This window comes from Cricetulus griseus, chromosome 2, assembly GCF_003668045.3.
Source record: "Cricetulus griseus strain 17A/GY chromosome 2, alternate assembly CriGri-PICRH-1.0, whole genome shotgun sequence".
In the NCBI taxonomy this organism is placed as follows: Eukaryota; Metazoa; Chordata; class Mammalia; order Rodentia; family Cricetidae; genus Cricetulus; species Cricetulus griseus.
In genome coordinates this window covers 382,500,471-382,571,971 of record NC_048595.1, presented here as the reverse complement: position 1 = coordinate 382,571,971, position 71,501 = coordinate 382,500,471, and the positions used below count along the sequence as shown (strand labels likewise).

The window sequence follows — 71,501 nt, the reverse complement described above, 5'->3', positions numbered from 1 at the left end:
GATCTTTGATTTGTGCACAAAATTACAGCCCTTTGAACTGTCTGCTTTCCTTCCATGCTGGTTGTTTTGTTTCCCCTTCAATTGGTTTTCATCCAACCCCTCATCCCCATTCTGCATGGTAACATCATCCTCTCCCCTCCAAACTCTGGCCATGGTGCTCTGTCTACTCCACACCACAAGGGCCACATGCAGTGGGCCCGGGTGCACGGTCCTGGGGGTGACTCCTGATCATTCTACTCCTGCTGAGGACAGCATGGCTCCCAACTACCTGGCTTTGCAGCTGGGGAGCCAGAGCAAGGCTTGGTCTCACTGAAGGTCGTGTAGACAGCTGCCTGGAAACTCGATAGGTCTTGGATCTAAGTCATGTTGACCCCACATGGTGCGGTGCCTTCCCCATGTAGTCCCTTGCTCATTATGACTACACCTGCCTAGGCCCTCTGTAATCACTCTTAGCACCTTCAGCTCTTTTCTCAGCCTGACACTAGCCAGTTGGGGCCTCTTACCAGCCTCACTCAGAAGCCCCACGCCACTCACACAGAGCTCCAAACAAACCTCATGATTGCCACCAAGGTGACCTGCTGCCATCTCTCTCCCGGGACCTCACCTCCTTCTCTCTGGGACATTCCAATTACACTGCCTTGTTGCTCCTTGCATGAGCCTTGCTGGATGCCTGAATGGCCAAGCCAAACCCTGATCCACTCTGCTCAGCAGGTTGTCACCTGAGTTCAGTCTCCCCCATCATTCTTCTTTCTCCCCAGGACAAACACAGTTATCTCGCAATGTCCCAGACTCAGCTGAGCCAAGCTAAGCTTGCTCTCCCCACTGCATTTGTCCCCTTTTCACCTTCCAAGGTCCAAAACTCAGTCACTGTGCCCACGACCTCATTCCCATTGTACTAGAGATGGGATTTAGAGTTTGGGGATTACCGATGTACCCCTGGGGCACAAAATAATGCCTGACACAGAGGAACTCATTGAATGCAGTTGTTTTTCCTTCTCATTTTCCTTTGCAAACTCAATCCTCTGGCCAACACTTGCTTTCACCCTCCATACTGCCCCCAATTCCTTTGACCTAGAACATCACTCATTCTTAAACACTTGAGGGCACTCAAACACTCTCCTCTCAAAAGCTTCCTGAAGATACCCAGGGTGAAAGAGTCAATTCCTGAGTCACCATAGCTCCATTCTCAGGCCCTGACTGATTATCTGTCTATCTATGACCTGCCCACGCGAGCAGTGGTAGCTCATCAAGCAGAATTCTCTCTTCTCCTGCCTCCTCTCACTCCTACACAGCACTGTTTCATCAATAGCTATGAAATGAATTTCATACTGGTGCCAAGGTCTGAACAGTGTTCCCTGATGTGCTAAGTGAGCCTATGGGAGGGGCCTGCCCAAAGATAACACCAGTGTTGAAAGGACAGAGCTGAATTCAAGGCAAAGCCTAAAGAAATAGGATGACAGTCATCTAAAGTGGTGAGGACACTACAGGAACAGAAGCAACTGCTAAAGAAAAGCATGATATGAGCAGGGTGGTACATGCCTTTGATCCCAGCACTCGGGAGGCAGAGGCAGGTGGATCTCTTGAGTTTGAGGCCAGTCTGATCTACATAGCAATTTCCAGGCTAGCCAAGCCTACATAGGGAGACCCTGTCTACACAAGGGAATGATGATACTTTCTGTTATAAAGAGTCTTGATAGGTGCTGTGTTAGTTGGGGTTCTCTAAAAGAACACAATTGATAGACTGAATCTATCTATCTATCTATCTATCTATCTATCTATCTATCTATCTATCTATAGCATCTATCTATCTATCTATCAACTATCTGTCTATTTATCATCTGTCTATCTATTCTCTAACATCTATATACTCATCTATCTTATTTGGCTGTCTCAGTAGCACCAATATAGTGCTGGAATCCCAGGGATTTCCTAGAGCTTAGTCTTCACTCTGGCTGTCAAGTTCATTTATCCCATTAGTGAGGCATTCCTTTGCAGTTATTAGAACCTGATTCTCGAGGATTCCAATGTAGACTGAAGATTGAGCAAGAAAAACTCAAAGGCTTTTTTCTTCCATGTCTCTAGAGGGTGTGGCCCAGATTTAGGGCCGGTCTTCCTGCTTCAATTAATCCAATCAAGAAAATCCCTCAAGAAATCTGGTGTGCCCAGATGCTTGGGTTTTAGTTGATTGCAGAGGCAGTCAGCTAACAACCAAGAGTAGGTATCACAGGCATCCTGGAACCTCCTGTGAAGGGACATGCTTAGGGTGCCCCAGATCATGGCAGCAGCAACAACCAGGTGTGTAGGATCTACACTATTCAACTAAACATGCATGTGGTTGGTGTTCGATGTCAGTATCCCAGTATATCACATGGAGCTTTTCTTAAGGGAAATGCCATCTTTCCAAAACCAAGTGTAGTATATTCCATGAATACAGTATATCCATCTATTTATCTGGTTTAATGATATAGTTTGCTTTTCTGTTGCTCTGATAAACATCACAGCCAAAAGCAACTTGGGAAAGAAAAGGGTTTATTTTATTACTTTCAAGTCACACAGTCCATCATGAGGGAAGTTAGAGCAGGACTGAAGCAGAAACCATGGAAGAATGCTGTTTGCTGGTTCACTCTCTGGCTTGCTATTGTAGACCCATCCTGCCAAGGAATGGTGCCACCCACAGTGGGCTGGACCCTTCCACATCAATCATTAACCAAGACAATCTCTCAGACATGCCCACAGTCCAACAAGGCAAATTGTTTAATTAAGTTCCCCTTTCCCAAGTGACTTTGGGTTTTGTCAAGTTGAGAGTCAAAACTCACCAGGACAAACCATACTTAATTTCTTCCAATAATAACTTTAGTGGAGGCCTCGAGTGTCTTATTCAAACTTATTCCTAGGAATATGATAGATGCATTTAGTTTTTAATCCATTATTACAACATGTTTTAATGTTTATAGAAAAAATGTTTTCCATACAACACTTCAGTTCTCACCAATTCCCCTATTACTAAGGTCTTGCACTGGGGAGATAGATTTGTTACTTCAGTGATGACCAATGTTGACATAGTATTAACTGAAGTCCCTAGTTATCATTGGCAATCACCCTCTGTAGGACTGAACATATTTTGTGACTTTTGACAGCCATGTTGGAGTGGCATCAGCATTACTGTATGACACAGAGCAGTCTCATTGCCCCCAAAGTGTCCCATCCACGTTCACCGACTCACTTGTTCCTCCCTCTCTCAGGCCACTGTTCTTTTTCTTTTCTTTTTTCTTTCTTTCTTTTTTCTGTTTTGGTTTTTTGAGACAGGGTTTCTCTGTATTGTTTTGGAGGCTGTCCTGGAACTCACTCTGTAGACCGGCCTCAAACTCACAGAGATCCGCCTGCCTCTGCCTCCCTCCCGAGTTCTGGGATTAAAGGCATGCTCCATCAATGTCTGGCCCACTGCTCTTTTTACTGGCTCCACAATCTTGACTTTTCCATCATGCCATGCCATTGTAACCATACAGCACACCACCAGTTCAGGTCACAATGCAGTCTAACGTTGTGTCTAATGGATGCCACTGACCACAGTGCTGTCTGAAGGGACTGTTCTCCTTCATTGCCACCAGCAATATGTGAGGTTTCCTTCCACAGCCCCACACACATTTGGCCAGTCTGCCTAGAACCACCAGGAGAGAGTCATGGTCCCTCTTTACTTGGTGAGAGCTGGTACCACTCACTTGCTTTTCTCAACAGGCTAAGGATGCTAGACATCTCCCATGTGCTTTCTTCCTATCCATTTAAGAATACGCCCTTTGTTCATGAGTTAGTCAACTCTTTCCCCATTTAAAATTGGACTCTCCTCTTACTGGATTGTAAGAGCTCTTTGTATTTTTCAGGATAACTTTTTTCTTGTACATGCCTCATAATTTTTCTCCAAGTCTGTGGCTTTACTTTTCATTTTCTTAAGTGTCTTCTGATAAGCAAAAGTTGACAACATTTTCCCAGCATGTATGACTTTTATTTTTCTTGTCCTATTACATTGTCTAATGCTCACATCACAATGCTGAAGAGAACTACATAATAAACCTGTGGCTAACTTTAAAGAGCTTTTAGTATTCACTGTTACGTGGGAGGTATTTCACAGACCCTTTCTCAGATTAAGGAGATTCTCTTCCCATTTTTCTCTTTGGAGTTTTGTTCAACGTTAAACTGTATTACAACTTTTTCCTTATCTGATTAATATAATGAATCACACTGATCTTTCTCCTTCATTCCATCAATTCTGTGAAATTAATAGATCAAATTTTTTACTTGATTTTTTCAAATAGTTTCCAAATATTTATAATCAGTCAACTTGCATTCTAATTGGCTCCCTGACCATGTGGTTAAAACATGTTGTACTTCTGTGTACTACTACATTTAATTTGCTAATATTTGGAAATGATTTTTACCTCCTTACTCTTCTTTCTTTCTAAAAAATACATATTTATTTTTATTTTATGTGTATGTGCATTTTGACTGCATGTATGTCTGCGCACCATGTGCATGCAGTACCTACACAGGCCAGAAGAGGGCATCGGATCATCTGGACCTGGCATTAAAGACAGTTGTGAGCTACCACATGGGTATTGGGAACAGACCCTAAGTCTTCTGGAAGAACAACTAATGCTCGTAACCACTGATTCATCTCTTCAGCCCCACACTTCTTTGATGGGGAATGTACTACTGTGTATGTTTATCTTATTGATTGTTAAATAAAATACTGTTTGGCCAATGAGACAGCAAGTTAGATGGAACTAGGAGTCAAAGAGGATTCTGGGAAATGTAGTAGAGAAGTGCTGATCCAGGCAGGAAGTGACATAGCAAGGAGACTCATATTTAAGCGAAGGAGAAACAGGAAGGGCCCTCTCTTTTCCCCTCCGCTCCTCCTCCAGTGGCAGGATGTGAGCCACCGGCAAGGAGGGACGCCAATAAGGCGTCCAATAAGATAAGTCTTATAAAATATATAGATGTATGACAGTTAAGACTGAGTTAACAGATGAGGAATCCTAGTCATTGGCCAAGCAGCTTTGAACCTAATACAAGTTTCTGTGTATTCATTTGGGCCTAACTCGGGCAGGCGGCTGGCATAAAGCTCACACATGGCGGTGGGGCTCAGGCGGCTTTTGGCGGAAAGATTTATTGTAACACTTCTTCTTCTTTAAAAAAACAACAACAACAGCAAAAACAACCTGATAATTGGAAGGGTGAAGTGGCTGCCTTCTCACTGAGTGAGCTTTTTTTTTTTCTTCTGTGCCACACAAACTATCAGACTCACTTTGAAGTTTGGACTTGCTACTAATGCATGATCTTTTGCACTATCCCCTTTTCCACTTCCATGTGAGTGTGGTGTGCGTGTGTGTGTGTGTGTGTGTGTGTGTGTGTGTGTGTGTGTGTGCATGTATGTGGATCCATGTATGTGCGTGCATGTGTGTGTGTGTGTGTGTTTACATGTGTGTGGGTCCATATGTGTACGTGCATATGGAAGCCCAGCGTTGCTGTTGAAACTCATCCTCAACTGCTCCCCCACCTTATTTATTGAAGCAGGGTCTCTCAATCAAAGGCAGAGCTCACCAATACGGTTAGTCTCACTAGCTGGCTTACCCTCCGCCTTCCGAGGCTAGAATGACAGGTGGCTGCCACACACACTGGGCACTATGTGGGTTCAGGGGCCAGTGCTCCAGTCCTCATGTTTTCAGGGCAAGTACTTTGTCACTGGGCATCTCCTCAGCCTCTACCCTTTGCTCTTTTGAGGTCATGAATAACAGTTTTATGATCCCTTTAACACATGGACATTGCTTCCTCAGGCTTGAGTCGCAGTCCCTTTGTCAGTTTGTGTGAGAAGGGGCCCCACACATCTTCGCTATTGGCTGGCTGGCAATTCTTCTGCTGTTCCTGGCATGGTCCACTCTGGTATCACCACAGGCTTCCTCGCTTCTTACTTACTTACGGTACATGCATCTCCCGGGGAGAGAGATTATATTGTACTATATTTTAGTTAGTGTACAGAGTACTGGGCATCACCCATATAAAGCTATACTTTGCTTATCTTCTTCTCACGACACCTCCTCCATTCACTTGCCTCCTGCCCCAAATGTCCCTTCCTGTCTCACGTCATCTATGTGTTTAAATCCTGAAGAGAAACCTGGACCATTTTGTCTTTTTAGTCCTCCAATTAATTTCCCCTGCCCTTCCCCACTCCCTTTCAACCTCACCCTCTCCCTCAGAGTCCCTCCCAACTTCCATGTCACATATACAGGGCCCCTCATAAAAGACTCATGCAGTATCGGCCTTCCTGAGTCTCACGTCACTTACATGATGATTTTTAGTTCCACACATTTGCCAACAAATGACAAGATCCCAATTATCTCTGTGACTAGATAAACCTCCTTTGCCTGGCCAGGTGGTGGTGGCGGCACACACTTTTAATCCTAGCACTCAGGAGGCAGACGCAGGCGGATCTCTGTGAGTTTGAGGCCAGCCTGGTGTGCAGAGCAAGTTCCTGGACAGACTCCAAAGCTACAGAGAAACCCTGTCTCAAAAAACCAAACAAATAAATCCCCCACAGGAAACAGAAATGCCTCCTTTGTCTGTGTGCCCCACATTTCTTTATCTACTCATCGGCTGATAGGCTGTTGGGATGGTTCCTTATCTTGGCTGCTGTAAATAGCGCCAAAATGAACATGGCTGTCCAAGTGTCTCTGAGGTATATTGCCTGAGAGCCCTTCTGATGCATAGCTGGACCATGCCATAGTTCTATTTTTAGCTTTGGAGACACCTCCACTCTGGTTCCCTCAATGGCTGCACCAGTCTACACTTCCACCAACAGTGTACGACTTGCTCTTTCCTCCAGACCTTACCAGAACTCATTGTTGTTTGTTGTCTTCCTGAAGCCACTCTGACTAGGATGAGACGGAAACTCAGTACAATTCTGATTTACGTTTCCCTGATGGCTAACGATGGTGGACAGGTTTTGTATGTTTGTGCCCCATTCCTCTTTCACTTTTCCAGTTTTATAAAGCAGCAGGTGCATAACACTAGGACATGAGCCGACCACGAAGCTGGATGTTTGTCATCTATGCAGGATCTCAAGGAGAGGGGCCCAGATCCAATCACAGGGTGACTTTGAAACTGGACAGGAATCATGAACATGACACCACCATCTCTTTTTCCTCTCTTCAGAGGCCAGGAGCTATGACATCCCCAAAGGATCCCCTGCCTCTGAGTGTGCCATGCCTTCTCCACTCACTCACACCCTGAGCAAACGGGGTGCTAGCCTTCCCCTCACACCAGCCTCATGCAGGAAAGGGGCAGATGCCACACTGGGCTATCACATCAACCATAAATCTCTGATCCCTGTCCTGTGCAATGCCATTGTGACCAGCTACATCAGCTTCTAACCCCTGCATGGATCAGTCACTTCGGCCATCAGTAGCTCCTCCTGCCAGGACCACATCCGAGGATGAGCAACTGAGAGGCCTCAGTGCTCCACATCTCCCCGAGCGAAGGCCGGCTGCCAACACGCTAAGGGCTTGAAGGCAGGAGCCATGAGTGGGCACAGAACGATGGCTCCAGAGCTGTCTGTGTCCTGAGGCCAGGCTTTGCTGCTTGTTCTCTCACATGGCAAAGGGTTCTGCCGTGAGCTTGGGATGTCTTGTGATCAGTTGATCTGTGTTCCTCATAGAATTTTCTATTTCAACTCACCATACCTCAGAGATGGAGGTTATTTGCAAATGAGTCACCAACAACAAAGTCAAAGCGAGTCCACAGTGGTGTAGGTTAGGCCTATGGCAAAGTGACAGGCATCTTCACCCAAACGGGGAAACGTGTCTGGGGAGACAACTCAGCAGGTAGACAGGCTAGCTTGTACATGCCTGATGATCCTAAGTGCAATCCTCAGAACCCACATACACATCTGGACGCTGTGTGGCATGTCATTAATGCCAGCACTCCTATGGTGAAGGAGGCAGAGACAAGAAACTTTGGGTAGCATTCAGGCCAGCTAGTTTGGAGTATAGGGCATAGAGGCACTAACAAGGGAAAACCCGACTCCACAAAGCGGAAGGCCAGAACTGAGTCCCAAAAAGTTGTCCTCTGACCTCCACACATGCATCCTCATACACATGAATGTGCACACGTGCGTGAACATACATGCACACTAAACATTAAAGCAGAAATGTGACCACAGACAGAAATGAGAGAAGGCCCACTGTGAAGCTGAAGCAGATGCAGCAGGGCCACACTGACGGGCTATGGCACACAGGGCTGTGGCCATCACAGATGCTAGAAAGACAAGGATGGGTTCTGCCCAGAACCTTCAACAGGCATGCGGCTCCACCAGCTGATAGACGTCTGCCTCCAAAGCTAGGAGAAATGCCTAGCCCTGGGGTCCACAGGTTTGGGCTCTTAGTTCTAGCACTGTAGCAGAGTACTGCAGGGACTTTGATGGTGGGCCGTCCTGAGACCTAGGGTGGGCCAAGGGGCCATCTGAGCTCTCAGGATGGGAACTCTGACTTCTGTTGGCTGGGATCAAAAATGCTGAAGAAGTGGGTGAGGTGAAGGCAAAGAGGTGCCAGGAACAGGCGGTGTGTGAGTGAGAGGAATTGGTGTCAGCAACAACAGAAGGGCCACTAAGAACAGAAAACTAGGAATGGCTAACAAACCTTGCTAGCTGACATCTAGCAAGAAAACAGGGATCTGATTGAAGAACTATAGACTAAGGACAGTCAGATTTCATTGTATGTAAATGAAATACAGTAAATTTTTTTTTGTTTGTTTTTTGTTTTTTTTTTTTTGAGACAGGGTTTCTCTGTGTAACAATTCTTGCTATCGTGGAACTTGCTCTATAGACTAGACTGGCCTTGAACTCACATAGACCTGCCTGTCTCTGCCTCCTAAGGACATACAGTAATGTAAACAGCCTGATTTTAAAAGAAAAACTAAAATCCTCAAAGCCATCTCACTACCCGGGTTCCCATGCACAAGCAAGGCCAACCAGGGTGCCCTGTCCAGAAATATCAGGGGCCAACTCTGCTCCCATCTGACCTAATGAGCTCATGACCCTCAGGTGTCCTCCTCATCCCTCAAACCCACCAGGCAAATCAAGGAGTGGCCTGGGCTCACACTCATTTTAGATTCTTCTAGCAATCAGGCCTGGGTGAGAGGCTTATCTGGAGAACAATTTACCTCGTGTAGGCCAACCGAGCTGAATGGCGTGGCGCCCACTGCACCCCGAAGTCTGCTCTTACCCTCCCAGGCTCCATCTCACGAAGCCATTGACCGGCTGGCCAGGTGAAGACAGTCACTGCTCCAACCCTGTGGGACCCATCCGAGACAGGAAGGGGACAGGCAGGCGTGGTGATTAAATGGGCAATGCTTCCTGAATATTGCTCATTAGATTCCTGATTAGAGTTAATAATCACCTAAGATTAGATCCCGCCGGCCGATGTGGGTCAAGAGGAGTTTAACTCAGCACTTAAAGCCTTGAGATCACAATGAAAAGAACTGAAAGGGTTCTTCGGATTCATGAATTTTAGTGAATCTTGGTTTTCCTTCAACTTTCCTTTAGCAAAAGGCAATTCCAAATTCTTAGAACAAGCACATTGTTGCAGTCACTGTGCATGTTGCAGTCACTGTGAAGCCCTGTGCACACACCCTTGAAGGGTCACTGGATCCTCTATGTGGGGTCCTTCCACACCACAGGCCATGCTGCATTACCCAGCTGCCCCTCCTTGAAGCCTGGGAGAGAGACTACAAGTGAAGCTATGGAAAGGAAGGGTGGTTGGTCCCTGGGGTTTCTCACTGCTTGCTCCACACTCGGGATGGAGTCTGGTACTCACTGGGATGCAATAAATATCTGTTGAATAAATAAATGAGCCTAGGAACAAGTGGCTAGCAGACTCCAAGAGAAGGCAAGATGAGTAGATGCAGAGATTCAAATTGTCTCTGGGTATGTGACGGGCAAAAGTCTTGTATCCAGAGCTGGGGAGAAGGCTCTGGCAGTAAAGTGCCTACCACACAGGAATGAGGACTGGAATTTGGATGCCCAGCTCTGGATACACATAAAATCCAGGCACAGAGGCATGTGTCTGCAGCCCAGCTCTGGAGGGGCAGGGGATTCCTGAAGCTCATTGGTCAGTCAGCCTCACCAAATCAATAAGCTCTGAGTCCAGAGAGAGACCTGGCCTCAAAAAGTAAGTTAGAGAGAGCTACAGAGATGACTCGGCAGGTGAGAGTGTTTCCCAGCACCCACCTTAGGCAGCGTGTAACTGCCCATAACTCTAGCTCCAGGGAATTCAGTGCTTCTGGCCTCTGGATATACTTTCACATCGGTAGCGCGCGCGCGCGCGTGCGCTCGCACACACACACACACACACACACACACACACACACACACACACACACCACAATTAAAAGCAAAATAAATCCTTGTAAAGGAAAGAAGCAAGGTGGCAAGCAATAGGAGAAGATACAGGGATTGAACTCTGGCTCCATATGCATACACGTGTGCATACATACAAATATACACCACACACACATTTGCACCCTGTCTTGGGGAGAATCACGAAGACTTTATGAAGGAAGTGGCATTGGATGCAACCTTGAAGAAATCTCAGACAGAGCATGTACCTGCTGCTACGGAGCTGTAAGTGGAGTGTGAGAAAGGAGTGCAAGGCTTCTTGCAGCTGTCGGGTCTCAGGGAGGGTCACTTTCGTCAAATCATATCTGAACAGACACATCACACATACACATGCTTTGACAGGAAGGCACCCAGCATCCTGCTGGTACCCATATCAGAAAGCTCTAACCAAGGAAGGCTCAGGGAGGAACCTAAGAAGGAAGTATTCAGCTGAGATCTGAAGGGAAGAGACTACGGGACAAGAGAAGGCCTGGGTCATCTGTGGAAGAAGCAAGGAGTAGGAAAAGAAGTATAAGATGCCAGAGTGGAAAATGTCAGCCCTGGGGAGTTGGACTGTGCCTCTCTGGTCACCACTGAAACTCTCGAGTGTCTGCAATATGAGTTGATGGATAGCGGGAGAGAGTTAATAAGGCAAGAAAGCACCTACAGAGCTCTTACAGCCTGCCAGGCAGGACTGTCTATGAAAAAAGCACTGGTACTCATCCCATTTATGAGGGAAACTGAAGCACAGGCCAGGTGAAAAACCTGAGTCTGAGGGATGCTAAGTGATGAGAGCGGACCCTGTAGCTGGTCCTGCCCCAAGCTTTCCCTAGTCTAGTCCAGGTGGGGCCAGTGAGTGAGATGGGGAGGATCAAGGAGAGGGAACAATACAGGGTGGCTCAGAATGAGACACACAGAGCTTAAGAGTCATGGCAAGGTCACAGGTGATATCTGGACAAAAGTGCAGGGGCAAAGTACACGGGGCTAGCAGGAGGTGGAGGGGCTGGCTGGGTCCAGGGGATTAATCCTGAGGATTCTGAGAATCAGGAAGTCTATGTTAACTGGCCCCTTGGTGATTTACCTTCATGTGTCTAAATACAAAGCTCTCAAAATAAGTGGGGTATTGATGTGTTCACTTTATGCTACAATGTACATTGCCATCTCTTGAGGTCTACTTTTCAATGACTTCCTTATCTGAGGCCTCATTCTTAAGAGTCTCCACTAAACTTCCTTTCCAACACAGGCAGGTAGCATTTTTAAAATACCTACTAGAAAACACTTTCTCCCACCACAAAAGCCCTTTCTAAATTCATTCATTTCTCCAAAGGGTCACAGTTCATCGTAGGGTTGTGCTCTCTTAGTCAAGGAAGTCCTGGCTGAAGTCTTCCTTCGGGCTCCCGTTTCTCCAAGCCTGTGCCTCTATTGCTATTGAGATTATCAGCTGCCCTTGAGTGTGGTTAAACATTCACCTTCATTAGACTTCTGCCCTAGACACTAAAAGCTACCTTTATTAGATTCATCCAAGTAGAGAACAGGGCAAGGGAAAAGCCGATAATGTTTGGTCTCCAGAGTAAAAAGAAGCCGCTCACATATCACTCTTCCTTCTGAACCCTGCTAAGTTCCCAGCCCCCTCTCTAGTTCTCCACATACAATCCCGGGACCTTGCAGGGAAGGCTTACTGCTCCTAGTGGGGAGTGTCCACCTGACGCTTCCTCCCACACCACTGCTGTCCTCTCGGCTGAGAACTGCAGCTTTCCTGTGGGCCTCCACATGCCAGCCTAGATGCACACTCCCCACCCCTCTCTTGTGGTTCCAGGTTCAGTGGCAACAGGGGGTGTCCCTTGTCCACCCTCTGTGACCCACCCTCCTCTCTAGTCACTGTTCATGTTACTTTTGAATGTTCCCACTTTTGTCATAATGCCTTCAAGCATCTCAAGTCCTCTCTGCTTCAGATAAAAGCACCAGGCACCAATCTTGCCACTCCATGTTCCCTTGGTTGTTGTTGTTTAGCTCAGGCTATTCTAGAACTTGTGGCAATTCTTCTGCCTTAGATTCCCAAGTACAGATTATAGGCGTGTGCCCCCATCCACGGCTTCATTCCATATTGATGACCAGCACTTGTCACCTGAGCCCTCCCATCTCTGTATTTCAAAGAGCATTGGCTTGGGGCACATGTAGACACTAAGACCCCTTTCTTTGCTGCATGCTTACTTTTCAAGCATCTTTCTCACACATCACTTTCTGTGTGGTGCACACCTATACATCTTTGCACATCCGAACTCTTTTTTTTTTTTTTCAAAACAACGGCAATAGAATGTCTTTCCTAATGGAAAACACATTGGACAAAGTGACGTTTTTGAAGGCAAGATCATTGAGGTCACACTCTGAAGTTTCAAGGGCTTTAGACTCCTGCTTAGAAAGCAGCAGGCAGGAAAGGTGAGCCCAGCTTCCCCTGCCTGCCTCTGGTGACATCTGCAGTATTTTTCAAAGTGAGAAACAAGGCAATGATAAAACTTGAGCAAAATGCTTCCCTGAACTGTAAAGTCCAAGGGCACTGCAACCACACGCTGCCCAGCTGATTTCCATCGCCAATAACTTTCACCTACTCTGACATGACCCCATCACAGCCAAAGTTCACAGTTCCCAGAGCAGGTTTTTCTTTATAGCATCCTTCCTGATGCATTGGAATAGAAAGTGAGTGGATGGTGAATAAACCCCTCCTCTGGTTACCAAACTACTCCATAAAGCAGGCTGATCTGTGACTGGAGCCTGGAATGCATCAGAGTGGCTCGGCTTGTGATTCTAGACAGAGGAGAGCAGCTCTGGTGTTGGCAAAGCATTAGATGTCACTTTGACTGATCAGAAAAGTTGCCTGAAAAAACTAAAACCTCTTCCAGTAAAAACCATCTGCCTTTAACACAGAAACACCTGCTTTTGAGCCACCAAGATTTGTCTCCTGCTCCCTAACTTAATCTTGCATGTTTACAAGCCATCTTGTTTCACCACGAATGCTCACAGAAAGCTGGCAGCTGATGTCTGGGGTACATCTACCCGTCCACCTCTAATTGCTGGGTTTGGCCCCCTGATACTTGTTGCTTGTCACCTCAGAGTAGTTATCACATAACGGCAGACTTGTTCAGTTACAAATGGCTGTCAAGAGCCCCGGGGGCCCCTCACTTTTGACCCTACCCTAATCTTTAATTGTTCACAAGTTTCAATGACCTTTGGGACAATCAGCCACTCTGCTCTACCCCTGACTCTTAAGATTCAGAGTCATGCTTTTCAAAGGCTTTCTTGTGTCAGAAAGTGTCAAGCAGGAGTGAAGAGCGCAGGGGTCCAGACCAGGCTGGTGAAACCCACAGAAACAGCTGACCTAAACATCGGGGAGCTCTTGCTCCCCAGACTGATAGCTGGGATACCAGCATGGGACTGATCCAGACCCCAGGAACATGGGTTTCAGTGAGGAAACCTTGGAAATCTACGGGACATCCTGTAGTAGTTCAGTACTTATCCCTAGCATAGGTGTGGGCTTTTGGAGACCATTCCACATAGAGGGATACTCCCTGGGCCAAGACACACGGGGGTGGGCCTAAGCCCTATCCCAAAGGACATGATAGACTCTGATGACACCCTATGGAAGGCCTTTCTGGGGAGCAGAAAGGATATGTGATAGGGTTTTAGTTGGGGGAGGTGGTAGGGGAGGAGGGGAGGGAGAGGGAACTTGGATTGTCATGTAAAACAATCTTGTTTCTAATTCAAATAAAAAAAATCTGCAAAAAAAAGTGTCAGGCAAATAGATCCAATTAGAAATTCTCACTCCTTTTTTATTTCCAACCCTCTTAAAATCCAGCAGAATAAAAGCAGCCTGAGGGGTGCTACCTGCAAGGGCATTTGATCTCTTCAAATTCTCCTAAGAACATGCGTCCCATGCAAGACCCTTAGCCCATTAAAGACATACACTTTAGGGCTTGGGAGATGGCTTTGTGATTAAAGCACTGGCTGCTCTTCCAGAGGACTTGGGTTTGATTCCCAGCACCCACATGCAGCTCACAATCATCTGTAACTCTAGTTCCAGGAGATGCAATGCTCTTTTCTGGCCTCCATGGGTACCAGGCATGGATGTGGTGCACTTACATATGTGCCGGGAAAACACTCATACATTAAAAACAATTAATGCTACATGTCCCAACTCACAACACTTTAACCACAGTTCTTTCTCAGTCAGGTATTTGGCATTTGAGTCCATGGTCTCATAGGGAAACCATAGCATTTTATTTAAGCAGATCTTCAGGCTTCATAGTGTTAAAAAATCTATTTCATACACACTATCTTCCAAATCTAGTGGTAGTTACAAACACACTGCTTTGACTGCAACCACCATATCTTAACCCCACTGCCACAGGAACTATATCCTGGGCATGAGGGGAGCTGTCAACTGCCAAGAGGTGCCCCACTGTGGAGATGAGGGTGTAGCACTTGCCAGCTCAAAGATACCTGCCCTTCTGAACGAGTGCTCCTACACGCAAGGGTTTATGGTGGTGAGTTCTTCCTGATCTCAATTCTGCCAATCATTTACATATTCAATGAGATTCTACAAGTTCCTACAAAATCTATGGTGCTAGATGGTCAACAGAGAACAGATCCCAACCCACAACCCTCCATTCCCGACACCATATCCCCAGATATGATCCAGACTCAGTGGGAGTGGCAGACTCTTCAGGACCATGTTGCCAGACAATACCTAGACATGAGTCCCAGTAAGCTGCAGGATGCTGCCTTTTAGTAGGTCCCCCAGTATGGTGTGGTCTAACGGGCATCCGACCTCTTGACATTGCACTGTTATATACAAACTCACTGGGTTACACTCATAGCTATCCTGGGCCACACATAGGCTACTGGACACCTCTGGAGATGCACTGGAGTGAGGACACATGCTGGACTTGTCTGTCACATTCTAAGCTAACAGGAACTACTTATGATACTGGTTTTCTTACTGGTAGATCCCTCTGCCCTCTCCTTTACCTGCTTCAAACTGAAATCTGATGAGACAGTATGGGAGGGTAGTGGAAAAGCCTCTTTCCCAAAGGCTCTGAGAGGTCAAAAGTCTGTGACAGCAACAAATTGGCTTGGAATAGGAGAGCAACACAGGTGGTCCAGAGCCTGAGCTGCCCTGACAACTACTCGGATGAGCACACTTGTTTTTGGCTGCTGTTTCTCAGTGTCACAACCCTTCAAAGTGATCTAGAGAAGAGCCATATTTTCTGTTGAGAAGCAGCAGCTAGGGAGGTGGACAGAAGTCTTGTGGCCTAGCAGATGGCAGCTGAGAGGCGGGGACCCAGATATCACAATGAATGGCATCACATCTTTCCCACCAAATCCCAGCGCTTTTCCAATGCCAACTCTCTAGTGCCCCCTCCTTTACACTAGGCAGACCCCAAACCAGCTTAGCTTAACTAGGAAGACTTCATCCAAGATCAAGGGCTTCACCATGTGACATGCACAAACTTCCAGGACATCACAGTCACCACCTATTGATACTCAGCCACTGAAGGCTGCACAGACAAAACACGTGCATGTGCACATGTACATGTACACACACACACACACACACACACACACACACACACACAAGCACCCCTTAGAAGAACAAGTAAATCCATAGTCTGGAGTAGTCTTGAAAGCCACATGCACCTTGTTCCCTTCCCCTAGAAGCCAGATGCACACATGAAACAGAAATGCTCTCAAGGGAGAAGCAAGCTCTGTTAAGCAGGACATGCTTCTCTAAGGAAGCTCCTACTGAAAACCCAACTGGTGGTAGGGGCCGTACCTCAGCATAGCATGTGCTGTGAACTTGCACCCCTGGACTTGATGTCCAACAACCAAAACCAAAACAGAAACCTCACAGAACCCCAAAACAAAAACCCTCTTATCACCAAGTTGGAGATTTAAATTCTGTGCCTAATTTTCTCTAAGCCCATAGCCCTAGATGATCTGGCATATTCTGTGCATTAAAAATGCTAAAGCTGCAGACATAACAAATTTTGTCCTATATATAGAAACTATAGCTTATTTATTTATTTATTTATTTTTGAGACAGGGTCTCTCTGTATAGCCCTGGTTAGTCTGGAACTCACTATGTAAACCAGGCCCTGGAATTTACAGAGATCTGTCTGCCAATGCCTTCCACATGCTAGGATTAAAGGTGTGTACCACGATGTCCAATAAAACTGTATCTTTTAAAACAGTGCCTATCAAGCTGCCAAAATAAAAAATAAAAACAGAGACCCTCTCCCTTCTGCCACCAAAAGCAGACATTCAACAGGCCACAACCTTAGCTGCAATGCCACAAAATTAGGACAAACATCAGTCACCAAGAACATCACCATCCCACACAGAGGCTACATAAGTAAACAAGGGAAGGGAATTCATTGTAGTTAAAATGTATTTATGTCAAAAGAAACATTTCAATTGATGTTTTAATAGAATATTTTCAAACAGTATTATAAAACCACAAATAATCCTAACATTTTTAAAAAGGCACAGGGGTCCCTAGGCACAAAAGGCTAAGATATCCATTCTCTCACTACATTCCAGTTTCTTCATCTTTTAACTATTATGAAGATAGTTACAAATTTCTTTTTTGTCAGTTTGTTAACCTTGTTATTATTGTTTGCTCATTTTATTTTTTAAAGAGAGGATCTTATTGTGTAGCACTGGCTGGTCTGAAACTCTGTGTGTTGCTCAAGCTAGCCTTGATCTTAATAGAGATCCTCCTGCCTTTACCTCCTGAGTACAGGGATGAAAGGAATTTGTCACCATGTCTGACTGTTTTTGAGACAAGGTTCCATGTAGCCCAGGCAAGCCTTAAACTTCTCATGTATTTTAATTCTCCCGCCTCTAGTTCCTCAATGCTGGGGTTACAAGCAGGTATTGCCACATTTGGCTTGTGTGGTGCTAAGGATCAAAACAAGGGTCTTGAGCATGCTAGGCAAGCACTACACCAACTGAGCTACAGCTACAGCCGCTATGTTTCTTATATTCCTGCATGAAAATCAGTTTCATTAACAAGTCCATGGCTATCTTGTTCGTGAATGACACAGTAGCCCCCAGCAGCTACACAGTAAGCATAAATCAAATGAATGAATTATATATCCACATATATCTATATATGTTATCTAAATCTAGTGAGACATTATAAAACACTTTAAATGAAACAAAATTACATTTTATTCACATGAAATATTTTCCTCAACCTAATAGTTAATAGTAAATTAAATTATAAAAAGGCTATGTAGAAGAAAGATTTCTCTCATTCTCTTTCCACCCTTTAAATACACACACACACACACACACACACACACACAATTTTTCAGGTTTCTGTTTATAGGCTTGACAAACATAAGTTAACTTGTGTTAAAACTTAAGTTAACATGTACTTAAGCTTTCAGTACATAGGAGACTGAGGCAGGATTATAAAGAATTCAAGGATAGCCTCTGCTACATAGCAAGACCTAGGCACACATGGACTACATAGCAAAATCCTGCCCTACTAACAAAACTCTGTGAGTCTGGTGTGTTTCCATACATGTTTAAGATGTGGGAAAAGAAACACTTTGCTTTCTATTGTCATTTCATTTATCACTAGGCCCACTGTCTCTGGATTTTTATATGGTAGATAAGGAATGCTCATCTACTGTTTCCCCCGGCCATCCCCGCCGTGGCTAATGATGAGATTCACCTAGCACGCAGTCAAATTTATCTGAAAACAGCTAGAAGACAGCAGGACAGTCTTACTAGTTAGTTTATAACCAGTTAATAAGACCATTTCTAAAACAATAACCTCTCCTTTTAAATAACACCAAAGCAGACTGCCATAAAGAAAGGACATTCCCAGGAAACAGACACACTCAGAAATGAAATATGGTTCCATCCAGTTGCCTGGCTTTCCAAGCCCTGAACATGCACTTACTATTTCACCACAAAACAATCTACTTGACACCCTGCTAGTCTGAAGTGAAACCAAAGACAGCATTTACAATATTCCAGTCTGGAAGTTCCATGAACCCTCTTTACCTGTGATGACAACGTCTTGTTCCTGAGCTTGACTTGCCACAAAAGTCAGTTCCACCAGGAACACAGGGCCTTGAACTTCAGCCTTGGCTGTAGGACGTTAAGGAAGGAACCAGTTACGATATGTTCTCTGGATCCCCCCCAACTCTCCACCACCTTGGGAAAGTCACTGTGACCCTGCAGCCTGCAACCACTACAGTGTTCCAGGGTCGCCCAAGAAAGTTCTGAGTTCCTGCAAGAAGTGCTAGGAGGGGAAGGACTGTTCTGGTTTCCTTAGGGGAAAGGGCTAGGGTTGTGGTGGGCCAGCAACCCCAATAGTAGCAGAGTGTCCCTCAAAGACTAAGTAAAACATTATGGGTTTCTTAGAATCTTAACTTCAGAGAAATACGTTCTTTCCTTTAAATTAAAAAGAAAAAGTTTGGGAAAAGGAGGGGTGCAGTTGTTCTGGGCTAGTTGGAGTGGGCACTGGGGCAGAGTCACCCTCTCAATTAGCACACTGGCACTCCCTGCTCCCTTCATCCCTAACAGGCTGGCACAAAGGAGACTTAAGTTGTCCCACACAGGACCAGCTGTGGCACTAGATTCTGGAGAGGCAGAGACATAGGGTGGCTTTGGCAGAGTCTCTACCCTACTGCTGGGGCCTGCCCCACATCTCCCCCACTACGGTCAAGCAAAATGTGAGGAACTGGTGCTCAAAGAGGGTCGGCTGCTGGTGACACGAACCCACAGGCGTTTCTCCAGATCCACAGGAGTGGCCGGGCTCAGTGTTCCCAGGATCAGTCTGTCCGGTCCTCAGGTTACCTCGCCTCTGAGATCCCCGAGGGTCTCAGGAAACGCCCCCCGGTGAGTCACGCCCAAAAGAACCGAGCCGTGGGAAGGGCGCGCCCCGATGTCCCCGCCCGTGGGCCCTCCCCTCCAGGGGACAACCAGAGGACCCAGGGTCGCTCCAATTCAAGGACTCCACAAAGCCCCCAGCCCCACTACCAGCTGCGAACACCAGAGTTCGGAGCCGGTGTTCGGCACTCGAGGGGACCCGAAGTAGCGGACAGTCCGGCGGGCCCCGAGAGTCGCACGCGTTCCCAGCCTGTGTCCTCGCCCGGTGCCTTTGGGTCTCCAGACCCGCGCCCCTGGTTCGCGCGCATGCGCCTCCGAGCCCCTCCTCTCTCTGTCCACCCACTTCACTGTCCCGGGACAGGGGACGCCTGGCTCCCGCCCCCGCGCGTGCCCTCCCGCTCCCGGGCACCTGAGGCTGCGCTCTGCCTGAGGGTCCGCGGGGCCAGCACTCCCGGGGAGGCGGCGCCAGGCGGGGCGCGAGCGGCTGCCTCCGCCCCCGTCACCCCTGTCGTAGGGCCGTCGCGTCCCGGGCCCGGCCGGGCACCGCCTCCGTGCGCCCGTGCCAGCCGCGCCCCCACGACACGCGCCGCCCCTCGGACGTCCCCTGCGGGGTCCCGCAGCGAGGTGACCGCCCCGGAAACCCCGCCCCCTAGGCCCGGGCTGCAGCTCAGAATGAGACACACCCCCAGACGAAAGCGCCTGATTGGCTTCTGCGGGGCGGGGCGGGGCCGAAGAGGCCCGGGGCAGCTCTCTCTGGCGCCGATTTAGTGCCTGGGGGCCCCGGGCATCTATTGGTAAACTGAGGCTGGCTAGGTGGATAGCCTGCCCAAGGTCACCCGACGGGCGAGAAAGCCCTACGGAAAGGGTGCACCCGGACTGCGCGCGCTCCAGCTCTCAGCCCCGCGCACCCGCCGGGATTGAAGTTCAAGGCCGGTCGGGTACAGCTTCCCACCGTGTGCCCTCGGTGACCTGGCCTAGACCGCCGAGCGCACTCCCAGAGTCCCGGGAGTTCGTGGGGGTGGCAGGCAGGAGGGATCTGATCTTCAGGGTCCCAGGATGCGAAATGGGGAGAAAGGAAGAGCGAGCCGGGGCACGCGCCAACAGGTGGCAGAGGTGCCAGGGTGGGTGTGGCGGGCGGGGAACTAGGAGGCTGAAGGGCATTGGGGACGGTCGCAGGGAGGTGCCACCACTCCGACCCTCCACTCCCGCCACGCCTCGGGCTGCGCCCGCTCTGCGTACGCTGGGGGATTGAGGGATTGACTCTACCCAGATGAGGCACTGGGGTTCTGCCAACTGCCGGCACCGGGGTGGGCAGGGAGGGGGTTGGAGATCGAGGCTCAGTGCAGCCGGTTTGCGTCGACCCTGGAGCTCTGCTCACCGCCCCCGGGGTGCCAACGCATTAAGATGCCGCTCCTTTGGGAACGAAATGTGTGCTATGCCAGCCCTCCTCTCTCTGTCCTCACGCTGTGCCTGCCACTATGCTATTTGTGGCGATGAGCGCCAGGAAGAACCAACTGAGGAAAGGAAACTTTAAGCGCACATCTCTGGAAACTGGGGGCCTGACCAAACTGGCACATTCAAGAACTTCTTTTAAACCCACCCTTGCTGATTAGCCCATACCTGTGGTGGACTTTGCCCCACCCTACAGACACCCACAGAACATTCCCTACTTGCCTACTGGCAAGCCCTCCTTTTCCTGCTCACGCTGGCCAGGAGATACTTGTATAATACTTCAAAGTTTGCAAAATGGCTGAGTGAGTAAAGGTATTTGCCACCAATCTTGTTGGCTTGAATTTGAACCTGGGTACCCACATGGTGGAAAGAACCAACTTCTGAAGGTTGTCCTCTGACCTCACACTCACCAGCCACCCTGCCACATACAATATATGGGAAATATTAAAAGAGTTTGCAAAGTGACCTACCTATATGATTATGATTTCCTGAATGACCCAGGGGACAGGCAGGGGCAGCATTGTGCTAGGTGGCATGTTTATAACAGTGAGCAAGGATGGCCGGAGGCTGCTCACAGGGCTGCATCTCTGAAGGGCATTCTCCCTAGTGTACCAGGTGGCTGGATGGCCATTGGAAAGAGAGATCTTGGTTACCTGGTGTACAGCAGGTCCCAAGCTCCAAGGACCAGAGTCCACATGCAGGGGGTGTTGCCTCTTTTTTTTTTTTTTCTTTCAGAATAGTTAGGAATGAGAACTAAGGAAGTGTGAGGGACCAGCAGAGTTGCTGTGAACAGAGAACACAGACAAACAATAGTTGGGGTTCTTGGAGCTCTCAAGGTTTTAAAAGAAAAGTTGTTTTTTAACTACATGTCCAGAGGAATCACCTTTAAACAATGGCTTATATCCAGCCTCCCTTAGACATCTCAGAAATCTCTTCTTTAAATGGCCCTCTGTCACTTGCCTCAGAGGGCAGTGAGTTTTGTTTGTGAGAATGCTTTCAGAGGAGAGAGATGCAAGGGCTTGTCCTACACCCACCATGGGCAAAGCTGTCTCAGAGGGTGCACACCTGGCTCCTGGATGCCTCTGCATCCTCTCTTCCTAAGGTGTTGACAGGTATGGATACACATAGAGCAGAGGTATTGCCTGTGCAGGGCTCAGTAGACTCCTATAGTTCTGGGGATTAATCAATGCTCTTGTGTCCCCTAGTTGGCACGTTAGTAACTCTGCTGGGAGTTTCTAGGCATGCATATTAGTTCACTCTGGGGTGTCTTTTGAGATTGCGTGATGATATGACCTGCAAATGTGTTGGGCCGAATTTATAGCTGTCCTGGCACAGATGTGACCCACAGGCTTCAGGTTAGACACACTTGTCCCTTGTATGTTCACATTTCCTGACCAGCTGCAGGCCCAGGAGAGAAATCCAGTCTGTGACACTCCTGCTGCACTTACCCACCTAAAGGTGGATGGAAGACTACCTATGGGGAGTTTCCTGCAGTGAGCATACAGACAGTAGGTTCGATCCCAGTTCAGGAAGCACAGGACTCCCACTACCTGCCCTGCCCCAGCAATTGGAGATTCTCCCTTGGGTCTGGGGTCCAGGCATACCTGTGTTTACCTTGCAGCTTATGTAAGTCCTTTCCAGAAACCATCCAAGGTCTCTGAGGGTCACTGGCTTGCCCTCTGCTGATCTGCAAAGCCCTCCTATCATATGTCATCTGCCAGGACAGTGGCCTCTGATCTCCTGGAAGCCTGCCTCCAATCAGGTGGTGGAAGTCCACCAGGGCAGGAGAAATAGGTATTTGCTGATGGAAAATAGGAAGCTGCTGGTGGCCAGAAGTGGACTTCAGTGAAGACCAATGCTGGTATGTCCTTGGATGTCACCCTAGGACTAGCACTCACCATCCAGGAAACAAAGAGTGTTCACCTTAGACACCTTAGACTTGCAGTAGCCCTGGAAGGCAGTTCCGCCTACTCCCACTTCACAGATGAGGAAATCAAGGGCAGAAGCCACCTAGAGGGAGTGGGGATGCTCCCAGACCTCATATCCATTCTGCAATCTGCACTTATCTGGTACAGAGGCCACCTGCTGGCTTTGACTCATCAGGCTCCGGCAGACATGGGATCTGCTGCTCTGGACAGCCAGTCCTGACCCCAAGACTCTTGGGGTTGCCATCAGACAATTGAAAAGCCAAGGCAAGGGGAGACAGACTTACGGAGGGAGAGTGTGGAAGTTATCAAAGGTGTGTAGAGGTAATGGGGCCCTATCCAGGAAGGGCCTGGTAGCTGGGGAGGGTGAGGGTGGTATGGAGGTCTAGCATTTGTCCTGTGGTCTGTGGGAAGCCTGCCATAGATGATTTTAAGCAGGGATGCAATCCCATCAGAACAGATGAGAAGAGAGCTGTGTTAACTACTGGTGGTTACCCAGGCAGTGGGGGTGGGTAAAGCTATAAACTCACTGGAGGTTTGCAGGAACCTTCTGCCCAGAGAATGCTGCATCATGGACACTCTACTCTTTTTGATAATTAACCCATCTCCAGCCTTAGTTTACAGATTGTCTTTGCTCATCATGGGTCAGATGTCTGCCTTTGTAAGTCTTGGAAGGTCAAAGCAGCCTGCCCACAGTAACTCTGCTCTTTGCCCCTCTCTCCTCCCAGTGCACACAGACACGCTCCTTGTGGACACATGTGACTACATCCCCAGTGGGCTATGTCTTGCAGCACTGGGTCATAGGTGCCTTTTATTCAGTGCAGAGCACAGACTTGCATACTGGCCCACTGTGTACTGGGAGAGTCTCAGTGCAGAGTCAAGTAGACAGATTCAATTCCCAAAGGATATTTGTTCTGACATGAACAGGAGGTAGGACCTTGAGCTGCATTGCTGTGAGTGGGCAAGGGTCAGGAGAGCAGAGATGAGGCATAGTGTGTTAGTCATAAATGCATGCCAGGTGTGGTAGCCCATGCCATTGACTCCAGGACTTGGCAGGCAGAGGAAGATGTATTTATGTGAATTTGGGGCTAGCCTGGTCCACACACAAGTTTCAGGACAGCCAGGGCTGCATAATAGAAGAGGCCCAGTTTCAAACAAACAAAGATGTATTTTCTTTGTTTCTAAGAACCTGTGGTCAAATTCAGTCTGAAAATACTAAATGGAAATAAACATTTCACATATTTTAAATAACATTTATTATGGTGTATTATTAGTTGTTCTATTTGGTTGCTAATCTCTTACTGTGACTGCTATATAAACTAAACTTTATCCCGGGCTTGAACGATTAGGAAAATCTGAGGTTTTTTTTAGGTTTTCTCTCTAGGTTCTGGTATGGAGTTTCAACATCTAGTGGGGGCTTGGGAGTACACTTACTGCCTCTGCTGGGAATGTTCTTCCCTCAGTCCCCCTTCGTGCAAGGTCTGCTTCACCCATTAGTCACTCTGTAACTTTGGCATTGGACTTGATTCCCACAAGAACCTCCCCATCTAGCAAACAGGGCCATTGAGTCTTCCCCAGGGTCCTGGTGGGAGAATGAGGAAGGCGCTTTTGAGAGCCTTCTGAAAGGCAAATCACAGTCTTAATGTGGTGACCACTAGCCTGAGGATTGTTCCTCCTCCAGGAGGCTTCCTGGCACACATCTCATGGCTGAACTGCCCTCTGTTCTAGCCCCCTCCTTCCACATACCATGCAGCTAGCTCAGTTCCCCACTATCTGGCAGTTTCCGGTTGCCCTGTGTGGCTACCATTCAGCATAGATGACAGGAAGGCCTCACTCCTGCTGACACCATGGCTGTATGCCTCCTCCTGCAGCCTTCCCCTCCACTCTGTTACCTTCTACAGAAGAATCTCCCCTGTCCAGAGCAGCCTGTAGGCCCTGGGCTCCAGAGCACTCTGTAGAAGGAACTGCAGTGCCCTGAAGCATGTCCTCGGAGCTCAGGAAGGCTGCCCTTGTAGATAACGCCATCTGGGTGGCCCTGGGGTTTACTAAAATGTGGAATTAGACTGTGCCCCCTGCACCTGGTTCCCTAGAAGGGGACAGGTCATGTTTAACAAAGCTCTTTTTTCTTTTCTTTCTTTCTTTTTTTTTCCGAGACAGGGTTTCTCTGTTTAGCTTTTAGAGCCTATCCTGGAACTCACTCTGTAGACCAGGCTGGTCTCAAACTCACAGAGATCCACCTGCCTCTGCCTTCCAAGTGCTGGGATTAAAGGCGTGAGCCACCAATGCCTGACTTTTTTTTTTTTTTTTTTTTTTTTTACTCTTAGCAAAGTGGAGGGAAAAGATATATTGCAGTTTCAGCCTTTGTTAGTTGTTTTAAAGAAATGTACTTTTCCTCCCTGAGTGTCCTCTATAATCTACTATGGTTGAAAATACCCCTTCTTAATGAAAATTCCCTAAGTAATATGCTGGTATTATCAGGAAGGGATGATTTGTTCTGACTTGGCCTCACCAAGTGCTGGCTACCCCACAATGAGTCTCCAAGTGAGTTAATAAAATCCAGATCCCTGCTGTAGCTTTCCACCTCTGGCTTGAATGGCTCTGTTTACAGATCCACACAAGGTGAGTGGCAAAGGCTTCTTGATATGGTTTTGGACTTTCCATGCCCAACCCTTTCCCCCGGCTCTATTTGTGATATTTATTTTTCAAGTCAACACACTGGCTTATGTTGTGACTTGCAGCATGAAATACAAGATGCTATTCGAAGGCTTGACTCTGATCTTCAAGGAGGCCAAGGAGCAGGGTGTGGGCGGCACAGCCTCAGGAGTTTGCACATGGGGCTCTGGCACAAGCAACTGGGCACCCTCCCAGGGCTCAGATTGGGCAGGCATGTTCCCTCTGTTTGGGAGCCTCGGAGGGTCCCTAGGAGGGGCAGCTAGAGGCAGGGAAGGGAGCGTCATGCCTCATGGTATGAGGCAGTCAGTTTCTCTGGAAAAGGCTTGGGGCGGTGAAGGCCAGGCCCCCTGGGAAGGATGTTTTTGTTCATAGTAAAAAGTGGTTAGCTGGCAGGAGGACAGCCTAGGAACTGGAGCCCCGTCCTCACATTTGGCCCCTCCCCCTGAGGTGTGGAGCGCTGGAATGAATTGAGCTCTCTTGTCAAGTATTAGTGCTGAGTTTCACTTTTGAAACAACTCTAAACTTATGTGGTAGTGCTAAGTGGAAGCCAAGGGCTGAGGTGATGCTTTCCAAGCATGAGCCCATCTTCCTGCCCTGCAACCACAGCGCTGACAGGCAGCAAGCTAGGCTCTGGGATCTCACCCAGATGCTGAACCACAGCTCCAGCTCGGCACTCCCTCATTATCTTGGGCTACAATGTCCTAGGCTAGCCACACACCGTCTAGCCCAATTACTGTCCCTGGTACTGCCTTCACAGTCAGTCCCCTGGTGCTTTGGGAAAACCTCAGTCTACTGCTTACTGCAGTAAGCTGGCTTGCATCCCTTTTCAGATGGGAAGAGTCTGCCTTCACTATGTGGCCTTGGCACCCAGAGGGCTCCCACAGAAGGCTGCAGGCTGACTCATGGTTTCTCTTGCTCTCGAATGGGATGGTGCCGGCCACATGCGGTCCACCTGGAAGCAAGAGCCGGCTTTGTAGCCCTGCAGTCCAGAGGTATGGTTGCAAAATCATCCTGCCAAGACACAGAGAGTCTTGGAATGGAGGCAAAGGGGAGCTTGGTCTTATTACAGGCAATTGGCATCCAAGAGGGCTACCAAGCAGCCATAGACTCAAGCACAAGAACTCCCCTGCCTACTTGTCCTAACCTGCCCCAGACCCAGGAGGAGTTGAGGTCAGTATGCAGAGATGGCACATACAAGGGACAATGGCACTCTGCTGTTGAGCTGGCCAGAGCTGAGAGTGGGCTTACTAATGCCCCAAAACAGAGGTGTTAGTGGACACAGATGGTCATGACAAGAAAAGCAGCTGTCTGGGCAGGGGTGGAGGTAGGGGTGCTGCAATTAACAGAAGCAGGCAGGTCCAAATGGTGGTTGCTAAAATTTAACAGTAAGCATGCTGCTCACAGGGGTGACTTAAACAACTTTGGGGATTTGAATTGCAAGGTAGGTCTGGGAAATTGCAAGCAAAATTAGAAAGAAAGTGATCCTGAAAACAGCCAGTTGTTCAAAGCAGGGACTTTGCTTCACCCTACACACAGAAGCGATCCTTGAATAAATCTGTTTCCAGTGTGTGTGTGTGTGTGTGTGTGTGTGTGTGTGTGTGTGTGTGTGTGTGTTCCTGTGGGCATGTGTGCAAATGTATGTGTACAGAGGGATAGCCCTGGGTATTGCTCCTCAGGCATCATCCACTTTTTCCTGTTGAGGCAGTCTCTCATTGGCCTGGAACTTGTCAAGCAGGCTAGGCTGGCTGGCCAGTTAGTTCCAGGGAATTTGTCTTACAAGTATGTACTATAGTGCCTTTTTTAAAAATTAAATGTGGGTTCTGGGGGCTTGAATTCAGTCCTTATGTGTTACTATACCTCCCCCATACTTGCTTACACTTGAAAAAATTTCAGTGTATAGTTTTAAAATTTTTATTTGGGGGACCACACCATGGTCCACATATGGAGAACAGAGGAAAACTTGTGGTAGTCGGTTCCTACCACGTCGGTTCCAAGGATCGAAGTCAGGTCATCCAACTTGCTAGCAAGTGCCTTTGTCCTCTGAGCCATCTCTCCAGCCCCTTGTTTATACTTAATTTATTAAAGGCAAATCTGTTCCTCTCTGTCTGAAGACACAGAGCCATAACACATGTATAAGAAAGTCAGGGCATACCACCTCCCTGCCTCTGCCCTAGCCACCTGCCTGGGGCCACCTGCGCACCTGTGACTCCCTGCACAGGAGAGTCCTCCACTTGAGGGAAGCTGAGGTTTACCATGGACAGGGCCTTAATGTGGTCATCTGCTATGGTTAAAAAGTGATTTCTGGTAGAGCCTGGAGAGCAGGGCACTCAAAGATCATGCAGGTGGCTGCTGCTCAGTCAGCAGAGCTTGGGTTGTGGCTAAGTCTTGCTCTACGGCCCAGGCTGGCCTAGAACTCTTGATAATCTTCCTTGACCTCAACCCCCATGTCCTGGAATTACAGACATGCATCGCTATGCCTGGCTTCTGTCTGGTGGCATCGTGGCTATGTTTTGTTTGTTTGTTTTGGTGTGTGCCTCCCAAGGCATCTCTGGGTCTTTGAACCAGTCTTTGCTGGGTTTTCATGAGACTGAAGGTGGAGGTTCCTTCTAATGAGATTTCTGTTCACTTACACATCTACCACCCCAGATCATTTGAAACCAAATTTATGTCCTGAAGTTGTCTGGGCCACCTAGTGACAAGACTTAGGATGCTAAACCTGAAGGCCATTGACTTCATGATTGTCTACTATTATTCCTTTCCTTTTTCTTCCTTTGGAGGCCAAGGAAGTCTTCCTTCAGGATTGCTAGAGGAAGTTGAGGTGAGAGCCCAGTTACTCCTGCTTTACTCTTACCTGCAAGTGAGGCATTGCTGATTGCCGGGGGTGGGGGGTCCTTGAACTCTGTCTACACACCTACTTCCCACTCCGAAGTGAAAGCCTGGCTTCTCCAGACTGGCAGATGCCTTGGAGCAGAGGGCTGTGACAACGTCGTTGGGGTCTTTCTCCCCTATACAGGGCCTGGACTCCCCTTAGTCCTGGCATCTTTTCTATGCTTTCAGCATAACTTTGAAGATTATTTTACACATAGCTTATATATTCCCAATTCCCAGAGCAGGAGCTGATCTCAACACCTAGCATGCTGTTAACTGCACACACAGCTGGGGCTCTTATTTTATTGTGTGGTATGTGCACGGATGTGTGTGTGGTAGATATATGCACACATGTGCATGCAGGAATGCGTGTATATATGTTCATGTGGATGCCAGAGTTGAGGTTAGAAGACACTATTATTTCCATCTTTTTTGAGACAAGTTCTCTCATTGAACCTAGAGCTCACAGATTCAGGTAGGCTGGCTGGCTGGCAAGCACCGGGGACCTTTCTTTCTCCACTTTTCCCACCAGGGATGAGGTCACAACTTTGTGTAGCCATATCTAACTTTTGTGTGGGAGTTGGAGTTCCAAATTCAGGTGCTCATGCTTGTGCAGTGGATACCCTACTGACTGAGCCATCCCCAAGTCTCTGGGGCCCCTATTTAAGTCATGAGTATCACTGACTCCATGTGTCCCATGTTAAGTAACTGGAGAAGGTTAAGTAACCTGCCCTTGTAGATGTGATCCATGACTTCCCTGGTACAGAAAGGTAGTCACTAGGCAGAGATTTGACCACAGTTCTGAAGGATGTCACTGGTCCAGAGGAAAGAGGGTCAAACAGCCCAGAGCTAACCCCAGCTTCACTGCTCAGAGAGGCAACCAATGACACCTCCAGGTACTGAACACCCCGTGACTGATCTTCTGCCTATTCCCAGGGGTGGAAACTGAGGCTGGAAGGCTTAAAGGAATGCAGGCCTGACCCAGATGCATGGAGGCCCTGCTCACACGTCCTCATTTTTTCAACTCTTCCCCATGCTTCCTCCTGGGCTCTGTGACCTTGGTCTCCTGGCAGCCTGTTCCTAGTTGTAAGGTGAGAGGCTAAGTTAGCGGATCAGGACTGCCTGGCCAGCCTGGGATCCTGTGTAGTATCTTGGTGGCAGGCTCCAGAAAGACAGTGCCAGGGAGGTGTGCCCTGACTGGGGGAAGAGGAGGCAACCACGTGACCTTCCAGACTGTGTCTCGTGCTCTGTGCTTTGGAAATACACTCAGGACTAGTCCAGGCCTAGAACTAGCCCCAAGCCCATGGCTCTGGGGACTTGATTCCTTTCAGTGAATCAATCCAGAAAGGCCAGAGCAGGCCAGCTGAAGGTCACCACCCAAGTCCACCCTGGGCCTGGGACCACCTCTCTGTATTTCTACCCTCCTGAACAGCTGGCTGTCCCAGTTCCTCTCTGAGCCCTGCCACTGTCCCATGTTGTGGCTTTGGTCTGTAAATGAACAGAGAAACATCCTACTGGGAGCAGGAAGAAAGAAATGCCAGGGGGAGCTTGCTCTGGCAAATTCTCAAAATAGCAGACCCAAAGCCTTGTAGGCTTCACTTTTCAATCCAGGGTGGGGATGCTCAATCCTCAAGGGAAGAGAAGTGAAGGCAAGTGCACCTTTTTGCCTGATCACCCTTGCCTCCTTGGGAGGAAGCCCAACAAGTTGGCTATGACAGAGGAAGGGAAAAAACAGAAATAAAACAGACCTGGCAGGACCCAAATTCACCAAGAACTCTCTAAACTGGGTGGGCGGGCCCCATGGAGTATGCTCTGGGTCTGGGGAGGTGCAAGCTCCAGGAGGAAGACCCCTCCACAGAAGGAAGGCTCTCTCTCTCTCTCTCTCTCTCTCTCTCTCTCTCTCTCTCTCTCTCTCTCTCAAAACCAGCTTGATCTAAGTCTGAGTGCTAATCCACACCTACTTTTCAGGGTGACATTGGTCTCACCTCTTTGGGACTAGGTTTTCTGTTTCTTTGTTGTTTTGTTTTGTTTTTCTTATTGTTGGTTTTGTTTGTTTGTTTGTTTGTTTGTTTTTGAGACAGGGTTTCTCCATGTAGTCCTGGCTGTCCTGGAACTTATTCTATAGACCACACTAGCCTCAAACTCACAAAGCTCTGCCTGCCTCTCCCTCCTGAGTGCTAGGATTAAAGGTGGGTGCCTCCACTGCCCAGCAAGACCTTGTTTTGGGGGGACCATTAGAGGAGCTTCAGGAGGGCAGAGGTGATGAAGGGCAAGCATGGAGACCTTGTGACCCCATCTGCTCATGTCCCACCTGACTGATTCTATAGGCTGTCTCTGTCCACACCCCTACACTGTGGCAACCAGCAGTCCTGGGCAGAGCCTTGTGACCCAACACCAGGAATCAGCACCAGCCACATCTCACCTCTCTCCAGTCACTGACTTAGTTGTGCTGCCCCTTGCTCATTTTTCCCTCTATAGGCCATCTCTGCCTCTCGTGTCTGTTTTTCCTCTAAAGTCTCATTTCTTGGACCAGCTCCTCCAGGAAGGCCTCCCTGATTGTGCCTCCCTGTGCCCTGCTATATGCCACCTCCATCCCTGTGCCTCCCTCTGTTGCCATTGTATTGTATTGTCCACACCCTAGCTGTCTTTCTCACTAGACTAGAAACTCCTTGGGATTAGAATCTCTTCTGAGATTAATGGTAAAACAATAAAATGGAATACAAAAATCATTTAACCATTGCGACAATGGAATCTGGCAAAAATTATCCATGGGTACTAGAATAAGTGGGTGAAATTTTAACCCAGTATTTATGGTCTCAAAGTATCTCCTTGGGAGGACACAAGGACAAGTAGTAATGAAATGTAGCAAGGCAGCAAGTACAAAAGGAAAACAGTAACTTTTGAGAGAGTTCAGCTGACTCCACACTTCTCCAGGGATTTCTGACTTGGGGCACATGGATAAGGACATAAATTCCTGTGGCTCTCCTGCTAGGGAGCGGGTAGCATGGGTCTATATCATGACAGACATCCTAGCAAATCAGTGAGTTGTGTCCCTCAAGCTCACCAGTGGTGTGAATAACCACATACATGGGCAGAGGTGCCATTCCAGATGAAAAAAAAAAAAAAGTATGCACGTAGATGTACATATGAGCACGCATTCATGCTTTTACGGACACATACACGCACATGCTCCTGTTCGGGTGGATGCATCTGTGTGAGCTTGTGCGTGGATGTGTGTACACACTTAAGCTTTTTGTTCGCTCTCTCCAGTAATTAGGAGTACAGGAGACAGCTGAGAACAGTGACTGCCCTGAACTTAGTCCCATGACCCACACATTCTCCTCACAGCCAGGAAGGCCTTGAGACCTTGAACTCCACAAAACCAAGGTTGGTAGGTATGGGCAGACCGCTTCTTTGGACAATGTTGACAACCGTTTTGACATTGACCTTCTCTATTGCCTGTTTCTCCCACTCCATAGCAAGTAGCATCTTCAGATTGAAGGTCATTCAGCTGAGATGCCCTTGTAGTTACTCCCTCTCCCAGCTGGTGCCCCCGTAATGGTGGGGGCGCAGCCTGGCCTGGACCTTCTATTTAAGGCTCCACAGAAATTTGAAGGGCCGTCCGTTTCTCCAGCATTTGCTTCATTAGAGGAACAAAGATAGAATTGTAATAGCTTATGGGAAAGGGTTACAAAGAATTTATTTCTTCTTTTCCTGATTTGAGCCTGAGAATTCAGACAGTTTCTGCAAGTGGGGCAGGCAGTCAGTCAGTATGGATGGTCGTTTGGGCAGAGCACCCCAGGGTGTCTAGTTTACACTGCGTTGTTCACGCTTGGCCCATGTGTGTGCTTGGAACAATCTTTTTGTTTGTTTTTGTTTTCTGAGACAGGGTTTCTCTGTGTAGGTCTGGAGCTTGCTGTCCTGGAGCTTGCTCTGTAGAGCAGGCCGACCTCAAACTCAGAGATCTTCCTGCCTCTGCCTTCCGAGTGCTGGGATTAAAGGTGAGCGCCACCACCCCTGGGTTACTTAGAACAATCTTAACCTCCTCTACACCAGGATCTCCAGCCATCCTACTTCAGGCTCCATGCTGGTGTTCCTGGTCTCTGCTCTCTGCTGCCCCCACTCTCCCTGTGTTCTTCCCAGGGCTTTCCAGATGAGAACAGGGATAGAGAGAGCCCTGTGTTCAGGATTGTTAAGAACAAACATCTTCAGTATCCATGGTGGTCCTATGGCATGGTACAACAATCTCTGTTCTGAAGACAAAACTCTGAGGCCCAGAAGTCAATGAGCCAGGATAGGGACTAAACTCTTCCTGTGACCTGGGTGATATGAGGCAGAGCCAGGGGAGGGGTAGACAGATCATAGGTAAACAGGGGGATAGAGATGTTTAGGCTGGGCCAGGGTCTTAGCCTTGAGCTCTGAAGTGAGCTAGAGGATCTTTGCCCTGGAAGAAAGATGGAGATCTGGGTAAATAAACTAACAGAGGCCCAACCATAGGGAGAGACAGGGAGGCAGAAACCAAGTTGGCACTCACAGAGGCCCCAGGATCCCAAAGGACTCTTTGTGGTATGTGATCTGGACTCTTGTGGCCATACTGCCTTTGGGGCAGGAAGCCTGAACTGATTGCTAAGTGAGAACCATGCCTACCTGAAGACCAAGCTATCAGACACCTTGGCCAGCTCCCCAGTGGCCCTATAAGGCCAGCTACACTAGAAAAAACAAAGACGGGGGGGGGGGCACAACATGCTGGCTACTTATCCTGAGTCATGGCCACCTTAGAGAGCTGACAGTGTTGGCAGGATTGCCAGAAGCCCAGTTCACCTCTCTCTGATTCCACTAGACTCCCCAGCCCAGGGGCTGATGTATCCTGAGACTGGCTCATTCAAGCATGGGAGAAAATCATAGCCTGTTCATCTCTGTCCTGAGCTTAGCCTGGGAACTGAAGACCTGACTGCCATCTTGGATGCCTGGCCATGATATGACCTTTGCCTGGTCTTTGGACTCTTGGGGCCATGTCACACCATCTAAGTGCTTCTATTGCTGTGATGAAACACCATGACCAAAAAGCAAGTTGGGAGGAAATGGTTTATTTGGCTTACACTATCTTCTTAAAGAACCTAGGACCAGAAGCCCAGGGATGGTGTCACCCATCATGGCTGGGCCCTCCCCATCAGTCACTAAATGAGAAAATGCCTTACAAATGGATCTCATGGAGGCATTTCCTCAACTGAGGCTCCTTCCTCTGATGACTCTATAGCTTGTTTCAAGTTGACACTCAAAATCAGCCAGTACAACTGGCCCCTTGTCAACTTGACACACAAACACATCACTATTAAGCTACAACCCTTCCTTTCTTACTCATATTCATGATCTTAAATCACTGTTAAAGTCCCAGTCTTTACAAATTCAAACACATTAAAAAATTTCTGTTCCTTTAAAATAGTCAATTTCTTTTTTTAAAAAATCCAGTCTTTTAAAATTCTAGCCTCTCAAGTATGGGCCCCAGCACAGTCACTATCAAATCAAAGAAAAACAAAATTCTAACCATCCATTATCTGGGATCTACTCTCGATCTTTTGGACTCCTCCAAGGGCCTGGGTCACTTCTTTGGCTCTGCCTTCTGCAGCACACACAGCACATCTTCTAGGCTCCGAATGGCTCCATTCCACTGCTGCTGCTGTTCTTGGTGGTCATCCCATGGTCCTGGCACTTCTAAAATGCTGGGGTCTTCTGCTGAAACTGGGCTGCACTTTCACCGATAGCTTCTCATAGGCTCTCCTCATGGTGCCAAGGCTTTGCATGATCCCTTTAGTCCTGGGCCTTCAACTGCCACTGAGACCACACCTTCACCAATGGCCATCCTGGCCTCTTACAGTGCCAAGTCTCAGCTGCTCTCCGTGAACCCTTCATGCCTTCAAACCCAGTACCAGCTGGATGACTCTTACACATTACTAAGAGCAGATTCCAGCACGAGGTACAACCTTGGCCACCTCTGGAGCACAGCTGCTCTCAGGAAACACTTCCCAGATTTCACCTCAGTCATGCCGGCTCTTCTTAATCACTGCTAATTTCTTAGCTTCAGCCGGCCAGCATCAATTGTTCCATAAACATAAAGGTTTCACTTCAGTAGTTCTGGTACCTTGGTAATCACAACTGATTCTTCAGCCCCAGCTAACCAGAACCCTGGATCTTAAATCAAACTATCAAATAGCCCAGATAGAATCTCTGATCTACCCTCCAAAACTTCACAAGTCAGGCCTCTATCTTCTGCACTGCTCTCAACACTCTTATCTTCCAAGCTCCCACAGAACATTCCACTGAAGTCGCAACACTCAATGGCTTCTAGCCCAAAGTTCCAAAGTCCTTCCACAATCCTCCCCAAAACATGGTCAGGTCTGTCACAGCCATCCCCACTACACTGGTACCAATTTGTCTTAGTTAGGGTTTCTATTGCTGTCACAAAACACCATGACCAAAAGGGAAGTTGGGGAGGAAAGGGTTTATTATCTTACACTTCAGCATTGCTGTCCATCATTAGAGGAAGTCAGAACAGGAACTCAAGCAGGGCTGGAACCTGGAAGCAGGAGCTGAGGCAGATGCCATGGAAGGGTGCTGCTTACTGGCTTGCTTCCCCTGGTTTGATCAACCTGCTTTCATATAGAACCCAGGACCACCAGCACAGGGATGGCACCACCCACCATGGGCTGGGCCCTACCCCATAGATCACTAAATGAGAAAAATGCCTTACAACTATATCTCAAGGAGGCATTTCCTCAGCTGAGGCTCCTTCTGATAAAACTCTAGCTTGTGTCAAGCTCACATACAAAACCATTGCTGTAAAGAGACACCACGACCACAGCAACTCTTAAAAGGAAAACATCTAATGGAGTGGCTTACAGTTTCAGAGGGTTAGTCCATTATCATCAGCATGCAGGCAGATGTGGTGCTGGAGAAGGAGCTAAGAGTCCTATATTTTATTTATTTATTTATTTATTTATTTATTTATTTATTTTGGTTTTTTGAGACAGGGTTTCTCTGTGTTGCTTTGGAGGTTGTCCTGGAACTCACTCTGGCCTCTAACTCACAGAGATCTGCCTGCCTCTGCCTCCCAAGTGCTGGGATTAAAGGTGTGCACCACCAACACCCGGCGAGTCCTACATCTTGATCCACAGGCAACAGGAAGTGAACTGAGACACTGAACTAAGCTTGAACATAGGAGACCTTAAAGCCCACACCCACAGTGACATGCTTCCTCTAACAAGGTCATGCCTACTCCAACAAGGCTCTGGCATCTCCAACATCTTGGGGTCTCCAAGGCAATCCAGGCTTCAACTTCACAGCATCATACAATGGCCTCTTTAGGCCTCCATTAAGAAGCATGCCTGATGCATGCCTTTGTTTTTTGAGACAGGATTTCTCTGTGTAATAGCCCTGACTGTCCTGAAACTTGGTTTGTGGACCAGGCTGGCCTCAAACTCACAGAGATCTGCCTGTCTATAGATGGAGGTTCTGTCCCACCTGGTTCCACAGCCATTTAACTCCAAATAAACACACTGAGGCTTATATTAATTATAAACTGTTTGGCTGATGGTTTAGGCTTCTTACTGGGTAGCTCTCTCTTGATTATTGACCCATAACCACTAATCTATGTATTTCTATATGGCCTTATCTTAATAGAGAATGCCCAGTGTCCTATCTTCCCAGCAGCTTCATGGCGTCCCTCTGGCAACTCACTCTCCTTGTCCTCTCCCCAGAATTCTCCTTGTCTGGTAGCCCTGACTATACTTTCTGCCTGGCTACTGATCAATCAGTATTTTATCCATTAACCAGCAAATGAAACATATATACAGAAGGACATTGCCCATCACCTGTCTCTGCCTCCCAAGTGCTGGGATTAAAGGGAAGGAGTAAAGATGTAATTGAACAAGGGGTCTATGTTCCAGCCCCCGTGAGCAGAAGAAATTGGCTTTAGAGTCAAGGAGCAACTAAAAAAGTCTCTAACTGGGCATGGTGGTGCACTCCTTACCAGCTTCCTGTTTTCCATGGTTTCCTCCACTGCCTAAGCTTGGCTTGGCTGTTCTGGAACTTGTTCTGTAGATCAAGCTAGCCTTAAACTCAGAGATTCACCAGCCTCTGCCTTCCGCGTGCTGGAATTAAAGGTATGCACCATCACCTGGCTCTAAGCTTTTCTTTGATTCCTTTTCACAAGTTAGAAACTTAGCTGAGTGGGATCTTGCTGTTAGGTCACCAGTCCCTTAATTCCATTTCTTAATCTATTTATCTCTTTAGTCACAGGACTTAGCTCCTGGTGCTCCTTCTCTCCTCAATTTGTACATTTTGTATTTTTATTTGCTCAACTGCTCTTTTTCATTATAAATCTTCATTAGAGTTAACACTAACAACCACACAACAGAATCTATACTAGGCTGTTTTGAGATTTCCTCTGCCAGTGGAATTAATCCAAAATTCTTCAATTTAGCCAGACACAGGCATGGCTAAATTGTTTGGACAAGGGCAAAAGCAGTCACATTCTTCACCAAAATATCACAAGACATATTAAAATTCTCCTTTGAAACCCTTTGAGCCAGCTCCCCACAGTCCATCAACTCACACTCAGCACCACTGTCTTTCCATGCTTCTACTAGGATGGCCCCTTAAGCGGCACTTAAATTATTCAACTGCTTTTCTAATCCACAGTCCCAAGGTCCACATTCCTTCAAACGAAAGTATGGTCAGGCCTATCAAATCAATACCCATCCCTGGTACCAACTTCTGTCTTAGTTATGGTTTCTATTGCTAACAAGAGACACCATGACCAAGGCAACTCTTGTAAAGGAAAACATTTATTTGGGGGTGGCTTACAGTTTCAAAGGCTCAGTCCATTATCATCATAATGAGACATAGCAGCATGTAGGCAGACATGGTACTGGAAGAGGAGGCAACAGGAAGTGGACTATGACTCTGGGTGTAACTTGAGCACAGGAGACCTCAAAGCCCATTCCCAGAGTAACATGTTTCCTCAACAAGGTCATACCTCCTAATATGCAACTCCCTTTGGGGGTCATTTTCTTTCAAGCCATCATAAGGCCCTTCTACCTACTGGCTCCTAGGACATCCATGCTTATCACCCCCCCATTCCCTGCCACTTCTTACTCCCAGTATTACCAGACCACCAAGGGGATAGCTACCCAGTGCTGCAAGGCAGAGGGCCAGCATCCAACACTGGTGTGATTGTAGGCATGGCTGAGTCAGGACAGTACTGTGTATCCCAGAATGACTTTCCACTTCTAGGGCTTCCATATACCAAAAGCATTCTCCCAGATGCCTCGAACAGACATCTGGTGTCATGGCACTGTCTATCGGGCAGGAAACACAGATGCCCAGGTAGGTTAGGAAGAAGGATGGAGGATGGAGAGAAAGGGCTGCATCCTAGCAGGGCAGGTGAGGGTGGAGGAAATGGCAATGTGCACAGGCTCCCAACAAGAAGAGGGACAAGTGGAGGGAGGGGTCAGTTAGAGGGAGGTGCAGGGAGTGGGGGGAGGGGAAGCTTGGTCCAGATCACCCTGAGGAAGGATGACAGAGCTAGATCAGGGAGGCAAGAGATGCTCTGGGGTATGTAGTCAGATTTTTCTTTGGGCCATCAGCTTACAAATAATGACACAGAGACTTATGAAAGCTTGGCCTTAGCTTGAGCTTGTCCCACTAGCTCTTATAACTTAAATTAACCCATTTGCATTAACTTACATGCTGTCTCATGGCTTGTTACCTCATCTCTCCATACTGCCCATGCTGCTTCCTCCATGTCTGGCTGGTGACTGCCCCTTCTTCTTCCCAGAATTCTCTCTCTGCCCAGAAGCCCTGCCTATACCTCCTGCATAGGCATTGGTCACTCAGCTTTTTATCACACCAATCACAACATACAAATATCCCACAACAGGGATAATGGACAATGCCAGTGGCCAGATGTGGCCAAAGTCTGGAGGAGACAGGGGGATAGTAACTCAGCAGAGCCCCTCACAGAAGCAGTGACAAGAGGTAGTAGCATCATTGCATTCATGGAAATGAATGATCATGTTTTCCTTACAACAGACCCTGTTGGGAAGAGTCCTGAGGGGAAGAAGAAGTTAGGAGATGAGCTGGGATGCTGGGCTGGAGTGGGTGGGATGGCCCTTCCCCATGCAACTGCAGCCTTGGCTATGTAAGTATTCAGTGTAAGGACCCCTGGTCTCCATCCCAAGACTGGACTCAGGGCAGAGACGGGGAATTCCCACCTGACCCATTCCAGGTTTGCTCGGGGAGGGAGTGGGATGGGGGCGGTGGTTCCATCACTTTGGCATCTTTCTGCGTATCACTATTCTTTTCTATCTAATAAACATTGTCCACCTGGCCAAGAGGAGATGTGGGAATGGGGTGGGAAGTTCTACAATGCTCAGGATGGCAGAGGCTGAGGAAGACGGGACAGACTACTGAAGTTAGAGCAAGGACAGGGTATAGACAGAGTGGCTCTGGACAGCCCAGCACCCATCTCCCCTTCCTGGTAGAGCAGCCGCCACCCCTCTCCCCATCCCATGTGTCCTTGTTACTCGCTCACATAGTAGTTTCTGTCCTCACTCAAGCCTTTGCTTCTCCTGTGCCCTCAACACAAAACACGCCTCTCTTCTCCTCCACGAACTCCTATTCATCCCTTAGAGCCCAGACTGAGATACACCTCGATATTAACTCCATGATAAGTGGGGTTTGGGGCACAGGAGTAGGAGGGGGCCATGAAGGAAGAGTTCCACCCAATCCCTACTGCAGGTACTTCCCCCACGGCAAGGTCTCTCCTTAGCTCTTGCCACCTATGTCTTTGCGGGTCTCACTATCCAAACAGGCCTCCTCTGAGACTTCACCACACATGACTCGTGACAACACTGGATCAACTCAGAAGGTGGAGAAGGGGAGATCTGGAGCAGATAGGGGCTCTCAGTGCCAGGCCCTGGCCTCCCTGAGTAGGTGGTACCCTTTAGCCTTTCTCCTGGGGTGGTGGCGAGGGCATATGGCTGCACCCTCACCCTGTGGGTGACAGACATGTCTCCTGTCTGTGACTGGCTCCCCTCTGTCCCAGTAACCCACAAGCATCCTAGGTGCCAGGGCTTTGTGGACATCTGGGTATAAGAGCTGGGGCACAGAGGCGAGATGGAGTCCAGGAAAGCTCCCTGGAGACAAGAAGTTGCCCAGGACAGGTGGTGATGAAGCCAAAGTTTATGTAACATGAGACCACAAGGGCTTTTGACTGGCATCTTCCAAGCTGTAGACCTTGGGGAGGACTTGCCCGCCCCAGTACCCCAGGGTTCTCACCCTTAAGCCGGAAGACAGTAAACTCCAGGATGTAGAAACAGATGCAATACCCAAGAGCTCCCCAACAGGCAAGTGGCTAGTGCTCCCAAAGGCTGGAGGTGGAGGCCAGAGAAGGGCCTGATGTGAGCAGCAGCGGTGGTACACTCGTGCCCTTGAGGGGCAACTAGCCCCCAGTGGCAGGGAAGGCTGGAGGGAGAGGGTCACACTGGCCCCAGGAGTGAGCACTTTAATGGGACAGATGGAATTGAAGCAGAAATCAATAGCTAGGAAGGTGATAGGGACACACAATGCTGTTACTCTCTCCGGCCTTAGCTGTCTCCCTGGGCATCAGAACAGTAAATGGCACTGCCCATCAGCCCCGATCAGGCACCCTGGCTGATATTTGCCCCAGCCACCAGGGTCTGGGACCTGGTCCTGTACTCACCAGGTTCCTTCAGTGTTGGGCCAGCAGCTGCCTTTGTCCACGCCTATGGGGAGAATCCACCTGCTGACCACCAGCCCCTCAATGAGACACGGACCAGCCAGGTTGCATTAGCTGTGAGGACATCCTGTCTGTGTCACATGGCTGTCCTTGAATTGCCTCCCCTCCCCACCACAGCATCCCTGTGGGTCAAGCTCTTTGGAGTCTGCCTTGGGACCTAGTGACTCTCTTGGAGATCAGTATCCCTGAGGCTCTCATGATGACATGTTACTCGGTGGTGATTAGTCATGTTGACAGCCACAACTCCCATGATCAGGCTCAAGATCAGAGATCATCAAAGGAACATCTCTATGTGACCTTGGAAGTGACACTGGCTTCTCTGTCTTGATGGCCTCATCTGGGAAAAGCAGACGATAGTCAGCCTCTCCCTCTGTGCTGGGTTCACCTCCCACCCACCACTGCAGTGTTCTCGACCTTCCTAATGCTCTGGCCCTTGAATTCAGTTCCTCATGTTGAGGGAACCCCCCAACCATAAAATTATTTTCATTGCTCCTTCATAACTGTAACTTTGCTACAGTTCTGAATCATAATGTAAATACCTGTGTTTTCCAATGGTCATAGACGACCCTTTTGACCAGTGGTCAAGAGTTGCCCATTTTCTTACTGTTTCATCTTCTGCTGAGTGTGACCTTGGGCCACATGACCTGTAGACAGCCTAACCCATGCAGCACCCTTCACTTTGCAGGACACCCCTATCTGTAGGGGCTGGCACATGGGAGAGTAGGGGAGGAGATGGTGCCGGCTGGAGGGGATAGGCAGGCTTTGTGTGTGAGGGGGGCAATGGCCAGTCTTATTGAGCCAGGGAGGAGTGAGAATATCTATTTACAGATGGGGAAACTGAAATTCAAAGAGGCAGAGCACTATGGCAAACTCAGGTGGACGTGGGGTGGGAGTCCTGTGAACCTACAAAAGAGATTTGGAGTCAGAGGTCTATGTGGGTTGGAGACTGAGGGTTTTCTTCAGGGCAGGCTAGCACTGGGGCTTTTCAGCCCAAGCCTCCATCTCCATACTCTTTTCAGAGGCTGCCACCCCTGGAGACCTTACGAAAACCATTAGGTCTCTCTAAAGGGGAGTGAGGTGGCCAAGGACAGCACCCACACTGCCAGCCTTTTACTATGGGCATATCTGCCAGTGCAGGGCGCCACCTGGTGGACAATCTAGAAACTGCCTAGATGGGAGCCACAGATCCTCTTCGTCCTCCAAGAGGAAACCGTGATTGAGAAAATAACTCCTTCAGACTGGTCTGTAGACAAGTCTGTAGGACATTTTCTTGATTAATGATTAGTGTAAGAGGGTCCAGCCTACTCTGAATAATGCCACCCCTGGGCAGGTGTTCTGGGTTGTATAAGAAAGCAGGCTGAGCAAACCATAGGGAACAAGCCAAAGCCAGTAAGGAGTGTTCCTCCATGGCCTCTGCTTCAGTTCCTGCCTCCAGGCTCCTCCCTATGTAATGAACTGTTACCTGGAAGCATAAGACAGAAGAAACCCCTTTCCTCCCCAAGTTGCTTTTGGTCATGATGCTGATCACAGCAATAGAAAGCAACTCCGTGTCACACTGTTGTGCACGTGGGGAGACTGAAGCCATTAGAGGGGCTGGGAGTTTTCCAAACTCCTTAAGCTCATGATGTCCCTCTAGCTCATGCTTGGCTGGGTGACCAGGATAAAGTGGCTTGAGGATAAAGGGGTCATTGGCCCAGCTGCACAAGGGCTGCAGACCCCCTTCTCTGGCCTGCATAGTCTTCTCTTGTTGCACAAATAGTAATAACAATAATAATGACTCAGAGTCAGCTATCAGGAGTTAAAGCTGAAAGATCAGAGAAGCAAAGTGGACAGCCACTAGACTTCTTACCTCTACCGATGCTCAAACCAAAGGAGAGATGCTGTCCTCACACTGCATCCTCAGACAACTGTGTCTGCCTCCACCAAACCTCAGACTGCACTGCTCCTCAGACCGCCCTAAGCCCATCTCCTCCTGCCTTATATTTCTCTCTCTGCCCAGCCATATCACTCCTGTACCCACCTCCATAGTGCTGGGATTAAAGGTGTGTAATCCCAAAGGTATCACCTTTGAGTGAGCTCTGTTTCTCTTTTAAACAGATTCAATCTTGTGTGGCCCAGGGTGGACTTGAACTCACAAAGATCTGTCTGCCTCTGTCTCCTGAGTGATGGGATTAAAGGTGTGTGCCACCACTGCCTGGCTTCTATGGCTAACTAGTGAGGCTAGCTCTGCACTCTGATCTTCAGACAAGCTTCATTTGTTAGATCATAAACAAAATATCACCACATTGTCTCCCAGTTCTGACCAAACTGTAGTCTAGAAACCCACTATTTTCAGCACCCTTCGCAAAGCCAGCCAGAACCAGGGGCAGATGGGCCACACCTGGGCCTTACACTTAGAGCCAGGCTCTGCACTCCTGAAGCCCCGTGTTCAGGAAAACAGGCAGCATTGATGCTCAAGAGCCTTGCCTGAAACTGGAAGTGTCTAGGACCATACCTTACCTTCTGGCTCCGGAGTTCCTGCCTTGTTCCAGCATTGGGGCCTAACTTAAGACAGTGCCCCACTGGCTCTGAGCCCATCCCAGTGTTCTGTGGGCCCACGCATGCATGTATCCAGTTGCCCTTCCCTCTGCTACTCTTGAGCTAGCCTTCCTGAGGCTGGATTTCTACAGGATAGGTCACCTCCAAGGGCTGGGCAGGCTGAGACTCTCCCTGGATGGCCAAGTAGGGTGGGATGGTGAGGGCTGCAGTTCCACTGATCACATAGCTTCTCACTGGTGGGCCACTCTGCCATGCTTTGTGTGGGTCCACTTTGATCAGAGGCCCAATGACTGCCACTTCCCAAGACTTTCTGCCCACTTGAAACTTCTGTTGACTAAAGCCCTGACATGGCTCTTGCTCTGTGGGACAGCCACTAACATGGGTGAGCCAATTATTTTAGCCTGCTTCCTCCTTTATAGGCCTTGTCAGAGCCTTCATTGAGTCATTACTACATGACTCCAAGTGAGGATATAAAGGCTGAAGATCGTAGGAAGGGCTTCCCACATCCCTATACTACCAGGAATCCTCACAATACAAGAATGTATCTCAAGCAATTACAAGACACAGAACTCACCTCCTCAACCAACCTGCAGCAGCCTCTCTCGAATTCTCTCCTGGCTCTGGGTTCATTTGACTCCTGGCACATTCACTTTAATACATTCACTTACACACACACACACACACACACACACACACACACACACACACACACACACAGACACACACACACACAGAGCTTTCTAGTTTTGGATTCTTGCTGCAATACAACACTGAACTTGGGAGGAATAAAGCTTGTTTTTATCTTAACAGGTTAGAGTCCATCATTGGAAGAAGCCAGGGCAGGAGCCCATGGCAGGAATCTGGAAGCAGGAACTGAAGCAGAGACCATGGGGAACACTAGCTTGCTTTTCAGACTTCAGACTGTTTGCTTACACAATCCAGGCCCAACTGCCCACATGTGGCACTATCCTCAGTAGTCAGGGTCTTCTCCCATCAATCATTCATCAAGGAGATGCCTCCACAGTTTGCCCCCAGGCATTTTCTCAGTTGAGGTTCCCTCTTCCCAGATGACAGTTTTGTATCAAGTTGGCAAAAAACTATCACTTATTCACTTAATAATACATCCTGAATGCCAGGTGTGAAAGACCACAGTTCCTGGAGCTCTAGAGGACTATTGGAAGTGGACCGTATACCAGGGGCACATGACAAATTGGAGTGGGCATAGGAGGACGGAGAAAGAGGAGGCATTGCAGTAGCTGGTGTGGCTGGACAATAGGCTAGCCTGTGTGTCCACTTAAAACCCTAGCAACCTCAGACAAGGCTTCCCTGAGACCTCAATGGACAGGACAAGACAATACCTACAAGTTCGGCATGAATACAGACAATAGCATGAACAATGTCCATGCCTTGGAATGCTCCCCTACTCCTGAGCAGCCAGCAGAATGACTACAGCTACAGCAGAACTGTCCTTCCTCAGACCCCTCCCATGCCTGTCCTTCTAATATCCCCATGGGGCCACATGTGTTCCTAAGCTAGAGGACTTTGCCAGTACTATTCGGAGAGTGAGCTCAGGGGCTGTTGGTCTGGAGGACTAGGTCATTTGTTGGAACCACCAACAGGGGATCTGGGAAGAGGGAACCTCAACTGAGAAAATGCCTGTGGGCAAACTGTGGAGGCATCTCCTTGATGAACGATTGATCCCCTGCTGAGCAGATCCCCTGCTGAGCAGAATGTGCTTGCCTCTCTTTGGCCTGGTCAGTGCTTATGAGGCTACTGTGTAGGGATGGCTGAGCACCAGGGAGAAACAGGCCATTTTTCCTAAATAGAAACAGCAGGGAGAGGGGAAGAGGCCTGCCCTGTGAGGAATTCTGATGCCACTATTTCTGCCACACCCTGGGGCCCACTGTGGATGTCCGGGGCCCTGGGGTGCAATGCCTGTGGGCCTGAATGGCTGTTGGCAGGCCTCCTGTGGCTGAGGCACATGGGCCTCAAAGGCAGGGCGTCTGTCAGGGTTGGCCACAGCTTACCTTGGCTCCCCTAGAGGACTGTCAAGTACCCGTTTACTTGCCAGGGCAGTGGACACTGACTGGGCCTTCAGGGCTACTGTGCTCTAGCAGGAACACTTTGTCCCCAGCATTGGTCTTGTTCATTTCTATAGTTGGTCAATCCCTGCCCCCTGTTCAGTACCCCATACGCTCAGAGTATATCCAGCCATAGAACAGGGGCTCTGTCAACTCTACCTGACCCTTCGAAGGTTCCTCCACATTCACTGGACACCTCCCTTGGGGCCTCCTCCGCACACCATCCTGATCTCCATACAGTGTGGTTTGCTGTGTTTTCTCTTCCTGGGGCCTCTGTGGCTATTCCTGTCTTTAAAGCCACATGACCTCATTCCTTCCTCCTGTGAGGGCCCTTTCCAGGCTTCAGGGCCTCTCACATTCCCCAATTTCCCCGTTCCCAACCTCCAACATCTTCATACCCCACAGCCCTGCTCAGCTGCAAGCTAGCCAACTGAGGTTTAACAACACAGAAAGCAATGGCTCCTGAGAAGGCCCAGTTCTTGCTGTGACCCTGAACTCAAGCCAAGCTGACCCAGGCAATGAGCAGAGGGCAGAACCAAGAGAGAAGATGCCCAGGGTAAGGGTAGACATGGCGAGTGAGGCCCAGTAGGGGCAGGAGAAGAAAAGAAGAGAGGAGGGGAAGAGAGGGGAGGGGAGGGGAGGAGAGGTGACAAGGAGAAGGCAGGACATACTTCAATTTGGCTTCCAGAGACCAAAGAAGGCAGTGCCTCACCCTCACGCTAACAGGTTATCACTCATCACCACCAGTGTGGTCATGGCTAAAGGCATGTCTGATGCCTAGGGCCAGAAAGCCAGGGTGCAGAATCTCTAAGGCAGGCCACCTCCTCATCCTAGTTCAAACCCAGGGCAGTGGCTTCTTTCTTGGGAAGCCAGACTGGTGAGCTGGCCACTTTCCTCTTGCCAAGAAGGGGAGTTGTGCAGATTCCTTAGTCCCTCCCCCCTGCCTGCCCCTTTCACAGCCCCCAGTGGGCAAGACTGCTATAGATGCAGGTGGATAGACATGGCCGCATATACACTCTACTTAGCCTGCTGTGCAGCCTTGAGAAAGTTGCTCCATCTCTCTGTTCCTCAGTCTCCATGTCCATGAAGCCAGCTTGGGAAGAAAACCTCTAGCGCTTGTATTGAAGACTGGAATCAGACATTCTGAAGGTGTATCACCAGCACTCTTGTGTTTAAAACAATAGCCTGTGTCCCCTCTTGCCCATTTCTACCTCCATGGAGCCACCCCTACAGAATAGGGCAGCCTGGCTTCCCACTTTGATCACAGTTGATGTTCTTGGCTGGATCCTGGCTGGTCAGGAAGAGGCTGGGGCTGGCAAGGGTGTGCACAATGAACTCGGGAATCCAGATGCAACAAGTGGAGAGGAAGCATGTGGTGGGTGGCAGTCCCATCTGCCCTTCTACTGAGGTTTGGGCCCATGAGTATGCCAGACCCAAAGGCATTCTAGCTCAGTTCTCTGGTCGTGGCAGGGCTGACTTGTGCAGTTTAGCTGTCTGGGCCCAGAGTGGAGTGCTGACCAGTCGCACTCACCCAGCTGGCACAGTCTGAAGTGTCACAGTCCATCTCAGAGTCACACACCCACTGAATGTCACAGGACAGGTGTGTATCTGCCAGTTTGTCATAGACACACATGTGCAAACACCCAAGGCTCAGCCCTAACAGCTACCTCCAAGCTGGGGCCTCTCCCCAGTCACCCCCATCATGAGGTCTCCAAAAGACTCAGGCATCTCCTCCCCACATCGTCTTAGTATGGTCCCTTCCCTTTTAGGCTGGCTCCATGATGCCCACGGGAGGGGTGTCTGAATAGTGCTGCTGACTCACAGGGGGGCAAACCAGTCCTGATCAGGGTGCTGCCAAGTTGTGCCCTGGGCTCACTGCTCTCCCCTGTGACTCAGAAGGACTCGAGGGCAGCCTATTACGTAGCCTTATCATATGAAGAGCCAAGAGGTGACCTGTATGCTCAGGGGCATCAGGAACTGCTCAGCCCCACGCAGACCTTCCCTGGATTATCTTTGAACCCAATGCTGGCATAGCCCACAACAGCACCCCTCCAACCCCATGCCTATATCACAACCTCAGTGGAGCTGAGGGTGGGTGGGGCTTGGTGATCTCAGTTCACAGTTGCCATAGTCTCCCGCTGCCACATGGTGTCGCTGCTGGGAAACACAGAGCTTAGCGGAAGAGGTATCAGCACAGTGGGCGCCTCTCACAGGCTGATCACAAGGAGGCTGGCTGCATGGGATGAACAGGCTAAGATGGCACAGCCTGAAAACAGGGCTTCCTTCCTAGGGCAAGCCCCAGAAATATACCCCCAGAGCCTAAGCACCGGATGTTTCTATAGCCTTCTGTGTGCGTGCATGCACGCGCGCGCGCGCGCGCGCGCGCACACACACACACACACAAATCCCCCCAGTACATGTCTGACAGGAGTCCTGTAGACAGATGTATATAACCCCAGATGGACCCATGCCAGATCACACTGCATATATGCAGCATTCATTATATATTATATATCCAATATTTTTGTTCAATTTTTTTTTATTTTTTAAAGGAAGTAAAACTACTTGGGGAGCACTAACAGCCTTGTGGGTCTCAGTTCCAAGCCCCTGGCTCTGTGATTCCTGAGCTCTTCAGTACTGCTGGATTCCTCTGTCACTGCTATACCTGCCACACCCAGAAGACTCTCCCCCCATCTCTGATGAGTCATCCCAGGAGGAGCAAGAAGGTGCAGGTCTTGCTCCTGCATGACTCAGTTACATTTCATGCCGTCTGGGCTTTGAGCAGTTTTTGCAGAGCCTGGTTTCCTTGCGTTGAGGCTACCAGAGTTCCAATCTGCTCTCTTCCCTGGTTTTTTTAACTAGTTTGTCCTCAAGGTCACTTACGTACATCTGACTATAGTCCCAGCTTACCTGGATGGGTGTTTCCTAGAACCTGCAGCCTGCTGAATCCCCTTGGCCCCTGAACCCCCACCCCTTCACCCCCCATATACCCAGGTTACAAGGGCCAGCCCAGGACCCACTTCTTAGATTGACCAGCAGGTGGCATCAGGCATCTGACCAGGGACCAGGACCTTCCTGTGTACTTTTTCAGAAGCAAGATCATCTAGGATGTCCTGGAATCCTGACTCTACCCTCTCAAGTGGGACTGTTTTGTTCCCTCAATAGGATGTGGAAGTGGAGGAGTGAGTATAGGGTCTCCCTATGTCAAAGACCCTAGAACTTCCACTTTGCAGAGTGCTGGGTACCCTGACCCCCACCTGCACCCCTATCTCTAGTGTCAGACACAAGACAGGGCAGAAGCCATCTTTCAGGGAGCTACCCTGACTACAGGGCTCCTTGGGGCTCTCAGATACCCCTGGGGCTGCCTCCACAGATAGCTACTATGTGTCCTTGTCTGTGTCTGGAGTACTTGAGCTCCGCAGGGCCCAGGCCATCTGTGGTGTAGGAGTCAGGAGGTAGGCGTGACTTGCCTGCATGGCAGTCTGCTTACACAGACACAGCTGGCTGTGGTAGTCCGAGGCTGGGTCTGTGTGAGGATGAAGGGGTGGGGAGCTGCTCTGGGTAGAAGAGTATGGAGGGTGGGCAAGGGATGGTGAAGACGGCAGACAGAGCTCCGCTCAGGGAAGGGCACGAAGGTCTCCACTCTAGGTCGTGAGGCTTAGCCAAGGGTGGATGGACAGAAATGGCATTCAGAGTACAAGAGCTAACAGACTTGACCAACTAACCAACCACAGGATAAACAAAGGTGAAAAGGTGACAGTTTATCATCCACCATGGCCCCAAAAGATTGCAGGGAGGGGACAACAGCACACTTCATTGAGTGTTCGAGTATCTGAGTGTCTAGCTGCCAATTCTTACACAGCCATTAAGACCCAGCTCAGATAGTCCCCACTTTAGGAAGTCCTCCCTGTTGCTTAATTCCTCTGGGTACTCTTGGCTCTGGACATAGCATAGTATTTGATCCTTGGGAGTGGCAGGCTAGGTTTAAGAGGCCTGGTAGCTGAGGATGGACATAGATGGGTATTAAGGTTGCTGGTCTGCCCAGGTGTGACTATGCAGATATGTGGGTGCACAGAGCTGAGGCAGGCCAGGCAGGACTCAGGATGGAAGCTGGGACCATGGCATTTACCATGGGATAAGGCCAGAACACCAGGGCCAAGGCATCAACCCAGCCAGGCCAACACACACAAGGGAGGGCCCTTGGCATCTGGTGAGGTAAGAAAAGAACAGGACTAGCTGAGGGCTGACCCCTACCGCTACAGCTGCCTGAACAAAGGCTTAGGGCCCCTGGTAGAAAGGTAAATGATTATTTGGCCTTAGGATGGAAAGTTACATTCAGGGCCACCCCAATACTGTCCTGAGGGAGGCAGGCATGAAAGGACAGATTTCCTTGGATCTGTTCAGGGCCGTGGGCTGAGGTCAGACTGGAGTCACAGGGTTTGTTGCTCCACTGGTGTCGAGGCCAAGTGTCCTGTGCAGGGCTTGGGTGGCAGGGGGGCACATGCAATATGAGAGAGGGGTAATAGTCACTATCCTGAGCAGCTCTTACTGGCAATGCTTTGTCCACACAAACATGCCAATGGTGTGATCGGTGCTCTCATGCCCTCAGCCACCAGTCCCATATTTCCAGAATGACAAAAGACCAGTTGAAAATTCATGTCACAACAGCCTTTATTTTTATCCAGGCCCCACAATGCAGCCCCCATCCAATCTACGGCACAGGCTCTCCGCGTGGCTTGCTGAGCAGGGGCCTCCAAGTGGATGTGTCCCTGGGCCCCTCAGGGAAGGCAGTAGGTTGTATAGTTATCTTCTAAGGGGCAACATCACTGCCCTGAAACCACACAACCTACTACCTCACCCTGCGGTGTCCATGTTCTGGAGGAGGCCCAGCTGCTCCCCACCCACCCTGGCCACAGGCTACCAGAGCCATAGGGCACAGCTGGCACAGGGCAGGTGGGGAAGCAGAGACAGTAGCTCAGCAAGAAATGCTTGTACCCACCAGATGGATCAGGGAAGTCTCCAGGGTCTGAACCCATCACCCCAGGGACAGTGGCCTATACAGTCCAGGGGCAGGCTGTGTCCACGGGGTACCCAAGCATGCTAAGAACCTTCCTCTCACTTCTTTTGTGTAAAAAATGCCCTGTCTCTATGGAGATGGACATGCCACCATTCATCAGAGGCCTGACCTTGAGTGTCGCAGCTCTGAAACAGAGCTGAAGGTCCAGTCCGGACCCTTTCCTTTTGGAGGCCTGTGAGCCCAGGCCTAATATGATGGGGTCAGGGGAAGGAAAGTCCCTTCAGTGTGGTAAAGGGAGAGGAGGTGCCCTGGAAATGCCACGTCTGCTTTCATCCCCACACCCCAGAGAGGTCAAGGGACTGTCCAAGGTCCTTGTCAAAAGTTCTTTGTGCATGGCAGCTACCATTCCCTGTACCTCCCTCGGCCTCCCCAGCCAGGGCTGGCGCTGTGTCCATTGCAGATATTGCGGCCACTTCAGGAAAGACAGTAGATTGTATAGTTACCGCAGAGCGGGGCAGAGCCCAAAACCATACAACCTACTACCTCACCCCAAAGGCCGTCAGTCAGTCTTGGTGTAGAGCTGGATGCTATGGCTTCTTGAGATGCCTCCTAGAGGAAGAAGGAGAGCTGGGAACAAGGTGAGGGGCCCAACACGGCCAGCTTGGTGCTAAGGGTATCAGCCAGCAGTGGACTAGGATTCCCCCAAAGTGGGCCAGACACTTAGGCAAAATCACCAAGCAGAGACAATGAGGGAAGTGGGGGGTGGGGGGAAGAGAGGAAAAGTTGACCAGTCACTAGGCAGGAATGGCCACAATGGGGGAAGGGAGTCACTTGTCAAAGGCAGTCAGGTCCAGGGAGCTCCTAGTGTCCACCTGGCTGAGACCCGAGCTCTGTGCACTCAGCTCTAGCATAAGCAGAGATGGAGGCACCAGGACTCCAGCTAGGCAGTGGCCTTGGGCATGCACCCTCCTCTTACACAGGAAAAGCCCCTCCTTGAGGGCTCTGTTTTTTTTCCCTGCCTCCCCCCAGAGTGGCCTGAGCTGACCTTGCTGGGGGAGACTCAAAACCATTTTTTTTCCTTGTGGGAGGCAGTCTAGCTCCCCATGGTGGCCAGCTGGGCGGAAGTGCGGACCCTGGCTGGACACTGATGTTCAGTCTGTCCTTGGCGACTAGCACTTCCTGAAGCCAGCAGGGCTCCGTGCTTGGCTCTAAGCTTGGGGCTCCCAGAGCCTTGGACAGAGCCCAGCAGGGAGGATGCCCTGGTAAAGACAGACAGCCTGGTGTGGATGATGATACTCACAGCCACGAGCTGGGGAGTCTTGGGCAAATGTATTGTAAGCCCATCTTATAAGCAAGGCCTACAGCCTTCCCAGCTGAGCAGTAGCATTGTACCGGAGCAATCTTCCCACCTTGTAAGAAGCTTCTGTAGCTCTCTGCTCCCCAGTACCAACACAAACTTGGAGACTCCACTGCAGGCCTCTCTCCAGTTCTCCTAGGCAGGCACCAGGCTGGGTGGAGTCATCTAACCCTCCAGCTGTGAGGCCCAATCACTGTGAAGAAACTGAGGCTCAGAAGGCTCACAGTCTCTAGCCCCAGGTGGTTCTGCTCTCAGAAGGGAAGGGGCTGTGTCTTTCAGGCCTCAGACAGGTGTGCCCAGCAATGCAGAGGGAAGCTCTGTGCCCAGTCCCAGGAAGCCAGGCAGCTTTTGCTCTCTGCAGGAGCCCCAGCACCTGATGCCACGCCTGCCTACCTCCCTGCTCCCTCCCAGACAGGGGTCACAGGAGAAGTGTGAGGATCCTGGAGCCATTAGGCTGAAGTCCACATTATGTACCCAGATCTAGAGGCTATGAGGCAGAGTGGCATGGAAACAAGGTCCCAGAGCGCTAGTGTGGCCTGGCCCTCGGTGTGTTGGCACTGTCCAGCCCCAGAAGGACCTCTATGTGAGCCACTGGGGTGCTATTCCCTGCCTCAAGCCTGGACCCTTTCATGATCAGAAAGGACAAATATCCCCAAGGATGGTCCAAGCAGAGCCAGCAAGGCAGGAAGATGCATTGGAAGAGAGTGGCTCAGGGCCCCCCCCCCCCGATGTTCCCTATCTATGATGAGTGGACCAGGTAGGAAGATGGAGGTGTCACTGACAGGCCATGGTTAACCTTGTCAGTTACCAGGATGCACACTTTGACACGGGCCTCTCAATGCTTTGGGTTCTGTGCCTGGCTGGCAGGATACAGTATTGTGAGCAGGACTGCCTGGAAGGGCTGCCTCCTCAATGGGTGACTCTAGGCACACCTTGCATTTCTGTGGGGGTCCCTTTAGCTGACTGTTGGAGATTCTCAGCAGTTCCTTGGCCACTCTAGTGAGCAATCAGCAGGAGGCTAGTGTGTGCCACTGTGACAGCCCCAAAAGTGCCTGTCTTGCACCTGCCCCTGCCTTCCCTCCCCGAGTTTGGGCTTCATTGCAACACAAGTCATGCAGGGTTCAAGCTGTAGGACAGAAATAACGGGAGACAAGCATCCTGGTCCCTCCTTGACCATGGCCACTACCCTCTGTGCCTTAGCCCAACCTGGAAACAGATGTGACTCTGTTTCCCTCATGTGGCCTTCTCACTCCAGGCATGATTCTCCTGGCAGGTCCTCCATCAATGCCAGTTGGCATGGGGGTATTAGGATCACACTGGAGGGCTGAGTGATGGCCATTGGGGGAGAGAGAGAAGAGAGCTGTCTCTGAGGTTTCCAGATACCTCTCAAGGCTGGGTGACCTGAAGGGTGTGAGCCTGTAGACAGTGTAGACTCAGGGTAGAGAGGCTGTGCCTCTTCCATTCAGAGCCAATAACAAATAGAACTGCAGCTCTGTTAAACCACTGTCCAGCCTGGGCATATCACAGTGCATCATGGGTAGATGAGATGAACTTTCTGGGGGTAGTCTCCAGGTGGGAGGCACAGTCCTGGGGTGGGGAGCGCAGGCCTCCAGGTAAAGGCATCTAAGCTGGGGCCCTGGAGCAGTGGCAGAGATGTGGTTTGGACCCTAGTCTTTCTCACTCTGAAGTCTCCCATAGCTCCTAGCTCTCCCAAGGAAGGCCAGTGGGGCCCCACTCACCACAGGGGTATCAGCTGCACACAGAAGCTCCTGCTTGGCATCACTTCCTGACCTGCTTGGGTTTAGAAACAAAAGCAACGATCAACAGCTTCTAAAGGGAGAAATCCTGGTCCCCAATGCCTCCCCTGGCTGCACCCTACTAGGCCACTGCACAGTGACGTTTTCATCTGCCGGTCTACTGCCTGGTGATACTCTGCATGCAAAGCCTTGGATGGAATGGCCTCTAAAACCAGCCCTGTGCTGGACATGCTGGCCAGAGACTATGACTCAAACTTCATCCACAGTGGCCAGGCAAGTCTATGTGGGTGGTCAGTAGCCCACCTAGCCACTGGCTATGGGGCCTGAGGGAGGAAGCACTGTGAGGGGACAGGCTCACACTGGCCCTCATGTACACTGTGGTAGTTAACTGGACTCTGGAGAGAGGGTTAATCCTCTCTAGAGGTTGTCATCAAGATGCAGCTTCCCTATGGCATAGGGCAAGAGGTGCCTGAACTCTCTCTCTTAAGAGTAGAGACCCAGGGATGGGGCTTGCTGGACCACAGGCTTGCTCCGTGAATCAAGTCATTATCCTACTTCCCTTGGGTACATTCTGCCCAAGGTATCATGGCAGAGCCAGCAGAAAGATGGAGGGCCACGCAGGGACATGGTGGCAGTGAGGGAGTAGCCTGGCCAGCAGAAGGACTCTGCAGCAGAGCCTGGGGTGTAGAATTCAAAGACAAACCCTGCTCGGGATGTGCCTAGTTTTGTCCATCAAACCAGGGTGATTTGTTACAAGCCTTGTTATCCCCGAACAGCTCAAGGAAAGGAAGATGAGGCCATTGGCTATTGAGGGTCTGGTGAGGACACACAAGTAGGAAAGCCCCCTCCCTCCCTGACTGCCAGCCTTGGCCTGTACCCCAAGGGTGTCACACTGACACCCTTTCTCTGATCCTTTCCACTGTGCCTATCAGCCCTGCCCCCAACACATAAAGCAGCAAAGTGCCCTGGGCAAGCCTCCTCTGCCCTCCTTGGCCATCTCCCAGGCCCTCCCCGCCTCCTGGCTTTTGCCCTGGACTGCCCCTCTGCCAGGAACCGCTGACCCGTTTTTCCTGTTTCTTTCCACAAGGCTCCTGCTCTCCAGGGGGCCTTGCTCTGCCCAGGGCTTGAGTCTGGTGAGGCTGACCCACAGGTACCTGCCATGGACCCATTTTCCCCAGGTGTCACTCCACGCTGTGGTTGTGGGCATGGCTGCCATGGTCTCCTCAGTTCTTAGGCAGCTCTGCCCAACCCAGAGGGCTTATGCTGGTTCCACAAGACTTCAGAAAGAGTCACCCTTTCTTGGTCTGTGGCCATCTCCAGAGCCATTTACGAATGAGTGAGGAAAAGGCCCAGTTTATTACTTGGGGAGTGTTTAGATGTGCCAGGCCTACCTATGCGACAGCTAGGCCTTGGCCGCTGGCCTCAGCCCTGGGGGTTGGGACCCACATAAATGCTTCCTTTCCCAAGGGCTAACAGGAAAGGGGTCCTGAAACAAACCAAAGGGACCCAGTGGGGCAAGGCTGGAGGAGGGCCAGTGGCAGGGCGGCAGTGCACATGAATTGGCGATCCTGAACAGGTCGCCAGGGAATGAGCAGTCAGCAGACGCCCTGCCATCTGCCAGCTGCCACCTCACAACTTGTCCCAGTCCTGCAGTGTCTACCCGTGGGCAGGGTGCCTGGGGGAGGAGCCACGCTGGCCAGGACAGGTGTGCTGAAGGCCTAGGCAGGCAGGTGGCCCTTTCAGGGCTAGGAGGATGTCTGGAGGGAGAGAGGCAGACAGACGGTGTCACCCTGAAGTCACCTCAGGCTTGGCTTGGGGCCACCAAGAGCCGTACCCCCCCCTTAGCAGCCCCCCTCTCCTGGCCTCCCTGATTAGGTTTCTCCCATAAAGCGACCAGTGTCTCTGCTCAGTAGGCCGTGCCAACAGCGAGTCTGGGAACGATGGGAGGGGTGGCATCCGGCTGGGCAGAAGGCGGGCCTCCTTGTGAACACGGTCCATAAAGTTAACAAGATGCATGCTAGCTGACTAGGTCTGGGTTGGTGTGCCCAGAGGCAAACCATGCCCACTGAGGACCATTGTGGGTCTGGCTAACACAGGCATGCTAGGGGTGACCAAGACAAGTAACGCCTTTGTGTGAAGTTTAGAGAAACGACTGATGCAAATGCCCCCGAGACATTACAAGATCCTATGTGAGCGAAGATGATCCAGGTTTGCTCAGTATCCCCTGGCTTCAGACTGGGTTCTGCCAGGTCGGTGGGGAAGTGCGTCACGGGCTTGAATACCTTCTTCCAAAAGTGTATCACAGATATGCAAGGTCAAACCTGGAGCTGGCATCTAAATGCCTTGGACCTGGTTCTCTCTAGTTCTACCACCTCATGCTGATCCCAAGATGGATCTGACCTGCGTTGGGTTTTGGGTAGACTTGAGGCCTGTAGTATCCTGGTAGGATGCCCACCCCTAGAACAGAGGTAATGAACACTGTGACCCATAACAAAAATCATGAGTGAAAAGGGGAGATTCAGGGTCTAGAGCCGGCTGGGGAGGCCCAGACCTGAGCCTAGCTCTCTCCATCTGGAAATAGAGTCCGAGACAAAGTTGGCTCCGTGCCTTCTCTGGAGAGCTAGGGTGATAGCTGTCTGGTATGGGCAGTAGTGGGAGTCACGAGGAAGCCACTGGTTTATGCCTAGGGCAAAGCATAGATGGCCTGTTGTACACTGTGCAGGGCCCTTCTGCTTCCTAGACTCAGCTTGAGGCTAGACATTTAGGCTACAGGTTACCAGCTTTGATCAGCAAGGTATATACTCATCTGCACATATTCTCCACCTAAGCATCACCCAGGTCATAGGGAGGTGCATGGGAAATGACTACAGATGTCACATTGTGGGGCATGTACTCTACCTGCTCTTTGACAGCCCCCTCTATCAACTCCCTCTAGGCCTGGCCCTTCCTTGGGAGATTTTTCCTGGTCTAGGTCCTCCCCTCCAGGACCCCAGTAAGATCCAGCCTGGCCTAGCACATTGAGAAGGCATTGGTCTGGGTAGGTGGGCTTTGAACATTTTTCTGGGTCTCCTTGGAAGAGGGGCATGGCCTGAGCAAGCCTCACTTCAGGGCAACAGAATGTTTTTCCTGGGAGTTGTAGGAAAGAAGTCTGGTGCCAGCATCCAGCTAGCTTCCTAGATGGGACAGTTTGGCCCTTGTGTTTACACACGGCTTCTGGCTATCCTGGCAGAGAGCACGGGGCCAGGCAGGGCCATGGAGCAACCCCCATGCTACCTAAGAAGATTCAAAGACATTGTAACCCACATGCTCCCCTACTTCAATGGGAACTACCTCCTAGCTTCCTTTAAGGACCCCCCACCCCCACCCCCACCCCATGACAGGGGCAGCGGGGCTGTCCGGCCACTTCCAGTTCCCAGAGCTTCCCCTTTTTTCCTACCTTGTGAAGCTGGAATGAGCTGTCAGTATGATAATGGCCCAGGGCTGCTGGGGGTTCTGTGGACCTGGATGGCATCATATGGCATCACTCTGGGATATGCTGCTTTTGATCTCTGGGAAGGCAGAGGAACAGTGTGATCATGGAGGGGCGGGGCGGGGGGCACAGAGTGGAAGGATGATGGGACTTTGTGTACCTCAGAGCCTCAGTGGCTTGGTGGGTGGCTTTGGTTTTGGAACAAAACAACCTCCTCTAGCAAGCACCTGGACTACTTGACATCATGGGCTACCCAGGCCAGGAGATGGACTGGTCACTGTGAAACCCTAGCATTCTATATCACAAGGGGCATTTGGAGGCCAGAGGCTTTCCTCTCTGGGGGACCTAACTTAAATTTATGCTTGTTGATGGCTCCACTCAGGAACCTGGTACCACATATCATTTGTTGAATCATCCATGCTGGCCCCACTCCTGCCAAGGACTCCCTCTAGTGTTAGTGGTGGGCTTTCTGGATTTTCATGTGCAGCCTCCCTCTCTGTTTGCTTGGTGGGCAGTAAGGAATAAGTGGAGCTGGATAAGGGGCCAGGACTCCCAGGCTGCCTTGCCAAGCATCTGGCAGTGCCAAGTCTGGGGTAGCCATGGCCAAAACCAAGCAGGGTGGGGGCTGGTCCTGGGCTCTGTCCAGGCCACTCAGGGCAGGCGGGAAGCAGGGGTCTCCTCCTCTCCAAGGCTACTGCTTGTTTCAGCTACAAAATGGCGGAGGGCTGTGTCGGCCATTTTGTGGCACCCTTGGAAGACAAAGGCTGTGAAAGCCAGAGGGTGGGACCAGTGGATGCCTGACAGGGAGGAGGAAGAACAACCTAATGAAACAAGGCTCTGCCCTGTGCTGAGGCCAGAGATGGTCTGGTCAAAGATAGTAGGTCAAGCAGCCTCCTTCTAGAGCCTTCCACTTGCCCAAGCTACAAAGCTTTTAGTGATTAGCATACATTCCTTCAGGGGTTCAGGGTGGCCCGTGGTAAGGCTTCCTGGGCCTGAGCTTTTCTGGGTTACAATTCTCTGCTCTAGAGTCTCTGCAGGATATGCCCTTGCCTACCCCAGCTGGGAAGGCCTCAAGCCAGGGGGCTCAAGTGTCACCTTGTACTCCAGGAACTAGTGGGCTAGATAGCTCCTTCCTGTCTGGGGCCAATAAGTCTAAGGCTCAGTTGCCAAAGTAGCCATCACGGGACTTTCTTCAGGACCAGGCTCTAGCTAGGATGGCCCTTGCTTTCTCATCTTGTTCCAGCTGCTTCTTTAACAAGACCATCATCTATTCACGTCCCCCTTTCTGGCTCTGGCCAGGGGTCCCATTGCCCCTCACCATGGCTGCTCTCCAAGCATCTGTAGGCAGAGGGTAGTAGGCACTCTGTGGCTTTGGAGGCTGTCCTGGAACTAGCTCTTGTAGACCAGGCTGGTCTCAAACTCACAGAGATCTGTCTGCCTCTGCCTCCTGAGTACTGGGATTAAAGGCGTGCGCCACCAACACCTGGCTCCTATTCTCTTATTCTCTTATTCAGGATCCAGTTACAAACTAGAGGCAAAGAGGACAGCTCTAGGGGGGTAAGGGTCCCACTTCAGGCTGCCTCCTTTTGACCTGTGCAAATAAAAATCTGTTCTGAGAACAACCCACTTCACAAGTAGCTAGTCTGAGGCCCAGGGGGCAGGGACGCTACAGTCATAGAAGCTACCTTGCAGGGTGGCTGGGTGATAGGAGAGAAACAACTCACACAGCCAAGTGTTCAGGCCTCTGTCAGGGACCAGTCCACATGAATCCAGGGCAGGGCCTGTGAAAAACAAAACAAATAAAAACAAGAGGAGTCCACATCATCCTTACAGGGTAAACTGCCACGGTGACAGGGCAAGGGGAGGCGCCACCAGTCATCACTTGTACAACCATAGTCCTGATAACTCTAGAGTGTTAACGGCACGGTGGCCTTTTTTAATCACTAAGTGATTCTCTTTAGTAGGAAACCACATAGTTCTGGCTTCAAGTGCCCATCCACTCGAGAGCGCTGTAAACTCATGAGCCAGGGCTGGATACACACTAAGGACCCATAGGTATGGACAAAAGTTTTGGGAGTTGATACTGGAAATTGAACCCAAGCCTCTACCACTAAGTGACATCTCTAACCCTTCAAGAAATTTTATTTTGAGGGTCTTGCTAAGTTTCCTGGGCTGACCTTGAGTCCACTCAATATAGCTCAGGCTGGCCTCAAACTTTCAAATCTTCCCAAGTAACTAGGATCACAGACCTTTGCCACGAGGCCCAGCATATGTGAGCATTTTGTATCTTCAATGTGCCAAGCACTGGTAAGTCCCTCACAACCAGGGTTTACTATGTCCTTGTGACAATGGGATCCTTGGCTAAAGGGTGGAGCACAGAGAGGTTGTGACTCTGCCCCCCACCCCCACCTCCAGTCACACAACAGTACTGGAGTTTTCATCCCCCATGTTTGAGGCATGAGGTGATAGAAAACTCAGGTGCATTGTGACAGGTCAAAAGTTGTTCAAAGGGTCAGCACCTCTCTGAGAGCTCCAGGAAGCTCCACATCACCGAGGGCCAACTGTGCCATCCCCAGGGCCTAGCTTCCCAGAAACATCTCTTTAGAATCATCTTTACTCAGTCTGGCTGGGAGGGGGTCCTTGGGAGCTGGAGTACCACATGGAGACAGAGCTAGTGCTGGAACAAGACCGGGACTGTGTGGGTTATCAATTGCACTGGGCCAACGACCAAATGTAAGGTATTTATAAGACTAAATAAAGAGTATCCTGGGGCTGTAGCAATGGCTCAGCAGTTAAAAGCACTCTTTGCTCTTTCGGAGGACCTTCCCAGCATCATGTGGTGGTTCACAACAATCTGTAACTCCAGTTCCAGGAGATCCAGTGCCCTCTTCTAGGCTCTGTGGGGGCACAATGTGGCACACAGGCAAAACACTGATACACATTAATTTTTAAAAAATCCTTTTTTGTTTGTTTTTGCTTTTTGTTTTTTTAAGACAGCATTTCTCTCTGTAGCCCTGGTAGTCCTGGAACTTGCTCTGTAGACCGGCTGGCCTCCAACTCACAGAGATCCATCTGCCTCTGCATCCCAAGTGCTGGGATTAAAAATGTATACCACCACCGCCTAGCTAAAAATCCTTTAAAATTTTTTCATGAGATCTGAAGCTGGAGCTCCGACCTGCCTAGCAAGCCTCAAAGCCTGGGTTTGATCCCCAGCACTATATAAACTGGGTGGGGTGGCTCACACCTATAATCCAAGCACTCAAAAGGTGAATGCAGGAGGATCAAGAGTTCAAGGTCAGCCTAGGCTAGAGACCTTATCCAAAACAAAACAACAAAAAAACCACAACAGTATCTGGCTATTAGATAAATCTGGGCCCTTCCTCACCTTCCATAGAACCCTGGGGCAGCTAGTCTCTAGGCTGGGAGTGCCAGACCTTGGGAATCTGGAAGTGTGCTTCTACCTTGGCCATCCAGCCCACTGCCCCCAAGCCTCAGTTTCCCTCAGAGACTGAGAAAGGCCATGTGGCCACCTCTTGCTGGGCTGGTGTTTGGCTGTGGTTGTCTACTTGCTGGAGCCAACACTATAAGCATGGTGGGTACAGGTCATGGCTGGTTAATGGGTAGGGGACAAGGCCAGGGACTTGCCTGTGCTCAGACCTCCCAGACCAAGATCCAGTCAGGCAAATTTCATGGGATGCAATTCCAACCTTGCCAGCTGAACCCTAGAGCCCCCAAACTTTCCATGGCCCCCCAGTCTAAGCTGGTATCTCAAAGACCTCATAGCCTAGTGTCCCCAGGCCACAGGTGAGATGGGGCCAACTTTCTCTCTCTGTAGAGGTCCCTGGAAAGGAGAATGGGATGGTAAGACCCACATTGTGTATTGGGGGGGGGTCTCTGAAACTAACCCTCACTAAGACTATCACTGAGTAAGCACCCACTGTATACATCCAGTGCATCTTGTGTGCATGGTGCTAAGTAGGGGCTGGGTCATGAACCAGGACTGGCCACTCTTACCAACCCAGCCTGCCCTTTTCTGTTCTGGACCCTTCCTCTTATGTCTTGGCTCAGGACCCCTCTGGGACTCCCACCCTTTGCTCCTGGAGCCCTGCACCTGCAGTCTCCCACATACATTAGGACTCAGGACTCAGGGGCACATTCCCAGCCTGAGCCCTTATAAAAGGTGCACTGCTGGACTCTAGATGTTCATCTGTGCCCATGGGATACTGGAAGGATTGTGTATACTGGAGGCTGCCTGTGGCTGAGATGGGGTACCACATGCAGGTCTGGCTTAAGGTAGGTACCCAGGAAAGCCCAGGATCTATGAATCAGAGCCCTCTGGCCAAGAGCTACTAGGTATCCTGGGATACCTGGGCCAACTGCACTCTTGAGGTATGTCCAGGTATTCCTCTTAGTCTCTCTTCCATCTCCTCCTGCGCTCTCCTACTCTGTCCTGTCCCATCTACCAAGTCCTGGAGTCCCCCACCCCCAATTCCCACTGTCTGTTTGCCCTACTCTCAGGCACTGGCTAACATCCCTGACTCCAGGTGCAGACACAGAGACCAGGGTAGTGAATGTGGCAGCCCATTTACTCCAATGCACAGATTGCAGAAGGATCCCAAGACCAAATACAGGTTGCTCTGGCTTATACAGATGGTGTGGGGCCCTGCCTGCAGCCTAGGAGATAAAACTGCCCCTAACCATGGCCACACCAATTCCCTGGATCTAGATTCATATAGGTGGGTCCAAAGCTGTACTTGGCTTCTGGCTCCTCATGGGCAGGGACAAGTGTGAACAGAGCTCCCAGGCTGGCCGCCACCTCTGAGTACAGGAGGCCCCAAGTGCACAGGTTCCCAGTTATAACTGCAAGTTATCCGTGGCAGTGGAAGCAAGGACCTTTACCACTGAGCGCTGAGTATTACTACAAGCAGTGCAAATGTCCTGGGGTCATCTCATTGTTCTCCCATCTCCCTCTTGATGGCTGGGACAGAAAGATAGCCCAGTCTAGTGTCCTGGGTATGCCCAGACATCCTAGAGTCCCAGAAAGAAGCTGGCAGGGGTTGAGACTGTCCAGCCAAGACCCAGCATATGCAAACCTCCAGGTCTGCATGGTTACATGAAGCCACAGCAGTATCCAGGAGAGTTGGGGTAGGCCCTGACATAAACAACCAAAATGCAGAACTGACCTGGGTTGGACATGGTCCTTGAACTTCAGGGGTCACCTGGGAGAATTGTCAAGAAGCGGCTGAAGCCTACAAGGAAAGAGACACTAGTTAGGTGTGGGAGTACATCCAGGAGCATTCTTTTCACATTTATATTATTTCTTACAAAAACCTAACCCGCAAGGGTGCCCCAAAGGCCTTGGCACAGCTTAGGAGCTACCTGGAACTCAAGGTAGCTCATGGCCAGGAGACTATCCATATCAATATGGCCTCATGGCCAAATATTGGTGTTCAAATCTCATAAAGTCCTGGGCCTACCCCTCCTACAAGGACCTAGTCACCAAGGACCTAGAAGCTGCAAGGATGAGCCACACACAGAAGCAGTCCCTGGAGGTAAAGACACTGCCAGAGAACCTCAGAGTTCTGGCCAAACTGCTGCCACTGGACCTCTCTCTGGTGGATGGCATACAGAGCCTGGCAAGGACAGAGTGGGTTCCCTGCCCTACCTAAGTAGTGTATAGCAGGTCCAGGCCTCCAAGTGGTCATCCCAATTGATGAGGCCTCTTGCATACCCTCCTCAAAACTAACTTGAAGCCATGGAGCCCTACAGGTCTAGGCTCCTAGATACAGTGTCTTTCTCAGTCATATCATAAGAGAAGCCAGCACAACTTCACCCATTGGACAGAGGCAGATCCCACAACCTACCCCTCTTAGCAGCACCAGCATGCACAGACTCCAACTGAATGGCTCTGAGTAATGGAGAGCTGATTCTACGCCTGCTGAGGCTGGCGGAGGGGGGTGGGTGGGCGGGACACTAGAGAGACCTGGGATCACACTCTGGTTCTAGTATATTACACAGTCTACCACCTGAGGGCACTTACAGTTTCCAAAGTCTGTCTAGCTCCCTGGGTCTTTCCCCTGAGCTACAGGTATTCAGAGATATAGCCTCTGTACAGCCCCTGATCCCCACCAGCATGTATCCCTGCCCATTTTGTGGATCAGTAAACTGAGGCTGAAGCTCTGATGGAGCCTGTCCAGATGGATGACAGGTAGCAAGAGGGGTTGGAGGAGAGGGCCAGGTGTGCCTACTGCATGACTGGGCTGCAAGGGGCTGTCTCCGAGCTAACTCTGCTCTCCACCACAGGCAATCTGTCCCTGCCGGATTCCATCTGCTTCAAGAGGACAAGTCAGGCCATCACAGCCTGCGGGGCAGAAGGCAGGGCTGAAGCAGGGACCTGGAATCCTTGGCAGTGTCTCCTGGCCTGGCCTGGGCAAGGATCTCTCCCGCTGGTTGGAGGCCAGGCCGAGCCCCTAAGGGGGTGGGGGCAGGGCAGGCCTGGCACCAGGTAAAGCCTCTGAGGAGAGGCCTGGCCCTGGCTTCTCTGAAAGAACAACTGTGGACTCTTATCTGCCAGCACACTATCCTCTCCAGGACTATTTCTGATGGGGTAAGTAAGACCTTCTCTGCCCAAGTGGGGCAGACGGCTACCTGTGTGTGAGGTCATACGAGGTCTTCTGGTACATGTGACAGGCTTTCACTTTCCTGGGAGGCTCTGGAGCAGCCATGTTCTGTAAGACATAAGGAAATCAAAACAGAGGGGTCAGTTTGGCAAGGCATGTGGCTTGGACACAGAGAAGGGTCCCAGGTAATGTAGCCTTCCCTTCCTTGGTTATTCCCACAGCCAAGAAGATCCACACAAGCTATTCACTGTGGCCTTGGCACCGGAGGCCTGGAGTTTCAGGTCACAAAAGACAGAGAACAGCCCAGAGAGCCATATCTGGCTTTAACCAGCTCTAGCCGGCCAGGAACCACATTCCAAACCAACTCCCTGCCCTGGCTCCTAGGCAGCCAAATCGCAGAGAAGACCTAACCCCTACCCTAGAGTCCTCTGTGACTATAGAGGAAGGGCCGATGGGGCTTGGCTGCCAGTGCCTGGCTAAGATCCTCCCTTCGCTCCAGTTCCACTATGGTACCCATAATTCCTTGTGGCCAGAATGTTCTACCACCATAGATCACCCACAAAAAATCAGCCCTGCCTGCATTCTCAGACAGCATCAGCACTGGGACCCCCCCATACCACACACACACCTCACATCACAATGCCTGTACTGCCCCTGTAGACTTGGGATCTTTGAGACAAGGATGTCCTTCAACTAGCATGTATCTCTGGGGCTAGCAGTGTCTGGCATCCACAAATGTCCCACCACTTGCCTTACTCTGGGAATGACACTTGATATCTGGGATTTGTGAGATACAAACAGGACTTTGGGGCATTACCAAGAGGTAACTTCGGTAGTCATTATGAGCCAGGAAAGGGGACAGGCCAGGACTAACAACAGGACACCAAGACCAGGAGTCAGCCCTAGTCTGGATGACTCCCAGGCTCTCTCTTACCTATGTATCTTGGGTGTTTTGGCCATGGGCAGAGAATTGCATGCTTCCTTCCTGCCCTCCTAAGCCCACCATGGTTCAGGCACCCACACTTCCATGAGCTCTGGGTTGTAAGAAGGTTCGGGGTATCCACTTTAGAACTGTGGCCTTTTCCAGGATTTGTCACCATAGGACCAGGGAGCTACTCTCCATGGACAAGCCAAAAGCAGTGACAGCATTCTTCTCCAGAGAGTGATTTTTCATTGAACTCTGGAAACCTAGAGACTAGAAGGACCTGGGGAGGGCTCCTTACTGATGTGCTGGGCACTGAGACCCATTAAAGATGGCTTGCCTCCTCCATCTCCAGAGGCTGCTGGTATCTGTAGGTGGAACTGGGAGCCCACAAGAGATTCATGCTGTTCTTCATCCACACAGGGCTGTGAAGGTCACAGAGAAGCTAGTGGGCAAGAGGAAAAGGAGAGCCCATGGCTAGGGCTGCTAAGTCCAAGCTTCTGACCCTATCTCTTGAGAAGGGACTGTCCTGTGGTCATTCCAATCCTTATCTGACAGTTAGGCCCTACCCATCTCTTCTTTTGGCCTGGATGGAAAGTAAAACCCCCTCTACTTCTTGGCCCATGGTGTAGATTGCCCAATTTAATGGTCTCAGGATGGCTGCCTGCTGCTTACAGATACTGCAGTCTGGACAGAAGTAAAGCTTGTACCTGCTTGGGTTCAAAGAGGGGAACTTCCACAAGCAGGATGGTGGGGTGTCCATAGAGCCAGCAGAAGGGCCCCTGCTTTCTAAATAGCACAACTTCATGTCTCTAAACAAGGTCACAAGTACAGAGCCACGTTACACAGGATGAAGAAGTTTAGCCATGGGAAACAGAGATGCTGACCAGACCCTTGGTGAGGCTGAGCATGGCCCTATGGGGTCAATGGCTGAGGCCACACAAGTCACCCCGGGCCCACTCTAGACACAGGAAGGCCTACAATTCCCATGCTGACAGTATAGAGCTCCTGCAGTCCCAAAGTGGTTCTGAGGGCCCTGGTTCCACCCTTAGTAACACAGGAATGCACCTGGCTGTACGTTGCTGGCAAGCTCTGATGGCTGCTCAAGGGGGACTCCAGCTGTAGAGGGCTTTGCTGAGCCCCCTCTAAATTCAGACACTGGCCCTGTGTCTTTTTTTTTTTTTCACCCACTCTGGCCATGGCAATAATGAAACAGTAAAGCTGAGTGATCTTCAGACACCTGGGCAGGGGGACCCCACTGGAATCCAAGGGTAGACAGATACTACATTATCTGTCCTAAGAACTTGTGAATAAACCAGAGTGTACTGCTCCCTCTCAGGCTGAGGAGCCTCCCAAAGCTGTCCCTCTGTCTCTAAGAGCTGTCCCATGGTATAGTTATTGGTGTGACAGGGCCACTTTAGGCCATTTTCACAGTTCATGGTCCATTAAGGTAGAACTGAATTTGTCAGACCAAACTCCAAGCAGAAGGTCCTGGAGGCCTGGCCCAGCCTCATTCCTACCGGACTCACAACCATACAATTAGTTGTATCTGCAGGTCCAGGGGGGTCATACCATTCATCTAGGTTGGCAGAATGGTTGTCCCTGGGAGAAGTTCAGCTCTATCTAAAGCCAAGTAGCTAAGCAGAATCTCCCAGGGTACATGGCCTTTGGGAACCTGTTTGCTCCAAGCCATACTTGTGTCTAAGAGCAGCCACTTATACCTATTCTATATACATGGATTTCATAGGGGAGTGAGAAAGCAACCAGGTGTGAGCTTCCTATCCATCCACCAGGCACTCTCAGTAGAATCTCCCACTGGCAACTACCAGTTCCCACTCATGTCCAGTTGATTCTGAAAAATCAAGCCACCACCAGACACAAGACCATCTGCACTCCCACCTAGAATGCTCAAGGAAGTTTTACAAAGGATGTCAGTGTCTGTGATACCAGCATAACTGGGAAATCAAGTCCTGGTTTCTTTTCAGTTTTTTTTTTTCAGATAAAAGACTCTAGAACACAAATGCCCTACCCTAAAGGTAGTGGCCCTACTGCTGTGCTCATTAGCTATCTGGACAAGGGGAATACTGGCCTTGTAGAACTTCTATGGTATCTGTTTCCGTTAGGAGCCTTGTGAATGTTCCTAACCATTGGTGGGTAACACATTCCCAAAATGTGTGTGATATGGAAATGGTTAGCACTATCTCCTGGTCTCTAGGGAGACTAGATGCAGGGTCTCAGGTTGAAGCCCAGGAATGCTTTTACGATAACTGCTTCCATCTGGACTCTAGAACCTTCCAGTTACCCACCAATATCAGAACTAAAGTGAGGCAGATGGGACACCGAGGCCCAGGGCTAATGAGGAATGGGCCCTTAGCTACACAGCTCCCATCCACCAGTCAACAATGAGCTCCAGTGCACACTTGCTACACAGCTATAATCAAGCCACAGTATACCCACTTCGCTAGACAAAGACATACTGTATGTGTTGATCACAGAACCCAGAAGGTGAATGACAAACAAGATGATGAGAAACAAGGTAGCTGCAGTGGGACTGTCCTCTCTGCAGGGACACTCAGGCCTGTCAGAGTATTGAGAAACCACCTTCACTAAGCTGCGGTTCCACACAGGTAGATTACCCTTAGAGGGCTCTGTGTTTCACGGCACTGGAGAAAGTCCCTGGGAGAGGCCCCAGTCAAGTGCCTTACATGGAGGCATGGGAACCTTCCTTCCAATTCCTTCACTCTCAGAATGTTCCCCCAAAACACACCTGAGCCAGGCTGTAAGACATGAGTGGTGATAGCCGTCCTACCCAAGGAGCTCCCAGTGTAGACACAGGGGTGAGAAGACCATTGGAGTTGTTATGTCCACAGTACAGGTGGTGAGTACAAGGCTTGGAGGGCTTCTAGGTAGTGACACGGGGTCCTAATAAAAACAAAAAACAACAACAACAAAAAAACAGGGCTGTGGAGACACAAGGCTTGTTAAGAGTTCCACCAAGACTTGGGCATGGTAACTCACATCTTTAATTCCAGTACTCCAGGAGCAGAAGCAGGTGGATCTCAAGGCCCACCTGGTCTACAAAGCAAGTTCCAGACTAGCTAGGGCTACACTGTGAGGCCCTGTCTCAAAACAAACCACAATAAATGTTCCACTAAGGAGACTGGCCTTCAACTGAGAATGGATGGGAGCCCTCTTTCGGGTGGGAGGGACAGGCAGTGGTCCGCTTTTTAGCTGTCCATGAAGGTGGCTGCAACACACTAGTACAGGCTAGTGTGTTGTCTGTGAGGGCCTGATGTCATAGCCCCCTTTCCTTAGTCTATGGAAAGGGGCTGGGTCAGGTCCAAGTTCTCTGAAGCCATCCAGATACCAGATGTCTGAACCCAGCACAATGAAGCTTGGTCCCCTTCTAGTGCTTCCTTCCAGAGCTGACTTTGAGCCCAATTCCAGGAGACAATGTGGAGTTGGGTGTGGGGCAGTGCCCACTGCCTCTCTAACTTCCCCATGGCTGGTCTCTAGGGCATGGGGGTGCCCAGAAGGACAGGTAGTGGAGGCAGTCAGAGGAGCCAGGCTGCCTAGCAGTAAATCATCAGGCCGTGCTTTGTAATTATCTGGGCACTTAAGCTCCTCTATCTTGTCTCTCCCTTCCCTGGGGAAATTTCCTTCATTTCCTACGCTTTCCTAGTCTCCTGGATGTCTAAATCAGTCCAGGCCAAGCCCAACATGCTGTTTTCTCCAGCTCTTTTGGCCTACAGCTATCAGGTTGTATGTCTGCACGCTGGACCATAGCCATCAGAGGCCACCGTCCCCATCTAAGTTTCCTCCCTGTCCAGGGCAGAAGACTGAAAATGCCATGACCCTCGTCCTTAGAGGTATAAAGTCAGCATCGTCATGGGCTACTTTCCCTGACACAGGGATGGGCCAGTAAACCCAGGTGGCCTAGGGATGTGAGGCTGGGGTGGCACCTGAATGAGAATGAAACAGACAATATCAAGAGAGGGTGTCTGAGTACAAGGGGAGTAGCAACTGGAATGTGTGGCCTGTTTTGCTCATCTTAAGGACCCCACACTGATGCCATTTAGATACTGCCTGCTGCCATTTATCTAGCCCTGCCCCTCATCTAGCTCTCACAGAGTCCCAGTCACTGTCTTTATTTTGCAGATGAAAACACTGGGGCACAGAAAGCAATGCAAGTGGCTTTGATGACTTAGATGGCCTGATACCAGCAGCTCTGGTTGTTGGGGTGGGACCAACATGGGTAGAACTCAGTAGCCTTGGTAGTACCAGCAGCTTCAATGGTCCCTCACCAGTAGCCAGGAGCCAATCTTCTCATGAGCCAGTGACACAAGAATTATACCCATACACTAATGCAGCTTCCCGATTCCATGAAGGAGGGTAGCATGCTACCATTCCACTGGTATAAAGGCCAGCCAGGTTGAGCTACCATAGACACATACAGCCCTTGGGTGAACTTTACAAAGCCACAGTGTGTATCCCTTTCGCAGGCCTCCCCACCTTCCTAGGGATGAACCCACCGAGGTTTTAAAAGCTGGATCTCATTTTCAGCCTACATTTCTGATCTCCAGAAACCTCTCCAGTCATTTGCAGAACCCGCTGGCAGGACTGAAGCCTCCTGTTGCTGCATTCATAGCCAGGTCACTGGGTGCCAAACAGATGCTGAGGGCTCCGGCTGGCCTGGGGCCTCTCCAACCACCATCTCTGTTACATTCCAAGACCAAGTTTCCTTAAAAACCTTTTCCAAAAGCAAACAAAACCCCGGGCCTGAGAACTTAGAGGAGCCAGCACTGATGTGGCTTCCGTTTTCTTTTTCTTTTCTTCCTCTCCCTCCCTCCCCCTTTTCCTTCTTTTTTAAAGTATATCTACAAGGGACTTAGGTAAAGCTGCTGACCCTCTCATTTTGTAGATGGGTCAACGAAAGGCCCAAAGATAGGAAAGGACCCCTAGGCTCTACGGCTGGGTGGGAGCTCTGGAATCGAGGCACACAGATTCTCTGGGCCATAAAAATCTCTGTAGTGATAGTTTTCAGTGAGGAAGGACCAAGTCCTAACACCATAACTTGCCAAGACCCAGAGCATCCCCAGGGGTTGGCAGGGCCCTGGACCCACCTGATACTTCCCTGATGTAAGCCGGCCAGTGTGGGCAATGCTGGGACCCTTGGGCTCCCTGGCACAGACTAAGTGGTGCTCAGCAAATGCAGGAAGAAGTCTCTGGGGAGGCCTTGAAGCTCAGGGGCAGGGCTCCAGAAAAGCAGACTGCTCTAATGGAAACCAGTCAGTGGCTACCCCCACTTGGTTTCCATGGGGACAGGATAGGAGGTGGAGCTCTGGCGTGGCTGCTGCAGCAGATGTGGCCTGTACAGGGCTGGGGTGGGGTGGCGCCTGGCAGGGAGCCCTGGGACGTGGCAGGAGTAGGGCTGGGCTCAGGCCCTGCAGCCATAGCCCTGGCGGTCAGCTTTAGGGAAGAGACTCGGGCTGTGGGTCCACCACCTCCAGGAAGTCTCCTGGATTCCTCAGATGCTCCAAGCCCATAACCTGAGCCTGCTCAGAAGGGATTGGGACCATGGCATCTTAGTGGAAGCTTGGCTTTCCTGAGGATATCTGCATTTGCCACGCCAGCCATGGTGGTGGTCAGTGTGCCTCAGGCCAGCTGGTACAGGTAGAATGGGGGGCAGACCCCTAGAACACTATATGGTCCTCTCCATCGTACTCTGGATGGTGCAATAGGGTCTCCTCCCACAGGCACACCTGGCCTGGTGTGCTGCGTGGCCTAAAACCTGTGTGATATGACCCTGAAGGGTGGAGGGAGCTTGGCTCTACTCTGATATGCAAGAGACTCTGTGGCTTGGGGACTCAAGCCCCCAGGGTGGGCCACACCAACTGATGGCCTGCTGGGATTCACAGAAGGCTCCCTTGCTCTCTAAACTGACACATTCCCCACTCACCATCAAGAACTGGCATTTTATGAGTCTACCACAACCTGGGACATAGCATCTAAGCCCACAGTCCCAAGTAGCTCCCTGCCTCAGGGCCATGGGGAACAACAACATGTTCCCTCTGAGTATGGTTCACAGCACATTAGACCATGAAGGTATGGGGACTCCTAGGGCAATGTCCTAGACCCTTCTGACCTACAGGCTTCAGCATAGGGGTGATGGTAGTTTTGTTAGGGAAAGGTCTTCAGCACCCTAAAACCTACATGGCCTGGAGCTCCAGGATGACTCCTTTCTGTAGCAGAACTCCAGGCCAAAGGTAAGATTCTTTCTTATTGGTGTGACTATGGGAAAGTTCCTCGGCCTCTCTGCACCTCTATTTTCTTGTAGAGAAATGTTGACATCCACCCCTCACTGGACCGAGATGTCTTCCACTAAGGCAGGGACTGTGTTCTGTTTGTTCTACATTCTGACTAGTTCCGAACGGGCCCTGGTCAGATGTTGAGATGAAATCAGATCGGATAGATTCAAGTTAAAAATGGATGCTGTTTTTAAAAAATGGACACTTTTTTTTAAAAAAATGCATGAAAAAAGTCCCAGCCTGGGCCTAGTATGTAGTGGGTACTCTGCAAAATCAGTTCTCCAAGTCACAAAGAGTAAGACATGTTTGTGATATCTAAACTGTACTAATGCTCTCTGGGAAACTCCTACTGTGGCCAAGCTCTCACCTGGGCCAAGACAGGGGCTTTTAGCTGCCGAGGTCTCCAACCAGGCCTGCCCACCTGGTCTTATCCCCTTTCTTGGCAGCTGGACACTGACTTTAGTGGCCATGCCTTTGCTACCTTGGCACCTAGCTGAGGTCTCAGTTGCATGTTTGGTCTTGGGAGTGCCCACTTTGAGGTGCCTGGCATTGACCAGAGTACTCTGGATGCAGGCCTGAGATCCCCATGCTCCAGCCCTCGGGTGCTGAGTCTCCCAATATACTGGCATTGGATGACTCACTCTACAGCCGCAGAAAAGGCCTGGGCTGGGTGGAGTGCCTCCCTGACACTGATAGCAGCCATGTTGGACTCTGAAGACATCTATCAGAAGGTCAAACATGCTAGCACCTGGCAGATGGACTGGGCTACTAACAGGGACTTTGAAAGCCCAGGCCCAGGTGAGGTTCATCCTATGAGCCCTGGCAGGGCGAGAACAGGCAGGATCTCAGGATCCCTCCACCCACGCCTAAGCCAGAAACATAGGCACACCCACCCCAGGAATCCTGCGCAGGGCTGGGCGCCCAGGAAACTGGGCCAGAGGTTCCCGTACATACTAGTATGGCCAGGCTACCTCCTGAGCACCCCAGCTCTAGCCTGCATCCCCTACCCAAATCCAAAGCCTAGAGAGTCACAAGGCCCAATGCTAAGGACTCTTTCCCATGGTCCACCCGTAACTGCTGCCCATCAACAACCCTGCAACAGGTCAAATGTCCCATCCCATCCTAGCTATTTAATTTCATAAGTAGCCCCTGTGCCTGATGGCCTCCCATTTTGAGAGGGGGAACACTAAGGCTGAGGTGAAAGAGTACCTCACTTAAAAATCCGGGCTTCCTATATCTTCCTACTAGGGCACAATGAGGTTAATAAAGACAATTCATGGGCTTCCTCCGGAGTCTGAGACTGGTGCTGTAACCCTCTTTTTAAAAATCAAGCTCCAAGACCTGTCAGAAGGTATGCCAGGCTTCAGTCCCA

The 71,501-nt window shown here is 50.1% G+C and overlaps 1 protein-coding gene and 2 non-coding genes across 6 annotated transcripts in view; all 3 read right to left on the bottom strand.

Moving 5' to 3' along the window:
- Positions 1-19,879, bottom strand: part of Ppara (peroxisome proliferator activated receptor alpha) — a 63,342-nt gene extending 43,463 nt beyond the window's left edge. For 2 of the 4 annotated variants that reach the window (XM_027396186.2, XM_035440805.1), the window contains exons 1-2: positions 19,734-19,879; positions 18,494-18,580 (exon numbers count right to left, since the gene is read on the bottom strand). The gene's annotated coding sequence lies outside the window, so the exon portion shown is untranslated. Of the gene's footprint in view, positions 1-18,493; positions 18,581-19,213; positions 19,680-19,733 lie in introns of those variants that run through there. The other 2 variants (XM_027396185.2, XM_027396187.2) reach the window with 2 other exon arrangements.
- A 29,566-nt stretch (positions 19,880-49,445) lies between these two features.
- Mirlet7b (microRNA let-7b) lies at positions 49,446-49,545 on the bottom strand. The gene has a single exon (NR_105088.1). It is a non-coding gene; the product is annotated as a microRNA let-7b (primary transcript).
- Positions 49,546-50,172: 627 nt separating this feature from the next.
- Mirlet7c-2 (microRNA let-7c-2) lies at positions 50,173-50,246 on the bottom strand. The gene has a single exon (NR_162737.1). It is a non-coding gene; the product is annotated as a microRNA let-7c-2 (primary transcript).
- Between the last annotated feature and the right edge of the window lie 21,255 nt (positions 50,247-71,501).